Genomic DNA, 72,089 nt, shown 5'->3' on the forward strand with positions numbered 1-72,089 from the left:
AGTGCACATGATATACAGTCCTCCACGCTGCCTTCTCCCCTCCAACCTGCACTGATTTTCTCGTGGACAGTTCCTTATGATCAGCTGACAGAATAAGAGAAGTCTACAGACTAACTCCAGATGGTTCTTCACAATATATGCAGCCACCACCCCCAAAATGAACGGCTGTGGTACTACAGCTTTCTACTGAGACATCCCTGAAGGACAGTGTTGAATGAACATCTTCCCAAGAAACAGAACTTCAAGGGAAATGGCCAGACATGTGATTATATACTGGTTCATGGGCCCCAGCCAGTTCCAAGCCAGATCAGGAACTTGGAAGAAGCATTATCAGTAAATAGGTGGCAAAGTAATTTGAGACAGAGTTATGTAGATGGGCCTCTCTGAGTGGTCAAAAACTGTGAGGAGATTTACATTGCATGTGAGTGCTCAACAACAGTGACCTCAAAAGTGGAAAGATTTCATAAGCAAATGGATAGTATAAACCATCCTGTGGACACCACTCAGTGTCTCTTCCTTGCCACTCCTGTCAGTGCCCAGTTGGTCCATAAAAAAAGTGGTCATGATGGCAGGGATGGAGATTATATGTGGCTTCAGTGAAATGGACTTTTACTCACCAAGACTGACATGGCTATGCCCACTGCTCAGTGCCCAATTTGCCAGCAGCAGAGACCAACACTGATCTGTCACTATGACAACATTTCTCAAGGTGCTTGCACTGTATATGGGTTTCCGTATTCTGCATGCAGTGCTTCTTCAAGACCAAAATCTGTGAACTCACTAAATGCCTCATCCACCATACAAGCCTTCCACACAGCATTCCTTCTGATCAAGTCATTCACCTTATGGATAGAGAAGTGTGGCAGTGAGCATCTGCTTATGGAATACACTGGTCTTACATATTTCCCATCATCCTAAAGCAACTAGATTAATAGAATGATGAAATGGCCTTTTAAAGTTACAATTGCAATACCAACTATGTGATAAGACTTACAAAGTTAATGTATGTTAACTTTAAGACTTGCAAAGTTAATGTATGTTCTGAATCAGTGTCCAACTACAGTGCTTTCTCCCACAGCCTGAATTAAAGGGTATAGAAATTAAGGGGTGGAAGTGGAAATGTCCCACTCACCATCATCTCTAGCGAAAGGTTCGCTTCCTGTTTCCATGACATGATCTTCCGCTGGCTTATAAGTCCTTGATCCAGAGGGATAAATGCTGCCAGCAGGAGATGCAGTGACAATCCCATTAAAACAGAAAAACACCCTTGGCATTTTGGACTACTCCTGCCTTTCAGGTAACAGGTGACAAAGGGAGGAGGAGTGTTGGCTCTGGTGATTGACCTGAATTATCAAGAAAAAATCAGTCTACTACTCCACAACAGAAGTATGGAAGAGTATGCATAGAACACAGGAGGCCCATTAGAGTGCTCAATATTTAATTGAGCATTTAATTGCCCGGAGATTAAGTTCTTTGGAAAACTACAACAGGCTCAAATTTGGCAGGACTGTAAATTAACCAGGTTTCAGTTGTTTCACCAGGAAAGAATGAAAGAAACAAGGAAGGAAGGAAGGAAGGAAGGAAGGAAGGAAGGAAGGAAAGAAAGAGAGAGAGAAAGAAGAAAGAAAGAAAGAAAGAGAGAGAGAGAAAGAAAGAAAGAAAGAAGAAAGAAAGAAAGAAAGAAAGAAAGAAAGAAAGAAAGAAGAAAGAGAAAGAAAGAAAGAAAGAAAAAAGAAGAAAGAAAGAAAGAAAGAAAGAAGAAAGAAAGAAAGAAAGAAAGAAAGAAAGAAAGAAAAAAGGATTAAGGAATCCTTGCTGAGGTGCATGAGCAGGTTCAACAATGAAAGCAAAGGGAACACCTAGAGCCTGATAGAAGAAGGCAGACGTCAACACCAGCTACAGCCTTGTGACCCACTGCAGGAATGAGGACTTTAATTTTCCTAAGTAGTTCCCCCTTTTGCTCAAAAATAGAAAAAGTTTGTGTATGTATACTCATGTAATAATATCTTCATCTTTTCTTTTTCTTTATCATGTGACATAAGATCTATTGATGTCAAATTAAAATTAATGATTTTAGGAAGCTAACAGAATGAAGAAAAGCACAGAAAGCTATGGTGAACAACAATGAAAATATTAATAGACAGTAAACTTACAATAAAATTAAAAAGAAATTTCTGGAACAAATTCAGTGGTTCTCTATCTCTTCCTTTCTATATATCTATATGTGTGTGTGTATATATATGTATTGTGTGTGTATATGTGTATCTTTAGACACTGTATGCCTACATATTTGGAGCTGAATAGTTGAACAACTGACATTAAATGTTACTGCAGATTTGGTGCAGTGGCTCACTCCTGCAATCTTGGCACTTTGGGGGCTAAGTCTGTTAGATCATAAGGTCAAGTGATGAAGACTATCCTGGCCAACTTGGTGAAACCCTGCCTTTACTAAAAACAATAATAAAACAATTAGCAGGGTGTAGTGGCACAAGCCTGTAGTCCCAGCTACTTCAGAGGTTGAGGCAGGGTAATTGATTGAAATCAGGAGGCTGAGGTTGCAGGGAGCCAAGATTGCTTCAGTGAAATCCACCCTGGGGACAGACCAAAACACCGACAAAACAAACAAAACAAAACAATCAAACAAAAATTACTACAGAGATTTAAAATGACAATTGAGCAGATAGAAGAACAAAATATCAGCAAATCTAAGAAAAAGGCCATTTAAATTGTTAAGTCAAGAAGGGAAAAATAAATAAATAATTGTGAAAACAACCTAGAAACCAGCGGGACACCATCAAGCAGATCTACTAAGGGAAACTAAATCAGTAGTGGTAACGAAGGTCACACATTTGAGGAAATAAATAAACACCCAAGAAGCTCAACAAACTCCAAGCAACATAAAATCAAACATACTCAAACTTACTTGATAATTAACCTGTCTAAAACAAAAAGAAAAGAGACTCTTGAAAGCAGCAAGAGAAGTGATTAGTCATGTTAAAAGAACCCTCATGAATAATCAGCGGATTTCTTTTCAGAAAATTCAGAGGCCGGGATGTAGTAGACTAATATATTCCAAATGCTGTGAGAAAAATCATTTTGAACAGAAATCTTATGTTTAAACTAAGTGCCCATCAAAAGTAAGAGAGATATTATTGAATTCCCACATCAAAGCTACAGTCTTGCACCATTAGACTGTCCTTTAACCAGTGCTTTATGGAGTATACTGAGATAAAATGAACAGACACGACACAACAGTGTGAATAAGTAAATTGAAAGGTGAAGATAGCTATATAAACAATAATAAAAGATTTAAAAAGTGCACACCCGCAATTTGTTTTCCACATAATTAAAACAGCATTATAGTTTTTAAAAAACTCACTAACTTGTGTTTTTGGCTTACAATGCCTAAAGATATAATTTTGTGAACTCAATAAGTGCAATAGAGTGGGTGGTGCTATAAAGGAGTAGTGTTTTTGTATGTTAGTGAGAGTAAACTAACATGAATTTAGAAGTGTTTTAACTTGAGAATGTTCAATGTAATCGTTAGAAAAGCCACAAAGGAACAGCACCAAGAAGGCAGAAGCTTTCTGCACTACACCAGGAAGGTAAGAGTTGTGGATTCAGCTGCTCTCTCCTGAGACTACATAGCCTGTGATCTTGGTATGCTAAACAGAAGCCTGAGTCTTCTAATCATGCAGTAATGTGGAGAGCCTAAGGACATAGCATAATTGCTTCTTCACACAACTTCTACTACACCACAGGCCACAAAGTTGAAGAAGCTCATGCACACCCAGTGGCTGCTGAAGCACAGGAGGCAGAAAGCAGTGACTATGTAGATATTCAACTGAAAGAATATGACACAACAACTGCTCCAATCCTGGCTCTTTCTTCATGGCTTCCCAAAAGTTTCAGGTTCAAACTATTGTTGACAAAAGACAAGACAATATTGGGAAGACATAATATTTTGTTCAGTGGAAAGGCTGTGACAAACAGGATGACACTTGGCAACTGGAACTGCACCTGGTAAATTGTAAGAAATATTATGACTTTAACAGACAAGGGACTGAAAAACAGAAACAAAGGAGACAGGACTGGGTGTGGTGTCTGACGCCTACATTTGTAGAACTTTGGGAGGTTGAGGCAGGCAGATTATGTAGTTATGTGTTTGAGATCAGCCTGACCAACATGGTGAAACCACGTATCTATTAAAAATACCAAACTTAGCTGGGTGTGGTGGCATACACCTGTAATCATAGAACTTTTTCAAACAGTGCTAGAAAAGGAGCTTGCAGATCTACCTACACTTACTTTTCTAAGAACGTTTCTAAAATACTAATGACTGGCAAACACCCCAAATCCAGTCACAGCCAGATATACACTTCTGGCCACAATGTAAGGAGAAATGCAGCTTTACCTCTACTTGACCCAAATAATATGAAGCTAGCAAGTTAACCTCTAGAGACACTTGCACATCAGATCCCCTTTAACAGCAAGAACTCCGTTAGTGGCTTTCAGGAACTCGAGAAACTGGATCCTATTTTGCCAGATCACCAGGACACGGCAGTGTGAAAAATGGCAGTAAAGAAACCTGTCAGAGATTTATTAGATCCCAGTACAAAATAGGCTGGAAAAAAGGATAGGCCTCAGATACACCCACTAATGTCTCAGGTGTCTGGCTTGATTATTGCTTCCATGGTTACAGGCTCAGCTAACAAGGAAGGTATATTGGCATTAATGAATCCATTAACAGCCAACGGAATAAAAAAACATGCATACATCTGTTTCAAGAGTGCAAGGTGGAAAAAAAAGATTATAGATGATTGGGGAAAACAGCCTTTTATCAAAAGCCTTTTATCAAAAAGATGTAATTAACCTATGGGTAGTAGAAAATGCCAGCAGATTCAGAGACATTGTGGTGAGGAAAGAGAATTCTGGTGTTACCCAGAAATTACTATCAACTGGATTGACAGAGAATAACTCACTATATACAGAGGTAATGAAAGAAATTGAGAATGCCCTGAATAGGGAAGCTGTGGATGACTGTAAATTTTTGCTCCCTGTTCAGTGCAGCTGGCAATGTCCTTTGCTGTGGTCTTGATTTTGCATGCATTTGAGAAATGACAGCAAGAGAGAAAGCATTGAAATAGTGGAGACCACAAAGACCACAAAGACCTGTGGAAGACCACAAAGACCTGTGGAAAGGTGCATTCAGTTTAAGAAACTTATTGTTGCATCAGGCAATAACCCAACAATTTGACTAGGTGCATCCATACTGCCTCTTTGTGATTTACTTTGGGACTAACAGAAACACTTGGCTGGAAACCTCTTATGTGACTTTTGGACAGAGTCCAGGTGGTTGTTCTATCATTACATTTCCCAAAATGATGGGTGAATAGACGAATATGTGAAATAAGACTGAAGAAAAACAAAACTAAAGGATTTACACATCTGAATATGAATACTTACATGAAGGCTAGTGTAATAGAAGTGTGATTTTGATTATTTAGTAGACAAGTAGGTAAGTGGAAGCGAATAGATAACCCCCAAACAGAGCCAAATCAAGTAATTTTGTCAAAGACGCAAAGACTATTCTTTATTTTTTTATTTGTTATTTTTTTCAATTAAAAGCATTTTTTTATGAAGGAGAATACATATTAGAAGAGCAAATTTAGTGGTAGTAAAAAGAATCAGATGACTAATAAGGGTTAAATATTCCCTCAGGTTTTAAATATCATCTTACAAATAATGCAATAAATTCAACATTGGTTCAACTTCAAAGGTGAATAAATGTGCAATGCAGAATTTCAAGGGGCATAAATATAAAAAAAGATTTTCTTTTTTTTAAAATATTATTCTTATACTTTAAGTTATAGGGTACATGTGCATAACGTGCAGGTTTGTTACATATGTATACTTGTGCCATGTTCGTGGGCTGCACCCACCAACTCTTCAGCACCCAACTCATCCTTTACATCAGGTAAAGCTCCCAATGCAATCCCTCCACTGGGAAGTGATTTGCGTATAGCGTTTATAGTATTCTCTGATGGTTGTTTGTATTTCTGTGGAGTTCTGTGGTGATATGCCCTTTATCATTTTTTATTGCATCTATTTGATTCCTCTCTTTTCTTCTTTATTATTCTTGCTAGCGGTCTGTCAATTTTGTTGATCTTTTCAAAAAACCAACTCCTAGATTCATTGATTTTTTGGAGGTTTTTTTGTGTCTCTATCTCCTTCAGTTCTTCTCTGATCTTAGTTATTTCTTGCCTTCTGCTAGCTTTTGAATGTGTTTGCTCTTGCCTCTCTAGTTCTTTTAATTGTGATGTTAGAGTATCAATTTTAGATCTTTCCTGCTTTCTCTTGTGGGCATTTAGTGCTATAAATTTCCCTCTAGACACTGCTTTAAATGTGTTCCAGAGATTCTGGTATGTTGTAAACCCAGAATTTCATATCCAGCCAAACTAAGTTTCATCAGTGAAGGAGAAATAAAATCCTTTACAGACAAGCAAATGCTTAGAGATTTTGTCACCACCAGGTCTGCCTTACAAGAGACCCTGAAGGAAGCCCTAAACATGGAAAGGAACAGCCAGTACCAGCCATTGCAAAAACATGCCAAAATGTAAAGACCATCGAGGCTAGGAAGAAACTGCATCAACTAACCAACAGAATAACCAGTTAATATCATAATGGCAGGATCAAGTTCACACATAACAATATTAACCTTAAATGTCAATGGACTAAATGCTCCAATTAAAAGACACAGACTGCCAAACTGGATCAACAGTCAAGACCCATCAGTCTGCTGTATTCAGGAGACCCATCTCACATGCAGAGACATACATAGGCTCTAAATCAAGGGATGGAGGAAGATCTACCAAGCAAATGGAGAACAAAAAAATGCAGGGGTTGCAATCCTAGTGTCTGATACAACAGACTTTAAACCATCAAAGATTAAAAGAGACAAAGAAGGCCATTTCATAATGATAAAGGGATCAGTTCAACAGGAAGAGCTAACTATCCTAAATATATATGCACCCAATACAGGAGCACCCAGATTCATAAAGCAAGTCCTTAAGAGAATTACAAAGAGACTTAGACTCCCACACAATAATAATGGGAGACCTCAACACTCCACTGTCAACATTAGACAGATCAATGAGACAGAAAGTTAACAAGGATATCCAGAAATTGAACTCATCTCTGCACCAAGCGGACCTAATAGACATCTATAGAACTCTCCACCTCAAATCAACAGAACATACATTCTTCTCAGCACCACATCACACTTATTCCAAAATTGACCACATAATTGGAAGTAAAGCACTCCTCAGCAAATGTACAAGAACAGAAATTATACCAAACTGTCTCTCAGACCACAGTGCAATCAAACTAGAAGTCAGGACTAAGAAACTCAATCAAAACCGCTCAACTACATGGAAACTGAACAACCTGCTCCTGAATGACTACTGGGTACATAACAAAATGAAGGCAGAAATAAAGATATTCTTTGAAACATAATATAATTTATGTGATGTATTGAGAATTATTATCAACCAATAAACATGGCTATTAACAATATTAGTGGAAAGATCGAGAGCATACACAGAAGCTCCAAAAGTCATAATTTCCTTGTAGCTACAGAGCAAAATACAGTTGTTTTACACATATGCAACTTATCTCTCTAAGCTTTGGTTTGTATCTGAGGTTCTGATATAGCAATAAAAAATACCTGCTTCATGTCTTGACAAGCTTCACTCAGAGAAACATAACTAGGCAGACATGCATGACACAGTGAATGGCTGAGACAACAAAAAGCACAAGCAACAAAGCGCAATTGTGTTCACTTAATTGGAATGTTATATTCTGTCTACCTCATGCACTTCTTGCGAGTATCATTAGCCATTTCCATCTGTTTCAAGTTCCGAACCCTAGGGGAAAAACCAGCTACAGGATCAGAACTTAAATTCTACCATTTTGTTCAGTAGTGACTGCTAACCAAGTAAGAGTGGACATCCCATAAGAAGACTCTACTAAAAGGAATGCTACCCAGGTTGTAATGCCTGGATAGTGTGATTTATCAAATCTAGAAAGGCAGAGGAAAGTATTTTTTGTAATCTCCATAAATGATAAGTGCTGAGATGCTATTTGAAACTCATATTATTTCTGGCCACTGAGGATAGGAAATGTAGAAATTTTAGAACTGTTGACTACAGTTAAAATATTGTAAATTATTTCTTTAGTTTCTATCAATATCTACACAAAAAAGTAAAGGAATGAGAAATAGTTTGGCTATAAACATTGTGAAAATTCAAATTTTCTATATTCACCTCCTTAATCGCTCCATCTTTATGATATGATCTGCCATTAAAGCCTAACTATTTTGTTGCCTTACTATAAATAATATACTTTCTATTTTGAACATGTACTTTTATAATTTTAGCAGCGTCATTGTAATTGTGAAAGAACGTAGATTACAGGTCTATCCAGCATTATCTGAAATACAATTATTTTCTTTAGCAGAAAAACACCTAATTTGAGAAAAAATACACAGAAAATCCTAAAAGCAAACACAACTTATATAATAGACAGGATAAAAGTTAAAAAATTGCATACTTTATAAACAAGATGAGAATATGTTTATCAAAACTAAATATGTTTATTCTTAAAAATCTGATTGCATTTACCATATCATACAAATGTGACTATATCAATAGTGTTTTGAAAACAGACAAAGCATTATAAACATTTTCAAGTAAAATTTCAAATAGTTCGATAGTGAATGCGATAAGTGTGCCAGTTATACTATCTTTGACATTCTAGTCATGTCATCGAAATACAGTCCTAACAAAATCTCATGAAAGTACTGTAAAGTCAGGAAGAAAAACAGTAGCTGGTATCAGAATATTAAAACAAACAAATAATTCAAATTTACCTCACACTTTTGTTTCTCATCATTGAACAATCATTACCTACATCACCACATGTGTTTTCAATTCTTAGAAATACTGTTTCTGATAACTGAGATTATGTAGAGTTGCTCACTCACACAATTTCTGCGACTAGTGTGCCAGCTTCTTTGAGTCCTACAAATCATTTTTGCAGTCAGGGTCCAATCGGGGAAAGGTATTCCTACTAACTGAGTGTTTCTAAACTTGAGAGAAGAAAATATATGCATACCCTACAGAAATGATGATTCTGTCTGTTGTTCTTCTAATCAGGCTGGGAAATTCATTTTATTAGGCTAACACAGCAATTTTGAAATGGTGCTTCATTGTTATAAATCATCAGCAATGTGATCCAATATACAGGCCATTAACTAGAGATATCATATTTCCACATTTTAATGGCATTTCTTCTGTAACAGTTTTCTTGGGAAGCATCATATAAGATGGTACAGTATTAAATTTTCACATGCTAATGCAAACTTAAATTTAATATTTGTGGGTTTACTGATAAAAAAATCTTTTGTACTTAAAATAAGTGTTTTCAACACACGGTCATCAGAAAGTTTTATCAATGAGACATGAGAGTTTTCTCAGTTTAAATTGAGCACTTCATAACAATTATTGTTCTGAAACCTAAAAACTATAATCTTCACATAAGTATCTGATTTTTTCTCATTAAATAGTGATGATTGCTTTATATTCATTGCATTGTGAGATAAAGTCAATTAGGTGGTGTACTTAAAGTCCCTGTGAAAACTGAAGATACTGCTCTCTTTTGTAAAACTCAAGACAACTTACACATCAATCCATCTTAGATGTGGATTGTACAAATTAGAGCACATTGAACTGCCAATTGTATAGCTAAAATACAGAAATAAACAGATCTTCATGTATTGACAGGTGTGTGACTAAGTAAAAACAAACAACTATTTGTATATTTCATATCCTCATTTCTGAGAAGAAGAGGAGGAGGAGGAGGAAGCATAGGAGAAGGAGGAGGAGGAAGAAGAAATAATAGCTCTATGCATTAGGAAGTGCACATACTTCAAAAAATATCTCTGAACAAGAAATACAATTCTGGTGGCAAGTTAAAAAATTTTTATTACATGCCCTCTTATATATTTGCAAATATATATTAACCACAGAAAATATTTCCTAAATGTTTCATAATGATAGTGTTTGTTTAAAAAATTCTTTTCAAAATATATATTTACTATGCCAATACAATAGTTAAATAAATTAACAGAAATATGTGTTTTTGAAAAGGAACTCTTCTCTCTACATAGATCCCACAGGACAAATAAAAATCGGACCTATTAAACACTGAGTTTAGCTAGAAACTCCTGCAATGTGCCAAAAAGTTTGCTCACAGAGATAAAAACAAAAACTAATTTCACACTCTTCAATTAAATATCTGTACAGAATACTGTTGCTAATTACATTCATAAACTTCTGATATCTCTTGAACTAAATTTTATGTTACTGTTTTTAAATTACTTACATTAACTCTCACTATGAGTTTCACTTCTGTGTAAGATTTCAACATTGTTATACGTTTTGTTTAATTGATGCGCACATTTGAAAATAACGTTCACTCAGATGATGTCTTTTCACGTTATGATTTTCAAAACAATACTTCTTTTGGATTTTAACTAAAACAACACTCAGCAACTTCAATGTTTGGGTTAGAAAAATCTGTTTAATGCATACATATTAAATGTAAACTTTTGTACCATTAAATTTGGTTTCTTGTTACTCTAATGTCTTACTATTTCTTCCTATATGATTAAATGAAACCCACCATGGTAAATTACACATAGTAAAAATAGAATTTCAAACAATGCTATTATTATTTTTTAAAAACTCTTTATAATTTTAATATGCACTAGTTATTTGTTTGCTGTGTAATGTATTTCATTCAAACAGTCCAGTATCTATTTGAGATATCTTTACCCAGCCAATAACTGGTGCTAGAGGTAGCTCAAAACCAAGGTTGATGGTGGTGGGTGAGTTATGGTTTACAACAGTCTGCTCTGGTAGCATTTCCTTACTTCTTAAATACTGTAGTTGAACTTTTGATTCCGGGAATATTTGAATATCAATTAATTCCTAGTAAGTTAGAAGAAGTAATCACACACTATCAGTAGAAAACATAGCTTAGCAAAATTTGTCTTTCAAAGAAAGTATCTTTCAGTTTATTTGACATAATTAAACATCTCATTGTATCCTGAAACAACTTTGAATATTCTCATAAAAGCAAATCCAAACAAAAAAATCCACGTGCAATCAATAAATGCAATGAGTTCTCCAAATGAAATATTTAAAGCATTTCTAAGACCTTAGAACTCTTCACCATAGAAAAATATCTTTCTAAGTGAACCTACTCTTTTGTTTATGTATTAATGGAAATGAACTCTTTCCCAATAAAAAGACATTGCACTTAAACTTGTTCTTTAATTATGAGACATATAAACAAACTCACCAAAAATGTGATATAAAAAATAGTGTTTTGCCTGATGAATGTTCTTCTCAATTGGAAATGCAGCCAAACGTCAGCCTGGCATAGTGGCTCACACCTATAATTCCAGTACTTTTAAAAGCCAAGACACGTAGAGTGCTTGGGGCTAGGAATTTGAGACAAAAGTGACCAATATGATGAAAACCCCTCGAGTGTGCTGGTGTGCACCTGTAATCTCAGCTGTTGAAGAAGCTGAGGAACATTAAACATTTGAACTTGGGAGGCAGGGCACTGCAGTGTGATAAGATTCCACCACTGCACTTCATCCAAAGAGACAGTGTGGGATTCCATTCTAAAAGTATAAGAAAAATTCAATTAACTAAGAATTGAGATATACTACTTATTTGCTTCTCAACCCACTATGTTACAACTCTTATTTGTAATTACAAAATGTCTTAAATAAAGTATGGCACACATTTCTGTTACTATATCCTCACCTCTAAGAAAATAAAGTCTTTCTAGTTTTCTTTCATTTATTTAATTTTGTTTTATATTAAGTTCCAGGTAACAGGCAGGGAATGCTGGTTCATTTCATAAATGACAGGATATTAGACAGGATATTAGAAAGTTAGAGAAAATTAAGATCTCATATAATTTTTTTTTTTTTTGGACAGTTTCGCTATCATCATCAGGCTACAGCGCAATGGCATGATCACGGTTTATTCTCACCTCCCGGGTTTAACCAATTCTCCTGCCTCAACCTCCCAAGTAGCTGGTATCACAGGCAACTGTCACCATACCCAGATAATATTATTTATACATTTATTTATTGTAGTTTTAGTATAGACAAGGTTACACGATGTTGGCCAGCCTGGTCCTGAACTCCTGACCTAGGCTGATTTCCCAACGTGGCCTCCCAAAGTGCTGGGATTACACGTGTGAACCACCCTGCATGGCTTCTGCAAAATTGTTAAAAGTGGTTTTTATCTGATTCTTCATAACTCTCAAAGATAGTCTGCATCGACAATTTAGCTTCCACAAGATGCAAAGATATTTGGGTATTTCAACCACAGAAAACGGATGTTTCTATTGCACTTAATGTAAAAGGCCAGAAATGCTGCTCATCCACTTATGATGGTTCAAAAGCACCGCTGCCCAAAAACTTATATGAGTACAAAATATCAACGTCCATGGATTAGAAATTGTGTTCTATTCATAAGCTGCATAGTCTACTGAAAGAATGTTAATCTGAAGTCCAGTGCTTATATTTCAGTAATATATATTTTCTGAATCAATTGTTTCCATGCAAATATATTCTTGGGACTCAGGTGGTTCAATGCAAATACCAACTATTCAAATTGTATCTCCCGATAATGTTGAAATATAATGCTTTCCAAATAAGGTTAACATATTAAAATGTCAGACAATTTATTACCAATCTCTCAAGGTTTAAGAGAACTAAGGCATTTAAACACAACTGTCTATGCTTCTTTTGTTAGAGAATTTTAGGGGAGTCACTTTGCAAGATGAAAACCTTTGTGGCCAGTGGTGCCTTTGTTCGAGTTTTTCTCAGGCTGGCTACGTTTGTTCTCCACACTCTATCTGACATGCTGCACTGAACTTGCATTATGATCCAGGATTTTTTTACCTGCCAAGGGTAAGCATGGTTGAGTGGTGAGTGGTGTATGAACAAGTGTGGGTTCCAACTACTAAACTCAGCCAGGCATGCCAGCTGTGGCAAAACAAGAATTTTTTAGGTGCCAACACAAATGCCATCTCACTGAGAAGCAGCAGCTGGGCCAGGCATTCTGCAGGCAGCATCCACAGCTGATACTGGGAAATGTAGTGGGGTCCAGAAGCTTGGAGATGCTAGGAAATGCAAAGCTCCAAAGAGGGTGTCACCGTCATGGCATTGAGAGGTCCTAGATGTGTGCACTCCGAAGGGCTACAGTTGTTCTCTTATTTTTGTGTTCCGCACTATAATAAGCAAGGGGCAAGTTTTATTCATAGTTATGTTACAGTTCATTCAGCCCTGTCATTCAGGCAATCTTAATTATTGTTCTGAATCTGGAAAGAAAAGGTACATGCTGCCTTCAGCCTTTCGACATCTATCTGTGGATGTAAATTGTGTACTGGGTGAGACCACAGTGATGGCTTCCCCTGAGTCAGTTGCCAGGTATGATGATATTGATTCTGCTCAGAAGCCACCCCCAACACCTCTGTTTGGTTCAAAGCCTATAACTCAGCTAAAGTTCTGGCGGGATTTTTGAGGTGATGTTGAGAGTGCAACCCATGAGAAGGTGTTTTTGTTTTAAAGGACTTTTTTGGAACTTTTGTTTTAAAGGACTTTTATTTATTTATTTATTTTCTGTTCGATATGTGAGTGTCCTGTGAGCATTTTGTCTAGACTAGAGTTTTTTGTACTTCATTCGTTTTTGGCATGTGTGCGTGTGTGTGTGTGTGTGTGTGTGTGTGTGTGTGTGTGTGTGTGTATTTGCTTTGAGATGGTGTCTCACTCTGTCACCCAGGCTGCAGTGAAGTGGCACGACCTTCGCCCACTGCAACCTCTGTCTCCCAGCTTCAAGCAATTCCCCTGCCTCAGCCTTCTGAGGAGCTGGTATTACAGGAGCACACCACAATCTTCAGCTAATTTTTGTATTTTTAGTCAAGACTGGGTTTCACCCTGTTTTTCAGTCTGGTCTTGCACTCCTGACCTCAAGTGATCCAAACGCCTCAGCCTCCCAAAACGCTATGCTTCCAGGAGGGAGCCATCATACCCAGCCTCAATTGTTTGTTTATGTATGTTAAGGCCTCTTCTTTGTTATTCCTGTTCACATATTTTAGAATTACAAAAATCATATATTTTATTTACTTACTCAATACTTTTGTAGCATTACAAAATTAATGTTTCCATTTACTGAATATAGTATTGTGAACTGGTTATCCTTTTATAGTTTTATCATTTTGTCTTTCATAAATTATTCAAGAACTCTGATACTATTTTCTGCCACCTGAGGAGAACACGCAGATAGTTAATAAAAAATTGTCCTGTAATCCCAGCACTTTGGGAGGCCGAGATGGGCGGATCATGAGGTCAGGAGATCGAGACCATCCTGGCTAACATGGTGAAACCCCATCTCTACTAAAAAATACAAAAAGCTAGCCGGGCGTGGTGGCGGGCGCCTGTAGTCCCAGCTACTCAGGAGGCTGAGGCAGGAGAATGGCATGAACCCGGGAGGCAGAGCTTGCAGTGAGCTGAGATCCGGCCACTGCACTCCAGCCTGGGCGACAGAGCAAGACTCCGTCTCAAAGAAAAAAAAAAAAAATTGTCTGAGTGATTAGGTATTTAAATATATTTCACAGTTGTATTTTGCATCATTTTGAACATGTATTTGCTGATACATGAAATTCTGAATTCACCTTCATGTTGTATATACGCTTTGAATCAATTAGAAGAATGAAAAGAATCCAACACCAAGAGTTACTTCAGGAATTAAGTAGAAAGCGATTGTTATGTGGAAAAAGTGTATTTATTGAAGGTATATTCAGAGATATTTGAGAAGGCTGAAGGTATATTCAGAGATATTTGAGAAGGCTAAAGTCAAAATTTTTGTGTTTCTTTCCTTCTTGTGTTTTATGATAGCCTGACAAGACTGTAGTATCACTAGTTAGAGTCCTAGGCTACCAAAGTCTCAGGGCAGCAGTAATTACTATTAGGGAAGTAATCTAGGAACATAGATGGGGGAAGATAATTCCAGGCAGAGATAATAACCATTGAAAGATTTCTGAGACTAGAATTAAGCAAGCAGTCATACTCCCATCATGTGGCAAGATGAATGAAGGAAAATACTTAAGTGAGATCAAAGACCTATCCTTTTGCTTTCACTCTGAGTATAATTCTGGCTACTGGGAGTGCAAACTGTAAGCTGCAAGTGAGTGTCAGAATCAAACAGAGACCAAACAAATGATGATGCTTCAACCAACGGAATGGCGGAGCAGGCGATACACTCACTCCTTTCATGTGACTCTATAAGCTGTGCTTTGCCTAAAGTTACTTAGTTGAGGGCATGAGGAATATTCAGATAATGCTCCTGAGTAGGTAGGCTGTTTTTGTTTAGGGCTTTCCTCTAAATTCCCTCTACTATTTGATTTCACTCTTTTCACCAGAGTTCCCATTATTTATGCTTCAGTGTTACAAGGAATTCGTGAAATATATACCATGTAAAATGTTTTACTGTCCGTCAAGTAACACAGAATTTACATGTCATAGAAAAGTATAACTTATAGTTTTAAGTTAATATCTTACAATATGATGTATGTATAAACATTCAATCTATATGACAGATTTAAAAAGATGAGCATTCCTAACCATATACAGTATATGTAACTGTATTTATATATATGTATTTGCGTAGAGATGCAATTTTTGCTATATATATATATATATTTTTTTTTTTTTTTTTTTTTTTTTTTTTGAGACAGAGTCTCGCTCTGTCGCCCGGGCTGGAGTGCAGTGGCCGGATCTCAGCTCACTGCAAGCTCTGCCTCCCGGGTTTACGCCATTCTCCTGCCTCAGCCTCCGGAGTAGCTGGGACTACAGACGCCCGCCACCTCGCCCGGCTAGCTTTTTGTATTTTTTAGTAGAGACGGGGTTTCATCGTGTTAGCCAGGATGGTCTCGATCTCCTGACCTCATGATCCGCCCGTCTCGGCCTCCCAAAGTGCTGGGATTACAGGCTTGAGCCACAGCACCCGGCCTATTATATATATTTTAATACATGTAGAGTATATATCTATATGTATTTCTTTTTTTACATTCTTTAAGTTCTGCAGTACCTGTGCACAATATGCAGTTGTGTTACCTAGGTATACACGTGCCATGGTGGTTTGCTGCACCCATCAACCGTCACATACATTAAGTATTTCTCCTACTGTTATCCCTCCACTAGCCCTCCAACAACTGATAGGCCCCAGTGTGTGATGATTCCCTTCCTGTATCCATGTGTTTTACTTGTTCACATCCAACTTAAGAGTGAGAACATGCAGTGTTTTCCTTTTTGTTCTTGTGTTATTTTGCTGAGAATGATGCTTTCCAGCATCAACCATGTCCCTGCAAAAGACAGAAATGCATCCTTTGTATGGATGCTTATTATTCCATGGTGTGTATGTGCCTCATTGTCTTTATTCAGGGTATCATTGGTAGGCATCTGAGTTGGTTCCATGTCTTTGCTGTTGTGAACAATGCCTCAATAAACCTAAGTGTGAATGTGTCTTTATAAGAGAATGATTTACATGTTTAGTGTACAATAGAGAACATCAGTTCAATGCAATATATGGTAGAAATGTAATGAGTTAAATTGTTACATGATGATTTATTATATATTATATTTTATTGGATGATGATGATGATGATGATGACGACAATGATGCAATTTCTTTTTATCATCCTGGCTGGAGTACAGTAGTGCAATATCAGTCCATAGAATCTCTACCCCTTGCCAGATACAAGTGATTTTCTTGCCTGGGCCTTTCAAGTAGCTTGGACATTTTATGTAAGTGTTAATAGAACAGGCAAGAAACAATTCGTAACAAGTAATGTGGCCAGTCATTTTGAATAAAGAATGTTATTTTTTTAGATGACACATTCTTTCAAATAACTTGGGACACTAAAACAAATAAATAAATGATGTGAATACAAAGATGAAAAGGGACTATAAATTGTAAAACAGAGATGGGCTACATTATCCTACAGAGTGTGTGGTGAGTTAATTGATTTTAAGGTGTTATTTTTAATCCTGGAAAACTTTTCACAGAATTTGAATAACAGAATTTGTGTTTGATCTCTTAATGCATGTGCTCAGTAATTGTGTGTCCAATTTTTCATTGTGAAATTCATGGTCCTTTCATGAAAAACATAGAGGTAAGAAATATTAAAAAGCTGTCACCCTCTGTAAGGGAATTTCACTTGAGTTTTCAACAGAGTATGTAATAAAATTGTACTTTTTGGCTTATCTATGATTACCTAAATATAGATTTCTCTTTTTCTTTTCTTAATTTCCCATTTACAGCACCTGATGGAAGCAGATCGGCCTGGCAAGCTTAACATTGGTGGCCTCTGTTTAGAAGTCAATGAAAAGGCTGTTAGAGCAGGATTTCGGAAATATGTTCCCATGTTGGCAGGCAACTCTTATACATATATGTGTTTCTGTGTGTGTGTGTGTGTTTACTTATGTTGTGTGTATGTATGTGTGTGTATATATGTGTGTATATATGTATATGTGTGTGCATCTATGCATATACATACACATTTATATATCGGTGCTTTATATTTTTCCAAAATAAATGTATGCTTAATATGTTTACTGAAGACATAAATTGAAATAGTTACTTTCTATTAAACTCTAATTTTCAAGTTTATATTTCATGTTGGGAAAAAATTGTCATGGCAGCAGCTGAAGGGTCTGTGGTAAAGGTCACCTTCTGCTGAGAAAGGAAAATGAGCAAAAGTAAATGTGTTGTGGAAGTGGAGAACAAATTGAAATAAAATAGGCTGACTATTGCCATGACATAGTGTTAAGAATCATAGCAATGATGTGAAATGCAGTTTCATTTTTGGTTTCTTAGTACTAGGTTGAGTCCATCATATAAATTAAATATTTTCACATATTGAAGTTCTTCTGTGAAATGAAGGGGAAATCAGCAAGCTCAAATATTTTGCATGTACTTTGAGAATGCTGCAGATGCGAAAAATGCTGTCAAGGATACGAATGGAGATGTAACAGTCCCTTATTCATAATCTCCTAACTGTTCTTCACTTAACAGCATTACAGGGTGTTTTTGGTGTTACTAAGCTTCTCAAGGTGGCGTAATGTCATGTAATCTAGAATGCTTTAGATATCTTCTTCTTTTTGCCCTAGTGAGTGCAAGTGCAGTTGGAAGGATATTGGAATAAACATTATGTAAATTAACATATGGCAATCCTATTTATACGTTGGTGTTTCAATACAATTGGAAATAGATTTTCAAAGCTTTCACACAGCATTAAAACTTAGGAGGAACTCTCACAAAAAGGAGAGAAAACAGTCAGTATTTTTTAAATGCTATTAATGGATTTAGTTCCAATTTATGGAAATGCACCTGTAGCATAGACAAACTATGGATAGACAGCTAGAAAAACTTACAAGGTGGAAAATTTCTACAGAGAGACACCAAGACAGACTCACAAGAAGAAAAGATTCTTTCACATTTTCTGAAAATACATTCTTGAGAAAGTATATTTCAACCAGATTTTTACATTTAAGGAAGTGTTAAGTACTTGAAAGTAGAAACTAATATGAGAAGATTGAAATTGGGTGACAGAATGACTAACGGGCATTTTTGCCCCATCCTTGCTCTGTTTCTCCTACAAATACTGTTATCCTGTTAACACAGTGATTTCTTGTAACATGAATACCTAAAGACTCCTTTTTCCCAGCGTGTTTGGGGACTTCTTTTGATCCAACCAATGGTCTCTGTCTTATTGATTCTTAAATTCTGGGGAGTGTGTGTTTATTAAGCTTTAAAGTTTTGTGTAATTCTATTACTTGCTAAATTCCTTTATATTACCATCAAAATCATTTCATTCTGGACACTTTCAAGCTGTTCTGTTTTACAACATCATTCCAACCTCTTATTAGTTTCCTTTACTCTTTATGCTATCACCAACGTGCTTTGTTGGACTTCTTGAGAGTGAATCTTCCCAGCGTGTGTCTCACAAATAGCCATTTATGTTTCAAAAACAGCTTAGATGTTATATGTTTTTCTTCATTGTAAATTGTGGGTATTTTGTCCTCACTGTACCATGTATTAAGGCGTTGATCATTGAATTGATTTAAGTACATATTTAAGTTTTCCTTGTTGCTTTTATTCCTGTTACATCGAGCGCACTTCCTGGTACATAGCAGAAAGTCCATTTTTGTTCCCGGTTATACTTGTATATTTAATAAGTTTTAGTAGAAACTGAAAGTTGCTTTCAGCTCATAGTTTTGTAGGTATGGAAAAAATCCTATGTACAGTAATCTGAGAAAAATAATAACTAACTGGTTCCTAACAATTAAAAATGAACTTTTACTTAAGAATTAATATCTGCCTTCAGCTCGTTAGTAGAAAAGGCCTTGTGGAGCCATGGGATTATCCAAAGCCGGAAATAATATTTCAGTTGTCATGAACGTCTAGTAATATAGGGAAAGAAGGACAGAGTCACACAAGAAATAATTGTGACAATTTGTTTCAGACAAGAAAAAAATTGTGTTTCAGAATTTGCGTTCTTTACATGATATGAAATCATTTTAACATTAAATGTCCCATGTCATGTGGATGAGAGAATTATGGAGGTCCTTCACGCAGAGAGCCAGGCTCTATCCTGACACAAAATGCACTCGCATTGGTGTTAGCGACATACATTTTTGCCTCCTCACCTAATAAAAGATCTTGGAGAAAAGCTTAACCCAAATAAAGATGTAAACATCAACAACACCGTCCATATTCCAGGTCATCAAGTGAGAGAGACTCCCGGCATGGATCCTCGGGGAATCTTACATTCCACAAATCCACCACCTTTCCCCTCACTTCTGCATGTTTGTGTTCTGCCTTAGTCACCTACGTCAGGAAAAAAAAAAAAAAAAAAAAAAAAAAAAGGTGTATCCTGAGTGTCTACTCATATGCCTCTGAAACCTTTCCAACAGAGCTTTCATATACCTTATATGCTCATTTCTTCTCACGTTGATGTGTGAGAAGTCCTGAGAGGCTGATTGTCCCAGAGAAAGATTATGCATTCAACTTTAAAGAAAAATCACTTGTTAATTCAACACAAAATTTAACCGTCAGATTTCCATCACCCTGTGCTATCTTAATGTGTCTGATGATACACAAAATGAAGGATTTTGGAGGTACCTTACCATGGGAAACTGGACCCTGGATATCTCACTGTCCATCACCCAATGTCATTGAACTATCTCTGCTTCCGTAGCATGAAGTAAGCTTCCAACTTAACTGTCTTTGGTTTCTTGTACTTCCCCAACACTGTCCTACCTAAAGAATCCCAAAACATTTCACACCCATTCACTCTACAAATTCAGAGGCCCAGCTCCCACACAGACTGGTCATTTCCATCAAAAGAATCCAACATATAGATTGATCAATTCATTATGGTACCTGAATCCAGGGGATGAACATACGCACATACATAGACACACACACACACAGAGCCACACATACTTAATACTGTTTATTTTTCATTCCATACAATCCAATTCCCCACACCCCTTCCTGTCTGCAATTTTTTGTGACTGGATCTGCTTGTCCTTTAGTTCCTGTGCATAAGACTATGCTGAGTACTGCCATCCTGTGAACTGTAGTAAGTGTTCAGGAGTTCTGCTGTGTTAGGTGAACACAGCACCTGTGTCTGATGCTCCATCATATTCAACCCAACATCTGCGCCTTCCCTAGAGAAACACAAACATATGTCAAAATGCACCTCCTCTGAGCCACGATTTAAAGTGTTTTAATTTTAGGGCATGCTGAGAAATGACTACCCCTTCCCCATCTGTGATCTCTTCAACTTCCTCCTCCCATGCATGTGTTACAAACTATTCTTGGCAATACCTGCCCCATTTCCAGTATTCTCTGTGACAGGAGTCAGCTCAAAAGATGCACTCTACACTAAAAGCACACAGAAATCCGATGGGGTAATAGCTCAAGAAAATCCATTGATCTAAACAGTCCTTTGTGGTTTGTGGCAAGGATGACAACCAGGCACATTCAGGGAGCCCAAGCTTTAGGGGTTGGTAAGACGACTCCTCGTTGGGTTGATGGCCACGGAACCAAGGGACACAAATTGAAGTTAATAATTCAGCTTTACTTCTCAGTGAGTCTAGACATGTACTATGCTTCCCTGGGCTTAGGACTCCACACTTATAACCTGCTTTGCAGTGCAGTGTTTCATGTGTCTTTTGCAGCCCAATGCCATGAATGTCCTGGATTCTGTCACTCTGTGTCTTCCTCTCAAGGAATTTCTACATGGATAAAATGACCCCCAGGTTCTACATTTCCGAAATGAGCATCCAGGCTCCCTGAATAGAGAGGTGTGTCAACACCCTCATCCTGGGTATCAGACAGCTCCAGTTCCAACTGTACGGCTCACCTGAAATCTCTGTTCCCTCTTCAGGTGGTTTCATCCTCCTGTAGTATTGCAGGGGATTGCGCCACAGGTCCTTACATAGGATCTGTCAGGGGAATCAATTGGAAAAGGCCTTGTGAGAGCTCAGACTGGGGACCCAGGCAGCTGGGAACGCATGGGGGTCATTCCTCATGTTTCCCAGCAAGGACCCACCTCAGCAATCCTATTGGATCCTGCGACGTCCTGGTCAGAAAACCAGTTGAAGAAGTTAAGACCGCTGTTGTTGTGTCTGCGGCGATAGGCCTCAACTTCATAATCTTAGCACCACTGAATTGGAGTGCAATGAGAAGCCTTGTATTCTACAGACAGAGGATTTTTTTGTAAGGGGGCTGGAACACGTTGGCACTGATCCACCCACGTTCTTCCTTCCACTACCAATCCTGGGAGCCACCTGTCACCTGTGAAGTTCACGATACTCTTTGGTAATCACCTTATTCTGGAAGTAGGGGTTACTCCAAAAGAACAACGTGATCTGGAAGAGATGAATGGGATGCTTCGCTTCTTTCACCTGTCAGGACAAGGTGGAGACAGCTTCAACACCTTTTTGGGTGAGGTACCCACTGTTGCTTGCAGGAATCAATTATCTCCCTTAGCCTCCACCACTCAACCCTCCAGCCTTAGTCTTCCCGGCCTCACCTCCAAGTTGATCATGTAGCTCAGCATGTCTTCATCTTCATCAGTGATCAGGGCTGACATCTGAGGGTGGTTTGCAATCTGATTGAGGTCAAAGACCCTTGAGATGCAATGGAAAGGAAAGCTAGCAGGAACGGGGAAGGCCTAAAGCACCCAGAGGGCCGGTTAGGGGATTTTTTCAGATCTGCATCTATAAATGACCTCCCTTTATCCTCTCCCTCCCCCTGAATTCAGGCCTCTTGGGTTCACGGAGGGTGTACCATTGTGTCGCTGACCGCACTGACACGGGTCTGCCGGTGTCTGAGGACTGGCAGAGTCTGCTGATACCCGAAGACGCCACATCCCAGATCGGACTGGCAAGCGTGAGCAGTCACAGTACCTTAACAAGAGCTTGATTCACGGAAACACGGGTTCTGCTGAGAACTCGCTTCTGCTCTTCAGAAAGACGCCCCAAACGTCTGCTGCTTGGCACCATGAAGGGTTTCTCTCACGCATGCAGGAAGAGAGTAGCCGTGTCTCCTCTGGCTTTCTTCAGCCACATTTGTCGGTGGAAACTCACCCTTGTTCCCCAAAGGGTCACAACGGCGCCAAGGTGCCCGTAAGTTCCTTACACTTCCCAAGAGCACTTCGCAACTAGAAATGCAGAAGAAACACTGCAAAGGATACAACATTGGCGTAGAAGCCAGGCATGCTCTGGATGATGGCACCTCTGCGGTCCAGGTGGGGCTTGCGCCTGCGCTCCATCTTTTCCCTCTGCTGAGAAAAGGCCTTCCTGGCTTGGGCATTAACCGGCTCCAGCTCCACCTGAACGGCCAGCAGCTCCTCCAGTGCAGACTCTGGGCTCATGGGCCCAGGGCCAGGCTGTGCCCGCTGGACTTGCACCTGCTGCTTCTCGTCGGCTTCCCCCTGGGTCACCACCTCCACCTCCACCATTATGTCATCCGCTCCCAGCACCGCCTCCTCCCCTAAAGCTACCTGCTTGCTCTGCACCCCGGCCTCGCCCTCCTGTAGAGACTCCATCCTGAAGACGGTGCCCTCCTTGGGACTCCCACTGACCACCCCCTGTGCTGCCGGACCCTCACCGCGGGAACCCTGCAGCTGCAGTTAACTGGAGCCTGTGGGCTGGCGGGCCCTTAGCGCGCATGCGCCGGGCGTGCAGGCGCCCCCTAAGGGACTGCACTCAAAGAGCGCAGGGAGCCGACGGAAGACACCAGCACCAAAGGGCACCAGGAGCCATTCCAAGACCGCGGTTCTCCCCTGGCGGCCAGTCAGTGCGAGGACAGTGGGCGTCTCCCCGTGCAGCGGCAACCTAGGCTGGCCTGCAGTCCCAACCTTCCGAGTTATGCCTCCTCTGAGAAGCCCTCGGGGCTTGTGCCAGGTAGCGCTGCATCCAGGCACACGCAGACTTCGTGGCCTTTGGAATCTTTGGCATGAAAGCGCTTTGCCCTAAATGACATCCCGAGTGCAGCGAGCCATTGACCCTCACAGCACGTATGAAACATCTCACTTCACTGGGCAGGCCAGGTAGATGGAGTGGAATACCGCAGATCCAGAGGAGAAGTCTCTCTGGTTGCTGGGGCGAGGGCCGCGGAGGCGGCCTGGGGAAAGCGGGTCTGGGCGGGAGCTTGGGAGGAAAGTCTCTGGGTTAGGCTGAGGTGGAATTCTTCTGCTCCAGAGGCCAGAAGGCGGGCACGCCCTCTGGCAGGTATAGACACCTACAGGCTGCGCATAGCAGGCCTCTTCCCGGAGGATGCTGTAGGCCGAGGAGCGTTCCAAAGGGCTTCTGGTTCTATGCCCTGGGCATACCGGAGGCCAGCCTCCAGGGTTGGCCATGGACAGCCTGCGTGCACACCATTGTGCACTGCCTTGCCGACCCAGAGGCTCCCACAGCGCTACACCGGCTTTCTTCCCCCGGCCGGCCAGCGCGGCACTCAAGGGGTGTAGGCCCTGAGCATACCTAACCTCCTTTGCACCCGAGCGATTCCCATAGGGAGCGCCAGGCACGACCCTGCTGCCCCTTCTACCTACAGGGCTTCCCTCAGGTGGATAGGCCCACCCCTCAGGGAGCCCAGGATAAGAGGACAGCACACACCGGGACCTTAGCAGAGCATGTCCAGCACCCAGCATACAAGGGCCTCCTGCGGCTCACGAACCATGAGGAAGCAGCCGCCTCACACCACCCCGACCCCTGCCCCCCGCCGCAACCACTTCTGTCTCCTTTCCCTAGTTAGTGCAGGTGGCTTGGCCTGGCTCTCCCCACCCCCAAAACCACCACAGTTGTGAGGTTGCCTCCTCGCCAGACAGAGACACAGAATCAACAAGTGAGGGTGACAGGCCAGATGCTCCAGATTCTCTGTGCTCTTGAAAATTGCAGGGTGTCAGGAGACTTGCTCAACGAATCATCTGGAGGCTCCTTGAGCAGAAGTAAATTGTTTTGCACACTCAGTTGCTGTCCTGGGTCAGAAACCGTGGTGAAGTCCTGCTTTGCTACATGATGGATGTGCAGGTCAGGCTGGGGAGCCTGGGACTGTGGGACGGATCCAGTGTCCCAGTGAGTCTGAGGTCCCCGTCGGGCCGAGGTGTCTCAGTGGCAGAGCTGGGAATGGGAAACTCATGCTTCACTCCAGCCAGCAGGCCACCTCAGTCCAGCTAGATGAAATGGTCGCTTTGAGTCTATCCTGTTTCTCCTTCTTGGTCAGGCAGGTGGAGGAACTCAGTCATCCCAGTTACTGGAGGCTGAATGAGGATTTCCTTTTGTCACAACTTTAACTTCCACAGCAAAGTCATCATGAAGGAGTATTGCTTTGGCATTCTTGGTAAGGAGTGCCTCCCAGCGTAGTAGGGGAGCTGGTGTGTGGGAGGGTCTGTGTGGCATGAAACTTCCTGGCTCCTCTTGCTCGCAGGGAACAGGGTGTCTCATTGCACTTCAGTCCAGTGGATCTGGGATCATAAAGATAGAGCCTCCAGCTGCAGGCAGAACATTGCCTACCTGAGCTTGTTCAGCTGGTGGGCTGAACATGACTGCCTGGGTTTTAGCAAGATTGCTGAGGAGGGTTCCGTGGCAGGTGCATCATGGGAAAGGACCTCCCTGGTCAATCCTTGGCCTCTGGGGAATGGGCTTTGAAATGTGACCTGACCTATGGTGGACCCCCTTCTGCAGTCCCCCAGATCATCAGCCAGGGCCTATAGCTCAATCCATTGCAGTTCTACCCCAGGGAAAGAGGGACAGCATTAGAGAGGGAAGAGAGTGGAAGCCAGGCAAGTAGCTTAGGGCTGGGAATTGCAAGGCCTTGGAGTCCTGGATCTGTACCCCAACTGTATTTTCTAGTAACCAGCCTTCAAAAATCTAACACTAGAGTTTTAACAACCACATGTGGAATTGATGAGATATGTTTTCTAAAGTTGAAATTGCATTGTCTGCTCCAGTTTTATTTTATTTTATTTATTTTTTTTTTTTGAGATGGAGTCTCGCTCTGTAACCCAGACTGGCGTGCCGTGGTGCGATCTCGGCTCACTGCAATGTCCGCCTCCCTGATTCATGCCATTCTCCTCCCACAGCCTCCTGAGTAGCTCCATTTTAAGATACATAATTATATGGTAATTTTTTTCTCAATTCATCTGGAGTGGGCAGATTAATGCTACTCTGCCATATATGAGAATATGCATTTCCTTACCTGTGACAACACCAAGGCATTAGAATATATCTAACTTTTTTGTAGGTATATGAAAATTTTTATATTATTAAATGGGCCATTCTTAAAGATTATTAAAATTGAGCATAGCCTACACTTAAAATTAATATTTCATAATGGGTTTGTAAGAATTGTATGTCATGATACAAATTTTAAAGACAACATATTTTTATGAAATGTCATTTTTTGATTTGTAACTATTTCAGTTACTTTGAATGGAATTTCCTGGACCCTAATCATAGGTTTCGATAAAGCTTTCCTTATACCAGAATGATAGGAACAGTAATTTATCATTTTTCTCCTAATCTAGTTTTGTCTTTATCTAGATTGTATTTACATATTTAACTGATCAAATTTTGCTCTCTCTTCACTCTGCATTCATCCCACATCTCTCTCTCACACCAATAAAATGATTCTTGTGTTATGTTTCAGGTTTTCTTCTGTCACTAGACTGGAGTGCAGTGGGGTCATGTCAGCTCACTGCAACCTCTGCCTCCGAGGTTCCAGTGATTCTCCTGCCTCAATCTCCTGAGTAGCTGCGACTACAGTCGCATGCCACCAGGCCAGTTAATTTTGGTATTTTTAGTAGAGATGTGGTTTCACCATGTTGCTAAGGATGGTCTTGATCTCTTGACAACATGATCCACCCACCTCAGTCTCCCAAAGTCCTGGGGTTCACGTCGTGAGAAAAGATTCATTTTAATCTTGTATTTGCCAGAGAATTCCTCTTAATTTCTCTTAAAATTCCAAGCAGTATTGTTTCATAGAAAGCTTTTCTGACTTTTGGGCCATATGACTCAGAAGATCTAATGGTGATTGTGGTGTCAGTCGTACACAGTGGTGTTGTTTTGAACCTAATGCCAGGTCTCTAGGATTTTGAAGCAAAGACCTGCCATCTGTGGCAGATAACCACTCTCCTAGTGAGAGACATCTCTTGGCCTGCTATAGGGTTTGGTGGAAACTGAATGCTTGTCTAAAGGTCATCAAGTCATCAAGTGAACTGAAATATCTATCAGGAATTGGGTGCTTGCAGACTCATCTAGCCATAAAGTGGGTTGTCCATAGCAATATGTCATCATGAAGTGGAAGTGGTATATATGTGCCCAGTCTCAAGCCAGTCCTGAAGGCACAAGTAAGTTACACGTGGAAGTGGCTCAAGTGACCATAGTATGCAGTCCTCTGTGCTGCCTTCTACCCTACAACCTGCAGTAATAATCTCATGGAACGTTCCCTATGATCAGTTGACAGAATAAGAGAAGACTATGGCCTTACTCCAGATGGTTCTGCACAATATATACAGCCACTACCCAAAAATGAATGACTGCAGTACTACAGCTGTTTTGCTGAGATACCCTGGAAGGACAGGGGTGAAGGAACATCTTCCCAGTAGACAGAACTTCAAAAGAAATGGCCAGATGTGCCGACTATATACTGGTTCATGGCCCATAGCCAGTGTTTTGGCTGGATGATCAAGAACTTGGAAGAAGCATTATCAGTAAATAGGTGACAAAGTAATTTGAGACAGAGTTATGTAGACGGGCCTCTCTGAGTGGTGAAAAACTGTGAGGATATTTATATTTCATGCGAGTGCTCAACAATGGTGACTTCAGAAATGGAAAGATTTTATAAGCAAATGGATAGTATAAACCCTCCTGTGGACACCACTCAGCCCCTCTCCCAAGCCATTCCCATCATTGACCAGGTGGCCCATAAAAAAAGTGGTCATGATGGCAGGGATAGAGATAATGCATGGGTTCAGTGAAATGGACTTTACTCACCAAGGCTGACCTGGTTATGCCCATGGCTGAGTGCCTAATTTGCCAGCAGCAGAGACCAACACTGGTCTGTCAATACGGCAACATTTCTCAAGGTGCTTTCACTGGATATGGGTTTTCCTAATCTGCATGCAATGTCTCTGCCAAAACCAAAATCTGTGAACTCACTAAATATCTCATCCACCATCCTAGCATACCACACAGCATTCCCTCTGACCAAGTCATTCACCTTATGGATAGAGAAGTGTGGCAGTGGTCATCTGCTTATGGAATTCACTGGTCTTACATGTTTCCCATCATCCTAAAGCAACTGGATTAGTAGAATGGTGAAATGGCCTTTTAAAGTTACAATTGCAATACTAACTATGTGACAAGACTTTGTAAAGCTGGGGCAAAGTTCTCCGGAGGGACACTTGAATCAGTGTCCAACATATAGTGATAACGTCCCGCTCACCATCACCCCTAGCAAAAGGTTTGCTTCCTGTTTCTATCAAATTACCTTCCACGGGCTTAGAAGTCCTTTATCCAGAGGGAGAAATGCTGCCAAAAGGAGATGCTATGACAATTCCATTAAGCGGACAGTGAAGATTGCTTGCTTGGCATTTTGGACTACTACAACATTTCTATCACCAGGTGACAAAGGGAGGTGGAATGTTTGCATTGGTGATTGACCTGAATTATCAAGATAAAATCAGTCTACTACTCCAAACAGAGGTATGGAAAAGTATGCATAGAACACAGGAGGTCCACTAGGGCGCCTGATAGTATTTAAATGCCTGGAGATTAAGGTCAGTGGAACACTGCAACAACCTCATTTTGGTAGGACTGTAAATTATCCACCCTCTTCAGGAATTCAGGTTTCAGTTGCTCCACCAGAAAAGAAAGAAAGAAATAAAAAGAAAGAAAGAAGAAAGAAGAAAGAAAGAAAGAAAGAAAGAAAGAAGAGAGAGAGAGAGAGAGAGAGAGAGAGAGAGAGAGAGAGAGAGAGAGAGAGAGAGAGAGAGAGAGAGAGAGAGAGAGAGAGAGAGAGAGAGAGAGAGAGAGAGAGAGAGAGGAAGGGAGGGAGGGAGGGAAGGAAGGAAGGAAGGAAGGAAGAGAGAAAGGAAGAGAGATAGAAAGAAAGAAAATGGAGCACTGAAACAGCCACATTATGGTAGGAGTGCAAATTATCCACCCTCTTCAGGAATTCAGATTTCAGTTGCTCCACCAGGAAAGAAAGAAAGAAAGAAAGAAAGAAAGATAGAAAGAAAGAAAGAAAGAAAGAGAGAGAGAGAGGGATAGAGAGAGAGAGAGAGGAAGGGAGGGAGGGAGGGAAGGAAGGAAGGAAGGAAGGAAGGAAGGAAGGAAGGAGGAAGGAAGGGAGAGAAAGAGAGACAGAGAGAAAGAAAGAAAGAAAGAAAGAAAGAAAGAAAGAAAGAAAAAGAAAGAAAGAGGAAGGAAGGAAGGAAGGAAAAAAATAGGATTAAGGAATCCCTGCTGAGGTGCTTGTTAAAAGCAAATGGAGCATGTAAAGCTTGATAGAGAAATGTAGACATAAACACGTGACCTACCGCAGAAATGAGCACTTTAATTTTCCTAAGTAGTTCCCCGTTTTGTTAAAAAAAAAAAAAAGCTGTGTATGTATACACATTTAATAGTATCTTCATCTTTTCTTTTTCTTTATCATGTGACATAAGATACATTGATATCAAATCAGCATTTGACGATTGTTAACTTCACGTAATTGTGTTTGCACTCGGGATTGGTGAATTAGTGGTTGTAATAAAGATAGTTGTATTATGTTAGGGGGAATTATGATGTTATTATTGTGTTTACTTGAAGATTAGGTATGACCTTAGGAGAGGTGTACCAGTTGAAGTTGTCAAGGGGTTGATTTGTGATAGTTAACACTGAGTGTTGACTTTATTGTATTGAGGCATACAGGGTACAAATCCTGGGTGTATCTGTTGGATATTTTCCCCAAAACAATTAATCTTTGAATCAGTGAGCTGGGGAAGGCAGATTCACCTTAATCTGGTGAGCAGAATCTAGTCAGCTTTTAGAGAATATAAATCAGGTAGAAGCACACAAATTCATGAAATGGGCTTTGTCTCCCAGCCATGGTTATCTACCATGTTGTTGCTAGCTGCTAAAGTTCACAAACAAATTTTTTAATCAAATATAAAATATTTTACAGTGTATGAATTACCCTCGTTTTTGGATTTATCTTAACATTTCCACAAACATTTTTCTATTTCAGCTACTTACTCATTCACTTGTTTTTATTTTCTCTTATTGGCCAGTGTAAACTTTTGTGAATATATTTGTTTCTGGTTAATTTAGAACATGATAGACTATAAGAAATTGCAATCAAAGAATCCCAGTGTAAAAATTTTCTATCAAATAAAATTTTAAAACAGTAGAAGATACTTGAGTATTAATGCTACTCAACAACTTTAGCAAAAGCAAGATTTCTCTATCTCTGGTTATAATCCTTGAAATCTTTGTTTTCATTTGGTTTGGTTATTATAATGACTTAGCAAATTTTATGTCATAAGACACATTTAATATTTGCCTGAGGAAAAATAGTATGTCGAGTGTGTGTGCAAAATGTAGTGTGTTAATCCACATGTGTGGATGTCTTTTCTGTAGGCCTTCCAGCTATGGTCAAGATTAGCTCTATTACAAAATCCATTCATTGCATTTTCTTCATTGGTACCCCAAAAATACAGACTGCCTAGTGATTTATATCACTATATTAGTGTTTTATATCACTATATTAGTGTTTTATGGAAATATTTTAAAAGTAATGGGAAAGAATAGGGGAGAAAAAGAAATGTATCATTTAGTTTCTAATCATTGATTAACTGAACTGAATTCACTTTACTAATACTTACCCTAACTTGAATCAACTGAACTTTACAAAAGCTTTTTAAAATTCTTCTGATTTACAGAAACCAAAGACTTAGCTAAATAATCTTGAAAAGATAAAACCAATATGTGCTTATTACTTTTTTTTTTTACATTTTTCTGGAAAGATGATTCACCACTGCTTATTTCTCAAAGAGAGGACTGAGACTGTAGACTTTATGATATTTAGTAGCATTTCTAGCCTCTGAGGGCTAGATGCTAGTAACAACCTTACCAATTCCACTTCCAGTCATGAACAAGGCCCAGGGTAAAATTAAGTAAAATCCAGTGACTTATCAAAACCCTAGCTAGTTATATGGACTGTCTGTTACCTCTATGAGTTCGTTATCTACAACTGTTTCCCTTCCACAGTCTGCTTCAGCCACAGTGACCTGGCTGTTTTTCAAACAATTTAAGGAGGTTTCTGGTGGGGGTCATCTCACTTGCTGATCTTGATGCATGCTTACATGATTATTCCTGTGGGGAAATGAAAAAGAGATCAGACTGTTACTGTGTCTATATAGAAAGAAGTAAACATAAGAGATTCCATTTTACTCTGTATTTGAGATGCTGTTAATTTGTAGCCCTACCCCCAACACTGTCCTTGCAAGAGGAATGTGCTGTGTTGACTCGAGGTTTAACAAATTTGGGGCTGTGCAGGGTGTGCTTTGTTAAACAAGTATCTGAAGGCAGTATGCTTGTGAAAAGTCCTCACCATTCTCCTAATCTCAACTACCAAGGTACACGTACACTGCTGAAGGTCGCAGGGACTTCTGCCTAAGAAAGCTAAGTATTGTCCAAGGTTTCTCCCCATGTGATAGTCTGAAATATGGCCTCATGGGAAGGGAAAGACCTAATGATCCCCCAGCCTGACATCCATGAATGGTCTGTGCTGAGGAAGACTAGTGTAAGAGGAAAGAAAGCCTCTTGGCAATTGAGATAGAGAAAAGCATCTGTCTCCTGCCCATCCCTGGGCAATGGAACAGCTGGGTGTGAAACCTGATTGTATGTTCTATTGACTTAGAAGGGAAAGAAAAAAAAAACACCTTAGGGCTGAAGGTGGGACATGCTAGCAGCAATACTGCTCTTTATGCACAGAAAAGGTTTATGGAGTTATTTGCATATGCATATCAAGGCACAGCACTTTTTCTTAAACTTATTCACGTCACAGAGCTCTTTATTCATATGTCTTACTGCTGACCTTCTCCCTGTGATGATCTTATTATCCTGCCACTTCCCTTTTCTAAGATGGTAAACATAATGATCAATAAATCCTGGTGCTGGTGCTCTGTATGCTGAGTGTCGGTCCCCCGGGTCCACTTTTTCTTTCTCTATTCTTTGTCTCTGTGTCTCATTTCTTTTCTCAAGTTTCTCATTCCACCAAATGAGAAACACCCACAGATGTGGAGGGGCAGGGCACCCTTTGATATTCCCTTATTATTTTATTTAGATACTTACTTTAAAGTCACTTTGGAGACAAATTATTGTATGTTTGTTTCACTTGAAACCAAGAAGTACTCACAATAGAGAATTTTGCCTCATGCATTTTATATGAAATTGACAATATCAGTTAATATAAAGGCAACAAAAAACTTTATACTGTAAGCACTAAAACAAAGAAAATAATGTCTAGAAACCCAGATTCAAAGTGTAACATTTAACATCAGTATGTGAAACATTTTCATGTGAAAAAATCGTAGCTCTTCTAAATAAAGCTAAACTCCAAGATGCGTAAACAATTAATGCTTCATAGATAAAACTGAAACCAAAATTGCAGAAAAGGCAGGGTCAAACCATTCAAAGAAACCTCAAACCAAACAAAAACTGTCTAAACCTAGGGAAACAATAGTTAACATCAACCAAGCATACACATAATCAAGAGAGACAACTTTGTAATTGTAAATTTTTTGGATTGCCATCTGACCTCCAAACACAGGTGAAGCCTTGAAAACTGAAATCTATAGTTTCATTTTGAGGCCCTGACTCCTGATTCTAGAAAAAGAAAAACATCCCTTATGTGCTAATTTATTGTGTTTATTCTAGTCTTTCTAGAGGATAAACGATGAGTTGATGAATCAGATGTATTTCTGTTTTGCCAAACTTGGAAGTCACTCTTTGTTGAAAGTACCAGGAATTGGTCACAAACATTTAAGTTCCTGAGAGCAACAATAGAGTTATTTCATATTACTTACAATCTGTTAATATATATTCAGTTTTTTTAATACTAGCTGGTATACTGCTCTTATACAAAATGCTAATGATGTAGCAGGACAAGCAGCAGACAAAACTTCTCAGACACCAAGTTAAAGAATGAAGATATTTATTTGTCCCGGGGGAATCTGCAAGACTTCTTTCTCAAGAGCCAAGCTCCACAAGTGAGCAATTCCTGTCCCTTTTAAGGGCTCACAACTCTAAGGAGGTGCATGTGAGAGGGTTGTGATTGATTGAGTAGGCAGGGGGTATGTGACTGGGGACAGCATGTGCTGGTAATTAGATCAGAAGAAAACAAAATAGGGATTTTCACTGTGCATTTCTATACAATATTTGTAATCTACAGATAACAGAACCAATTAGGGCAAGGGTTGATGTTTAACTACCAGGCCCAGGGTGCAGCACTGGGCTGTCTGCCTGTGGGTTTCATTTCTGCCTTTTAGTTTGTATTCTTCTTTCTTTGGAGACAGAAATTGGGTAGAAGACAATATGAAGGGTGGTCTCCTCCCTTCTTCCTCCCCTTTGAGACTCTCACTCATTTTATTAGTGGGAGTTCTCCCTTTCATTTTCACTACCTATGTCTTTTTGCAAGATAGATAGATAGACAGATAGATATAGAGTGTATTTGTGCTGAGGCTTTTTGGTGAACTAAGGTAGTGATGAACCTTTTTATCATTCAAGGAAGTACAGATATCAAATGAGGGAGCAGTAGGCAGGTCCTTATTATTATTATAACTTCTATTATAAGCGTTTCAAATCCTCCTAGCGCTGGGAACCATTTTCCAAAAATGGCCCCAGGATCAAATCCATGCCACACTTGCACAGGCACATGTGCCAGTTTTGTCATATCTCTGTCTTCAACTACTTGCCCTTGATTGTCTATGTGTAGTCAGTCATTAGTAAGGTTAAATTTCCTGCAGATCTCTCCTTCAGCTGCTAGGTAGTTGTTGAGAGTTAACCTATTTTGATAGATAGCATTTCTCGTTAGAGTTTCCTGCTGGGCCAGAATAGTCAACGCTCTACCAGTTTTCTTAGTGATTATTTCTAAGACAGCTCGTAACCACATTATTTGGTTGATCATGTAAATGGGGGTCTGGTATCCCCATGAGCCATGTTGCCCCCAAGTAGTAGGCCCATAATATTGTATGATTCTCTCAGGGGGTCATTCATCATCTTTCCAGTTTCCTATAGCTATGCTTTTCCTTTCCTGGGAAGCATAGACAGAGAAGTCCAGAAGTTCACCTGGTTTTATGGGCAGTAGGAAGAAAGATGATGTAATAGTGCCAATAACATAACTACCTGCCCACTAGTCAGGTAATTTGGCATAAGCTCAATGCGCAGATATCCAGTACAATCCAGTGGGGGTTGTCCAGTCCTGATGGTTCTCCAGGTGGATCCACACAGTTTGCAACTTTGGGAATTTGCTAAATGGATTCCTCTCTGATTTGAACTCCACCAAGTGACTGTTTCTGTGGTACCATTATACAGTTTCTGTCCCAGACAACTAAGTCATCCTACAGTGTGAGTGAATTCTTTTCCTTCTCTAGCTATGCAATATTGTCCAATAATTGAGGCTTTTAGGTGATTCTTTTGACCTGGGAATTCATCAGGAACTGGTCTATAGACACTAATTCCCGGGCTTCCCATGGCCATTGATCTCCCATTACATTTCCTCCACATATATAATATGAAGTGACATTGAGAGATGAAGCTACATGCACAGCTAATTGCAAAAACAAATGTCTCATTTTTTTCTGGAATTTCTGGTACTGGTACATTTAGTTCACCAAAGAAAATTTGAAACACTGTCTCAGAAGAGCATGTGTAAACTTCTCCTCAAACCATGATATTTACTCGAGGATCCAGTCTGGCCCCATCAATTCCTAAGGTCACACACACCTCTTTTTTTCTGTCAAGGATCAAGGGTATTGGTTATTACTAGCTCTAATGGGTTACATTGTCCCTTAGTACAGGAAGGGCCTTTTTTTTTTTCCTTTCTGAAGGTGGACTGGGTCCTTTTCATCATTTTTTTTCTTTTATCCAAGTGGCCTAAATGACACAAGACCAGTATTTACATTTATTTCCACACAGTCCTAATTTATGACAGATGTACTTATTTTCTGCCATGTAGCCTCTTTTCTAATTAAGAAAACCACACCTAATTCCTAACTTATTATGATTAATGACAGCACAGGTATCAAATTTTAAGGTGCCTTGTTTGGGCATCCTTTTCTTTTCTTCTGTTTTGGCTAATACTTTGCTCATATCGTTTATGAGCCCCCACCAGTCTTCAGTCTTTAATCTTATTTTAAAAACTGTGGTCACAGTAGGCTCAGATGGGTCACAACACACATCAACTTGGTCATTTCCTGGGCTATGTATGTTGTATAGAATAACATTATACAAACAAATTCTTTTTAGAGTTGCAGTACACTTATAATAACTGTAAAATAATAGGACCTTAGCAACCTTTTGTACTACCTCATTGACTCGATGTGTACACTGGAAACAGCCCTCAGTCTGAGGAAGTTCAGTTGAAGTCCTTACATTAAAAGTCCAAATTTTAAGGAAAATGAATCCTGTGATGAGTTTCCTCATGCTTCAGCCATGTGTGGACCAGTCAGCTTCCAGGTGTGACTGGAGAGGGGCTTGTCGCCTTCTTCAGAGTCACTTCACATGGTTTGTTGAAGCTGCTCCTGTCCACATACCACTTAGAGTTTACTAATGTCTAAAGATGGTCTCAGAGTTTGGACCTGCTAGAATAAACTGAGTCCAACATCTCTACAAAATTATGTTCAACTGGGCTCTCTGACACTGGGAACAAGGTGGTGGGGTTTAGGGTTTTGCAAACTTCAATGGTTATGTGGGGATTTTCACATAGCAAGCTTCGGTACTTGGTTAATCTAGCATTTGATAACCAATGATTTCCTTTGGTATTTATTAAAGTTACCACAACATGGTGGGGGGCTTTATATTCAGGTTTTGTATAAGGGTTAGTTTATCTGTTTCTTGTATTAATAGGGCCGTTGCTGCTAGGACCCTTAGACCTGGGAGTCAGCCTTCAGAAACTCTGTTTAGCTGTTTTGAGAGATAGGCCACTGGCTTTGGCCAGGCCTCACAGTCTGGGATAAAACTCCAATTGCCGGTTTTTTCTCTTTCTGACACATAGAGTGTAAAGAGTTTTGTCAGATCAGGGAGCCTCAGGGCTGGGGCCGACATGAGTTTTGCTTTTAACTCATAAAAAGCTGGTTGCTGTTGGTTGTAATAGTTGTAGTTTATCTAATCTACATTTTTTTAAATGGTTGCTTACTAAAATATTGACTCAATCCTGCAACTATTTGATTTCCAGCTTTAAATAGATCTGGTATTCCTCATGGGACTCCAATTGCGTCTAAATAGACATGAGAGTCCAAAGAGCCATGAGGGGCTTCTCTCATTTTATGATGTCTTATTATTTTCTTGTCCTTCAGATTGATGAAATGCCAGGGTGAAAGGGATAGCCAAGTAGACTAAAGTATAAGTTCCACTCCAGTTATGCAGCAGAGTGCCCAGTAAAGATCCACCACAATACCACCACACATCTGTTCAGGGATGAACAAAGGCTGACTGACTGCTAAGCACTTGAAAATTCTTAAGCTCACTGCATCCTCGCAGGTCTCCAAGGAATGTGAAGGCTCCTCCTTGCTGTGAGAGACATGAAGTGAACTTAGTGTTGGGAGACAGAAACCGGATGGCCCTCGGGGGCTGACCCACAGGGACTTTGGGATATAGCAGAGAGAGCTTGGCATGACATATTTCTCCAGGCTGTAGAATCCTGGAAAACTGCTATCATGCAGCCTACGCCTGATAGAGTGGAGGACCACCTTAGTGGAAGGTGGACAATCTGGGCCTCTGGCCTGCTGTGTGCACAAGCATAACAATTGCTTTTGTTTAATGCATAGATGGAATATTTGATACATTTTAACCAGGCATTTGCGTCTTGGTATCCTGTCTTAATTGCTAAAATTTGTTTTAAGTCTTTAACTTCTATGATCCTCTAGTAAAATGAAAGTATGGTTTCAGAGAAATTACAAAAAACAGGTGGGCCAGTCCATCATTGCTCTTTAGTGGTTCACAGAATGTTGGACCAACTATAGCATGAAAGCTGTACATTGGGGGATAACACCCCTGGTTGGCACTGGGGTCTTTCTTGAAATGTTCCCAGATTAAATGATCCTATTTTACTAATGCCTAGTCTGAGGATAGTCAGGAGGGATAGAAGTACTTTTCTGAAGTAGAAAGCTGCCTTTGACTTGGCAAGTCCTCACAGGGTATAACAAAGCAAGCATTAAATGGAATAGTTTAAGGTGAAATTGACTTGGTTATATTACTAGCTAGATGATCAGCAATAGAATGAGGAAAGAAGAAAGACTAATAGAATAGATTAAAAGAGTTAATTTTTCTTAGCTTTAGTTTGGTAGGGTTTTCCCCTGGGACTATGGCCCATGACTCTGGAGGGGGTGACGCTTTCTTGACTCAGGTGTGATGAGTCCATCCTTTTTTTTGCTGTATGAACAGTAGTCTTGGGGGTTAGCAGTACAAGGTAGGGTATTTCCCAGGCTGGCTCAAAGTTTTCTTCTTTCCACCTATCAATGAGAACGTGATCTGCAGGCTGGTGCTGGTTTACCGGAAATTATAGGGGTGGTGTATGTGCTGAAAGATTTTTAGTTTTTTTTTTTTTTTTTTTGAGAAAGGAAAGTGGAAGATAAACCAAGTACATAATTTTTAAGAAATTGACCTTTTGTTTTAAATGTGGGGACGTTGGCAGTGGATTTAGGTCCTTAGTGCCTTTTCACTGAGAAATTTCCTTTAGCACCTATTTTTATTAGTTTTTAAACCAAAGAAAGTCAAATATCATTTTACAGTTAATAATGCTTCTCATATTAATTTACACCAGATAAGTTAAATTTTATCTTTATATTAGTGTGTTATTAATATTAAACCTAATTTTAATAAAACCTTGTAGACATATTTATTTAATTTTTAATGTTTTACCATAAGGTAAGATTTTATAGACTCTTTTTAACCTTTTATAATTTTTGCTAAAGAGCAGGTTGGTGCTTTCAGAAAAACCTGTAATGCTTTTATTTTAATGTCTAGTTCACAGAAAAATTGGATGATAGTTCTTTAACTTTAACTAATATGTTTACACACAGAATGTTCTTTACAATTAACATTTATGCTTTGCTCAAACCTTCAAAACAGTAATTTTTAACTTTTTAATGTAGGTAAAAATGTACATTCTTATGTCTCCTTGTCTCCTTATAATCCTTTTACCAAAGGTATATTTTTCTTATACACCTTGCATACAAACTTTTTTTTAATAGTTTTACATTCAGGAGGCCTAGTTACTTTTAAGTTATACAACATATTTTGCATAAAATCCCCTTTTAACACTTTTTATAACCTTTTCTTCTATTTCATGACTTTTGCAGACAACCTTTTGACATGTCTTAGCTTTCTGTCTTATTACAAATAGTTGTTTCTTTAAACAACCAGTCAACATATCTCAGGACATAATTTACTAAATAACACTCCTTTTATATAAATTCTGGCCCCCCCTTTTTTTTTACTTTTTTATGAAAATGATAACCATTCTTTTCCAAAGTGAATCTTTTTTATGTCTGTGTACTAGACTAAGGCCACAATAATAGAATTACTATAATACATGTTACACTGTCAGCTTTTAGCAAACTTTACTTTTGTTGAAAACCTTGTAAGTTTGGGATTTTCAGTATCCTTTGCTATTAAAAAGACCTTGTTTTGTCCAAATTAGAATTGGTATGATGGCTTTGAAAGGAACAGGGTACACTTTTTTTTCCTCTCAACTACTTGTATATTTCTTCTTTTCTCTCTTTGACTTTTCTGTTGCCTGTGTCTCTTCCTCTCTCTCTCTGCCTCTTTCTTTCTCTCTCTCTCTCCTTGACTCCCTCTTTGTCTGTCTCTTCTTCTCCATCTCTTCCTCTCTCTCTTTGCTTGTTTTCCTCTCTGTCTCTTTCCATTCTCTCTCTCTATTGATCTTTCCTTGCTTCTTCCAGATGCTTATGCTGCTGTTCTCTCAGTCACCATGGGTTGGGGGCAGGGAAACTAAAACAAGCTGGTCTGGGTTCCCTTGCTTACAGGTTACCTTGTGCCATACCTTTGAAACAAGGGACCTGTCAAGACTTCCTTCTAATGACCAACCTACCTCTAATGCTGACCAGTCTATCTTACACAAAGTTTTAAGTTTTCCTGGTGTCATAGTACTCCATAGTCTCCCTGAAATCCTTTTTATTTTTTATTTTTTGAAAATTTTCAACATAGTTACCAGTGGGGTGGGCTTACTTTGTGCCTCACCCATGTTTCCTATACGCAAAACACCACGCTCATGACACATGCACACCACAAAACAAAGAATGGGTAAAAAGGGTACACATACACTTTTATAGTTTACACCAAGCCAAAATCAGAGTATCCAGAAATCTAAGTCAGATCAAAACCAAAACCAAAGAATCAAGCAATCCAAGTCAAGTCAAAAACAGAAACCAAAGTGCTGTTACAGGCACACCATGGCTGATCAGACCACGCTTCCACTCAAAAGGAGTGGACAATTTCCCAAGACCGATCCCCTCAAGCAATTTAAACCAAATCAAAACCAAAGTGCCAATGAAAGCATGCCGTGGGTGATCAAGCCACGCTTCCACTCAAACGGAGTGGGCAAGTTCAAAGACTAGTGTTAACAAACTTTAAATGTGCAGACTCCAAGTGCCCCTTCCTTCCCAGTGTTCAGCCATTGTGCTGATTCTCCATGGGGGCCTGCCACACACTGCTCTGGTGAGGCATCCACCGGGGCAAATAGAAGCTTTATGGAGTGAAATTACAGCTCTCAGGGTACAGGAAGTGGGTGACTCCATTTCACAAACAGGACATACCTGCAACAGCAATACTCAGTTAAGAGAAGAGCTAGTGTGATCAAGTGCTGTTGGTTAGCTGGTTGTTACATCATCTCTGAAGCCCTCAGTGGAGAGGAGATTCAGAGTGGGTAGCTCCTATATGCAAAAAGGTTGTTCAGATGTGTCCTCCCCTTAAAATTGAGGGAAGATAAATCTATTTGCAGACATGTAATCCCAATAAGTGTACAACTCTCAGTGAAGAGAGGCTACTCTGGTGGCTAATTCAGGAGAATCACTTGTACCCGGTTGGAGGAGGTTGAAGTGAGCTGAGATCACATCACTACACTTCAGACTGGTGATAGAGTGAGACTCCATCTCAAAAATAATAGTTATTATTAATATTATAATTAGCTTAGAGAAGAGCATAAATGTTCTGATGGGGCTAAAAAACACCGGGCAAGGACTTTGTGCAGCATACCCAAGGATCAATAGATGAATTGATCAAGACAAAGGAAGAATATGACTGATTGAAGATCAACTTAATGAAATAAAATATGAGGACAAGATTAGAGAAAGAAGAATGAAAAAGGAGCAAACAAAACTTTCCAGAAATATGGGACTATGTGAGATGACCACACCTGTGATTGATTTGTTGACCGAAAAGTGATGAGGAGAATTGATCCGAGTTGAAAAGCACACTTCAGAATATTACACAGGAAAACTTCCCCAACACACTAAGAGAGGTCAACATACAAATTCAGGAAATACAGAGAACACCACTCAGATACTTCATAAGAAGAATAACCCCAAGACACATAATTGTGAGAGCATACAAAACAGAAAATAAAAAAGAAAAAAATGTTAAGGGCAGCCTGAGAGAAAGATCAGGATACTTACAAAGGGAAGCCCATCCAACTAACAGCAGATATCTCTGCAGAAACACTACATGCCACAAGAAAGAGGGGGCAAATATTCACCGATCTTAAAGTGAAGAATTTTCAAACCAGAATTTTATATCCATCCAAATGAAGCTTTATAACCAAAGGGAAAATAAAATAATTTACAGAGAAACTAATGTAGAAAAGTGTTGTCAGCACCATGTGTGCCTTACAAAAACTCCTAAAAGAAACATTAAATATGTAAAGGGACATCTGGTAACAACTACTGCAACCTTCAAAAAATCACTGAATCCAGGAGGAGATTATTTTCAAAAGAGTGACAATAGAGATGGACTGCTAGACAGAATAATAAAGAATAAAAGACAGAAGAATCAAATAGACTTCGCAAAAAAAAATTATGGGGTTGTCACCAATGATCACACAGAAATACAAACTACCATCAGATAATGCTGTAAACACCTATATGCAAATATAACAGAAAACCCTAAAGACTTGAGTAAACTATGAGACAAGAATAATCCAAGAAAAGTTGAATCCCTGAATAGATCAACAAGAAATTCTGAAACTGAGTCAGTAATTAATGGACTACCAACCAAAAAAAAAAAAAAAAAAAAATCTTAGGATCAGACAGTTGATTCTACAGTTTAGATTCACAGTTGAATTCTACCAGATATATAAAGAGTAGCTGGTATAATTCTTTCTGAAAACACTCCAAAAACTAGAAAATGAGAGAGTCCTCCCTAATTCATTTTGAGGCCAGCATCCGCATGATACCAAAACCTGTCAGAGACACAAAAAAGAGAAAATTTCAGGCCAATACCCCTGATCAACATCGATGTGAACATCCACAATAACATACTGACAAATTGAATCCAGCCGCACATCAAAATCTTATCCAACATGAACAAGTCAGCTCCAATCTTGAGATGCCAGAATGGCTTAACATATGTAAATCAGTAAATGTAGTCCATCACATGAACAGAACCCATGGCAAAGAAGCAAATGATGATCACTATAGATACAGAAAACCCCTTTGATAAAATTCAACATCTATTTATGGTAAAATCACTAAATAAACTACATATTAATGGCACATATCACAAAATAATACAACCAATTTATGGAAATTCATAGGCAATATCATACTGAATGTTTAAAAGCTGGAAGCATTCCTTTGAAATCTGGCACAAGACAAGTATGACCTCTCTCACCACTACTTTTCAACATAGTATTGGTATTTATGTACAGGGAAATCAGGAAAGGAAAGAAATAAAGGATATCCAAGTAACAAGAAATGAAATCAAATGACCTCAGTTTACAGATGACATGATTATGATCATGTAGAATCGTGCAGAAAATTTCTATACATAGTTTGAACACCCCATCATCAAGGAGTCAAAAACTCCTTAAGCTGATAATCAACTCCAGTCGCCTCAGACTACAAAACAAATGTGCAAACAACACAAGCCTTCCTATACACCAATAAGAGAGAGCCAAATCATGAGTGAATTCAATTCACAATTTCTACCAAGAAAATAAGATAACATGGAACACAACTTCCAAGGGATTTAAAAGACTTATTGAAGGAGAACTACAAACCACTGCTCAAGGAAATAAGAGAGAACATAAATAAATGGGAAAACTTCTGTGCTCACATATAAGATTGATTAATATTGTGAAAATTATCATACAGCCAAAGCTAATTTGTAAAGTCAATGGTATTCTCAGTAAGCTACAATTGACCTTCTTCTCAGGACTAAAAGAAATAAAAGCTACCTTAAATTTTATATGGAATGAATAAAGAGCTTATATAGCCAAGACGATCCTAAGGAAAAAGAAAAAAGTTAAAGGCATTGGGTACAGTAACCAAAACCACATGATAATGGTACCAAAGCAGATGTATAGATCAATGGAACAGAATAGACATCTCAGAAATAATGCTGCACACCTACAGCCATCTGATCTTTGACAGACATGAAAAAAAAAGCAATCTGGTAAGGATTACCTATTTAATAAATGGTACAGGGAAAACTGGCTAATCATATACAGAAACCTGAAACTGGACCTCTTTCTCACACCTTATGAAAAATTAAGATAAATTAAAGAATTAAACATAATACCAAAAACCATAAGAAACAGAGAAGAAATCCAAGACAATACCTTTCAGAACATGGGCATGGAGAATAACCTCATGACTAAAACACCAAAATTAAATGCAACAAAAGACAAAATTAACAAATAGGGTCTAAAGAGTTTCTGCAGAGCAAAATGAACTGTCATCATAGTTAACAGGCAACCTACAGAATGGGAGAAAATTTTGTCAATCTATTCATCTGGCAGAGGTCTAATGTCCAAAATCTACAATGCAATTAAAAAGGTTTACAAGACAATGATGAACAAACCCCATCAAAAAGAGTGCAAAGGAAAAAAAACAGACATTTCTCAAAATAACATACTCCTACAACCAACAAATACATGAAAAAAATGCAGCATCACTTGTCATTAGAGTAATGCACGTCAAAACCACAATGAGATATCATCTCACACTAGTCAGAATGGTGATCACTACAAAGTCAGGAAACGACAGATGCTGGTGAGGATGTGGAGAAACAAGAATGCTAATATACCGTTAATGCGAGTGCAACTTAGGTCAGTTTTTGTGGAAGACAGTGTAGCACTTCTTCAGGGATCTAGAAGCAGAAATACTATTTGACCTAGCAATCTTATTACTGGGTGCACACCCATAGAATTATAAATCACTCTACTATAAAGACACATGCACGTGTGTGTTTATTGCAACACTTTTCACACAGCATGGAGTTGGAACAAACCCAGATGTCCATCAATGATAGAATGGACAAAGAAAATGTGGTCTTTATGGAGCATGGAATGTTATGCAGCCATTAAAAAATGACTTCATATCCTTTACAGGTACATAGAGGAAGCTGGAAAACATCATTTTCAGCAAAGTAACAAAGGAACAGAAAATCAAATATCACCTGTTCTCACTAGTAAGTGGGAATTGAACTATGAGAACACATCGACACAGGGAGGGGAACATCACACACTGGAGACTGTCAGAGAGTGAAGGGCAAGGGCTGAGAGAGAATTAGGAAAATACCTCATGCAGGCAGCATTGAAAACTTAGGTGGTGGGTTGATGAGTGTAGCAAGCCACCATGACATCCGTATACCTATGCAACAAATCTGCACGTTTTACAAACATATCCTAGAACTTAAAATATAATTTAAAAGAAAAAGCCAGGTAAAATAACAAACTAAATAGTATCCATAAATTTATTATGACTCTCTCTTGGTTTTTACTTGATACTTTGACTGTGTTTTGTGTCTCCAGGAAAGTGAAATAGCAATGCAATGTACCAAATATTTTAAAATAACTTACTAAAAAGTAATTGGAGCCAATTCTATGATCTCTTTCTGAGGATAAGTTTACGTTGAAAACCAATTCTCCTAATATTTGTCAGTGACCCAAGCTGCTTAAAATAAAAAGAAAGCTTCCAACCTAAAGACACACAGAAGTATCTAGAACATTAAGAAAAGCTGAGAAATGCCACTCTGGCAGCCACTGCTGCTCTCCATGGGCCAGCTTTGTGTCTCAGCCTTCAGCAAAAGAAGCAAGGTTTCAGCAAGCAGTGTTTGGTGCCCTTGTTTTTCATCTGTATCTGTTCCTTGGTGGGGTATCTATTCAGGTTTTATCTTCCAATTGGGTTGTTTATCTCTTTCAGTTTTAAAGTTTCTGTGTATACTGTGCTTACAAGTCATATTTCAGATGAGTTTCCTATTTTTTTTTCTATCTGTGACTTGTTTGTTTATTGTCTTAACAGGACATGGGATTACAGGCTTTCACCACCACACCCAGTTAATTTCATTTTATTTTATTTTACTTTACTTTATTATTATCAGTAAAGACAGCGTTTCACTATGTTGAACACGTTGATCTGGAAATCCGGACCTCAAGTGATACAGCCGTTTTGGCCACCAAAATTGCTGATATTACAGGCTTGAACCACCGTGCCCCACCTTAACATGACGTTTTAAAGAGTGGAGATTTAAACTTTCAATAAAGTTCACATTATCATTTTATTTTCCTTCATGGACTTGATAATAACTCATTACCAAACTCAAAGCCATGAAAATGTTCTCCTCTTACAATTTGCATTAGAAACTTTAAGATATGGATATTTTTGACATTATTTGTTTGTATAACTATGAAGTATTTTATATATATATATATATATACACACACACACACACACACACAAAGAGAGAGTTTTCAGCTGTTCTGGTGCCACAAGTGGAACAGACTTATCATTTTAACAAGAAATGGGGGAAAGGGTTCCCTATTTAATAAATGATGCTGGGAAAATTGACTAGCCATAAGTAGAAAATGGAAACTGGATCCTTCCCTTACTCCTTACATGAAAATTAATTCAAGATGGATTAGAGACTTAAATGTTAGACCTGCTGCTATAAAGACATATGTACACATATGTTCTTTGCGGCACTATTCACAATAGCAAAGACTTGCAGTCAACCCAAATGTCCATCAGTCACAGACCGGATTAAGAAAATGTGGCACATACAACCCATGGAATGCTATGCAGCCATAAGAAAGGATGAGCTTGTATCCTTTGTAGGGACATAGATGCAGCTGGAAACCATCATTCTCAGCAAACTATCACAAGAACAGAAAACCAAACACCGCATGTTCTCACTCATAGGTGGGAACTGAACGATGAGATCACCTGGACTCGGGAAGGGGAACATCACACACCGGGGCCTATTATGGGGAGCGGGGAGGGTGGAGGGATTGCATTGGGAGTTATACCTGATGTAAAGGATGAGTTGGGTGCTGAAGAGTTGATGGGTGCAGCCCACGAACATGGCACAAGTATACATATGTAACAAACCTGCACGTTATGCACATGTACCCTATAACTTAAAGTATAAGAATAATATTTAAAAAAAAAGAAAATCTTTTTTTATATTTATGCCCCTTGAAATTCTGCATTGCACATTTATTCACCTTTGGAGTTGAACCAATGTTGAATTTATTGCATTATTTGTAAGATGATATTTAAAACCTGAGGGAATATTTAACCCTTATTAGTCATCTGATTCTTTTTTACTACCACTAAATTTGCTCTTCTAATATGTATTCTCCTTCATAAAAAAATGCTTTTAATTGAAAAAAATAACAAATAAAAAAATAAAGAATAGTCTTTGCGTCTTTGACAAAATTACTTGATTTGGCTCTGATTGGGGGTTATCTATTCGCTTCCACTTACCTACTTGTCTACTAAATAATCAAAATCACACTTCTATTACACTAGCCTTCATGTAAGTATTCATATTCAGATGTGTAAATCCTTTAGTTTTGTTTTTCTTCAGTCTTATTTCACATATTCGTCTATTCACCCATCATTTTGGGAAATGTAATGATAGAACAACCACCTGGACTCTGTCCAAAAGTCACATAAGAGGTTTCCAGCCAAGTGTTTCTGTTAGTCCCAAAGTAAATCACAAAGAGGCAGTATGGATGCACCTAGTCAAATTGTTGGGTTATTGCCTGATGCAACAATAAGTTTCTTAAACTGAATGCACCTTTCCACAGGTCTTTGTGGTCTTCCACAGGTCTTTGTGGTCTTTGTGGTCTCCACTATTTCAATGCTTTCTCTCTTGCTGTCATTTCTCAAATGCATGCAAAATCAAGACCACAGCAAAGGACATTGCCAGCTGCACTGAACAGGGAGCAAAAATTTACAGTCATCCACAGCTTCCCTATTCAGGGCATTCTCAATTTCTTTCATTACCTCTGTATATAGTGAGTTATTCTCTGTCAATCCAGTTGATAGTAATTTCTGGGTAACACCAGAATTCTCTTTCCTCACCACAATGTCTCTGAATCTGCTGGCATTTTCTACTACCCATAGGTTAATTACATCTTTTTGATAAAAGGCTTTTGATAAAAGGCTGTTTTCCCCAATCATCTATAATCTTTTTTTTCCACCTTGCACTCTTGAAACAGATGTATGCATGTTTTTTTATTCCGTTGGCTGTTAATGGATTCATTAATGCCAATATACCTTCCTTGTTAGCTGAGCCTGTAACCATGGAAGCAATAATCAAGCCAGACACCTGAGACATTAGTGGGTGTATCTGAGGCCTATCCTTTTTTCCAGCCTATTTTGTACTGGGATCTAATAAATCTCTGACAGGTTTCTTTACTGCCATTTTTCACACTGCCGTGTCCTGGTGATCTGGCAAAATAGGATCCAGTTTCTCGAGTTCCTGAAAGCCACTAACGGAGTTCTTGCTGTTAAAGGGGATCTGATGTGCAAGTGTCTCTAGAGGTTAACTTGCTAGCTTCATATTATTTGGGTCAAGTAGAGGTAAAGCTGCATTTCTCCTTACATTGTGGCCAGAAGTGTATATCTGGCTGTGACTGGATTTGGGGTGTTTGCCAGTCATTAGTATTTTAGAAACGTTCTTAGAAAAGTAAGTGTAGGTAGATCTGCAAGCTCCTTTTCTAGCACTGTTTGAAAAAGTTCTATGATTACAGGTGTATGCCACCACACCCAGCTAAGTTTGGTATTTTTAATAGATACGTGGTTTCACCATGTTGGTCAGGCTGATCTCAAACACATAACTACATAATCTGCCTGCCTCAACCTCCCAAAGTTCTACAAATGTAGGCGTCAGACACCACACCCAGTCCTGTCTCCTTTGTTTCTGTTTTTCAGTCCCTTGTCTGTTAAAGTCATAATATTTCTTACAATTTACCAGGTGCAGTTCCAGTTGCCAAGTGTCATCCTGTTTGTCACAGCCTTTCCACTGAACAAAATATTATGTCTTCCCAATATTGTCTTGTCTTTTGTCAACAATAGTTTGAACCTGAAACTTTTGGGAAGCCATGAAGAAAGAGCCAGGATTGGAGCAGTTGTTGTGTCATATTCTTTCAGTTGAATATCTACATAGTCACTGCTTTCTGCCTCCTGTGCTTCAGCAGCCACTGGGTGTGCATGAGCTTCTTCAACTTTGTGGCCTGTGGTGTAGTAGAAGTTGTGTGAAGAAGCAATTATGCTATGTCCTTAGGCTCTCCACATTACTGCATGATTAGAAGACTCAGGCTTCTGTTTAGCATACCAAGATCACAGGCTATGTAGTCTCAGGAGAGAGCAGCTGAATCCACAACTCTTACCTTCCTGGTGTAGTGCAGAAAGCTTCTGCCTTCTTGGTGCTGTTCCTTTGTGGCTTTTCTAACGATTACATTGAACATTCTCAAGTTAAAACACTTCTAAATTCATGTTAGTTTACTCTCACTAACATACAAAAACACTACTCCTTTATAGCACCACCCACTCTATTGCACTTATTGAGTTCACAAAATTATATCTTTAGGCATTGTAAGCCAAAAACACAAGTTAGTGAGTTTTTTAAAAACTATAATGCTGTTTTAATTATGTGGAAAACAAATTGCGGGTGTGCACTTTTTAAATCTTTTATTATTGTTTATATAGCTATCTTCACCTTTCAATTTACTTATTCACACTGTTGTGTCGTGTCTGTTCATTTTATCTCAGTATACTCCATAAAGCACTGGTTAAAGGACAGTCTAATGGTGCAAGACTGTAGCTTTGATGTGGGAATTCAATAATATCTCTCTTACTTTTGATGGGCACTTAGTTTAAACATAAGATTTCTGTTCAAAATGTTTTTCTCACAGCATTTGGAATATATTAGTCTACTACATCCCGGCCTCTGAATTTTCTGAAAAGAAATCCGCTGATTATTCATGAGGGTTCTTTTAACATGACTAATCACTTCTCTTGCTGCTTTCAAGAGTCTCTTTTCTTTTTGTTTTAGACAGGTTAATTATCAAGTAAGTTTGAGTATGTTTGATTTTATGTTGCTTGGAGTTTGTTGAGCTTCTTGGGTGTTTATTTATTTCCTCAAATGTGTGACCTTCGTTACCACTACTGATTTAGTTTCCCTTAGTAGATCTGCTTGATGGTGTCCCGCTGGTTTCTAGGTTGTTTTCACAATTATTTATTTATTTTTCCCTTCTTGACTTAACAATTTAAATGGCCTTTTTCTTAGATTTGCTGATATTTTGTTCTTCTATCTGCTCAATTGTCATTTTAAATCTCTGTAGTAATTTTTGTTTGATTGTTTTGTTTTGTTTGTTTTGTCGGTGTTTTGGTCTGTCCCCAGGGTGGATTTCACTGAAGCAATCTTGGCTCCCTGCAACCTCAGCCTCCTGATTTCAATCAATTACCCTGCCTCAACCTCTGAAGTAGCTGGGACTACAGGCTTGTGCCACTACACCCTGCTAATTGTTTTATTATTGTTTTTAGTAAAGGCAGGGTTTCACCAAGTTGGCCAGGATAGTCTTCATCACTTGACCTTATGATCTAACAGACTTAGCCCCCAAAGTGCCAAGATTGCAGGAGTGAGCCACTGCACCAAATCTGCAGTAACATTTAATGTCAGTTGTTCAACTATTCAGCTCCAAATATGTAGGCATACAGTGTCTAAAGATACACATATACACACACAATACATATATACACACACACATATAGATATATAGAAAGGAAGAGATAGAGAACCACTGAATTTGTTCCAGAAATTTCTTTTTAATTTTATTGTAAGTTTACTGTCTATTAATATTTTCATTGTTGTTCACCATAGCTTTCTGTGCTTTTCTTCATTCTGTTAGCTTCCTAAAATCATTAATTTTAATTTGACATCAATAGATCTTATGTCACATGATAAAGAAAAAGAAAAGATGAAGATATTATTACATGAGTATACATACACAAACTTTTTCTATTTTTGAGCAAAAGGGGGAACTACTTAGGAAAATTAAAGTCCTCATTCCTGCAGTGGGTCACAAGGCTGTAGCTGGTGTTGACGTCTGCCTTCTTCTATCAGGCTCTAGGTGTTCCCTTTGCTTTCATTGTTGAACCTGCTCATGCACCTCAGCAAGGATTCCTTAATCCTTTTCTTTCTTTCTTTCTTTCTTTCTTTCTTTCTTTCTTTCTTTCTTTCTTTCTTTCTTTCTTTCTTTCTCTCTCTCTCTTTCTTTCTTTCTTTCTTTCTTTCTTTCTTTCTTCTTTCTTTCTTTCTCTCTCTCTTTCTGTGTCTCCCTTTCTCTCTCTCTATCTCTTTCTTTCCTTCCTTCCTTCCTTCCTTCCTTCCTTCCTTCCTTCCTTCCTTCCTTCCTTGTTTCTTTCATTCTTTCCTGGTGAAACAACTGAAACCTGGTTAATTTACAGTCCTGCCAAATTTGAGCCTGTTGTAGTTTTCCAAAGAACTTAATCTCCGGGCAATTAAATGCTCAATTAAATATTGAGCACTCTAATGGGCCTCCTGTGTTCTATGCATACTCTTCCATACTTCTGTTGTGGAGTAGTAGACTGATTTTTTCTTGATAATTCAGGTCAATCACCAGAGCCAACACTCCTCCTCCCTTTGTCACCTGTTACCTGAAAGGCAGGAGTAGTCCAAAATGCCAAGGGTGTTTTTCTGTTTTAATGGGATTGTCACTGCATCTCCTGCTGGCAGCATTTATCCCTCTGGATCAAGGACTTATAAGCCAGCGGAAGATCATGTCATGGAAACAGGAAGCGAACCTTTCGCTAGAGATGATGGTGAGTGGGACATTTCCACTTCCACCCCTTAATTTCTATACCCTTTAATTCAGGCTGTGGGAGAAAGCACTGTAGTTGGACACTGATTCAGAACATACATTAACTTTGCAAGTCTTAAAGTTAACATACATTAACTTTGTAAGTCTTATCACATAGTTGGTATTGCAATTGTAACTTTAAAAGGCCATTTCATCATTCTATTAATCTAGTTGCTTTAGGATGATGGGAAATATGTAAGACCAGTGTATTCCATAAGCAGATGCTCACTGCCACACTTCTCTATCCATAAGGTGAATGACTTGATCAGAAGGAATGCTGTGTGGAAGGCTTGTATGGTGGATGAGGCATTTAGTGAGTTCACAGATTTTGGTCTTGAAGAAGCACTGCATGCAGAATACGGAAACCCATATACAGTGCAAGCACCTTGAGAAATGTTGTCATAGTGACAGATCAGTGTTGGTCTCTGCTGCTGGCAAATTGGGCACTGAGCAGTGGGCATAGCCATGTCAGTCTTGGTGAGTAAAAGTCCATTTCACTGAAGCCACATATAATCTCCATCCCTGCCATCATGACCACTTTTTTATGGACCAACTGGGCACTGACAGGAGTGGCAAGGAAGAGACACTGAGTGGTGTCCACAGGATGGTTTATACTATCCATTTGCTTATGAAATCTTTCCACTTTTGAGGTCACTGTTGTTGAGCACTCACATGCAATGTAAATCTCCTCACAGTTTTTGACCACTCAGAGAGGCCCATCTACATAACTCTGTCTCAAATTACTTTGCCACCTATTTACTGATAATGCTTCTTCCAAGTTCCTGATCTGGCTTGGAACTGGCTGGGGCCCATGAACCAGTATATAATCACATGTCTGGCCATTTCCCTTGAAGTTCTGTTTCTTGGGAAGATGTTCATTCAACACTGTCCTTCAGGGATGTCTCAGTAGAAAGCTGTAGTACCACAGCCGTTCATTTTGGGGTGGTGGCTGCATATATTGTGAAGAACCATCTGGAGTTAGTCTGTAGACTTCTCTTATTCTGTCAGCTGATCATAAGGAACTGTCCACGAGAAAATCAGTGCAGGTTGGAGGGGAGAAGGCAGCGTGGAGGACTGTATATCATGTGCACTTGAGCCAGTTACACTTGTAACTTACTTCTGTCTTCAGGACTGGCTTGAGACTGGGCACATATATACCACTTCCATTTGATGATGAAATATTGCTATGGACAACCCGCTTTATGGCCAGACGGGTCAGAAAGCACCCAGTTCCTGAATGGTATTTCAGTTCACTTGGTGACTCAATGATCTTCAGACACTCATTCAGTTTCTACCAAATCCTGTAACAGGTCAAGAGGTGTCTTTCAGTAGGAGAGTATTTTCTGCTCTCCTACTGAGAGCAAGATGCAGGTCCTTGCTTCAAAATCCTAGAGACCTATGCTTTGATTCACCTGTGGGATCCTGGCATTAGGCTCAAAACAACAACACTGTGTACCACTGGCACCTCAATCACCCTTAAATCTTCTGAGTCATATATCCCAAGTGTCAGAAAAGCTGGTCTGGACCTGCTGCAGAGTTTTCTCTGGTTGTGGACACTACTCAATACAGGCAGCCTTTTAAGTCCCTCAATAAATGGGGGAAAGTAACAACTCCACATAAGGACTGTTTTTTCTCCAATACCCGAGATACCCACTAAACACTCTCCCCCATTTTGCTGTTTGTATCACGGGCCAAACCTAGCAAATTGTTCCTTATTTTGGAAGGAATATGTCAACAGGTCCTACACCATTGGAACCTAAGAAATTTTGCTGAAGAAGAAGGTCCCTGAATTTTAGTCAGGTTTCTCTCCTATAATCGGATATAAATATGCCTCACCAATAAGTCCAGCACGTTTGCTACTTCTTGCTCATTGGATGAAATCAGTACAATGTCATCAAGGTAATGGACAAGTGTGGTATTTTGCAGCAGCCAAAAGCGATCATGGTCTTTCTGAATAATATTAACACACAAAGATAGCGGGTTGGTATACCAGGAGGTAGGAGAGTATAGGTATGCAACTGCTATTGTCTGGTGAAGGCAAATTGCCTCTGGTGGGTCTTATGGACAGAAATGGTGGAAAAGGCCTTTGCCAAGTCAATGGCTGCATACCAGATATCAGGAGATATATTTATTTGTTCAAGCAATAAAACCACATTTGGTACAGCAGCTGCAATTCAAGTTACCCCGTGGTCAAGCTTAGAAAAATTTCTCAGCATTCTCCAAGATCCACTTGTCTTCTCACAGATTAAGTTGGAGAGTTGCATTCGGATGTGTTCCTATTGATGAACTCTGTGCCTTTCAAGTCCTTATCTGTGGTACTAATCTTTGCAATCTCTCCAGGATTGTGATATTGTTTTTGATTTACCATATATCCAGGTAGAAGCAGCTCAAATGGCTTCCAATTGACTTTTCCCATTGCAGTAGCCCTCACCCTACAGGTCAGGAAGCAAATGTTGGGTTCTGTGAATAGCTCTGTGTGTCTATGGCAATAATGCATTCTGGCACTGGCAAAGGACCTTAGGTTGAGTCTAGGTACACAGTGGATTCCCTGTGAGTCTGACTGAAGCTAAAAGATTATTCATTTCCTGACCTTCATAAAGTTCTCCTTTCACCGTAAAACCACAATGATGATTTGGGTCTCCAGGAATCAATATCAGTGCAGATCCGGTGTCCTGTAGCCCCAAAAAATCTGATCATTTCCCTTTCTTCAATGCACTGTTACTCTGACTAAAGGCCAGAGGATTGCCTAAGGAATGATGGGAGAAGATTCACTGCATAAATTGTTGGTAATGGAGTGGGGTCTTTTCACAAGGGGACCCAGTCTCCCCTTCAGTCAAGTGCTTCTGTGTCTTTAAGTGGCTCTAGTCTGCAAATAGATTGAAAAGCTGTGATTCTCTTTTTTATAATTTAAAGTAGTTCTACATTCATTTGACACCAAAGTTTTCTGTTTCTGTAGCTTAAGCAGGAATGCAGTATGTTTTCTAACAATTACACTTCATGGAACACCTTGGTTAGTAAGCCAGTGCCAGAGCTCAACAGAATCAGACTCTTCCGATTGCTGCTTTGCATCTGCTGTGCAATATGGTACCTTCATCCACCTTGCCTTTGATGGTTGTGTGCTGCCACTTGGTTCCTGTCACCTTGGGATTCAATGATCCCTAGTGTATTCAAATTTTGTTGTACAGTGACTGCAGTTTCCATCGTTAGATCTGACACAAAGTGAAGAGTAATTACAGACCTGTTTGAAGATTCAGATGCTCCTCTCACAAGTCTGGACCCCACTACATTTCCCAGTATCAGCTGCGGATGCTGCCTGCAGTATGCCTGGCCTAGCTGTTGCTACTCAGTGAGATGGCACTTCTGTAGGCACCTAACAATTCTTGTTTTGCTGCAGCTGGCATGCCTGGCTGAGTTTAGTGGTTGAAGCCCAAACTTGCTCATACGCCACTCATCACTCAGCCATACTCGCCCTGGGCAGGCAAAGAAATCCTGTGTCATAACACAAGGTGAGTGCAGCATGTCAGGCAGAGTGGGTAGAAGAAACGTACCATGCCCGAGAAAAACTCGAGTAAAGGTACCACTGGCCACAGAGGTTTTCATCTGGCAAAGTAACTCCCCTCGAATTCTCTAACAAAAGAAGCATAGCTAGTTGTCTTTAAATGCCTTACTTCTCGTAAATCTTGAGATACTTGTAATTCATTATCCGACATTTTAATATTTTAACCTTATTTGGAAAGCATTATATTTCAACGTTATTTGGATATAAAATTTGAATAATAGGTATTTGCATTGAACCACCTGAATCCCAAGAATATATTTTCACGGAAACAACTCATTCTCAAAATATATATTACTGAAATATGGGCATTAGGCTTCAGATTAACATTCTTTTAGTAGACTATGAAGCTTATCAATAGAACACAATTTCTAATCCATGGACATTGACATTTTGTACTCATATAAGTTTCTGGGCAGAGGTGCTTTTGCTGTACATTGTAAGCAATCACCCTAGGTCAGGAGTTCAGAACCAGCTGGCCAACATAACATGGTGTATCCCTGTCTATACTAAAACCACAATAAATAAATAGATAAATAATATTAGCTGGGCATGGTGACAGTTGTCTGTAATACCACCTACTTGGGAGGTGGAGGCAGAAGAATTGATTGAACCCGAGAGAAGAGAATAAGCCGAGATCATGCCATTGCACTCCAGCCTGATGACAATAGCGAAACTCTGTCAAAACAAACAAAGAAAGAAAAAAATGCAAATTTTATATGAGATCTTATTTTTCTCTAACTTTCTAATATCCTGTTCTAGTATCCTGTCATTTGCGAAATGGACCAGCATGTCCTGCATGTTCCCTGGAACTTAATATAAAACAAAATTAAAGAAATGAAATAAAACTAAAAAGGCTTTCTTTTCTTGGAGATGAGGATACAGTAACTGAAATGTGTGCCATACTTTATTTAAGACATTTTGTAATCAGAAATTCGAGTTGTAACCTACTAGGTTGAAAAGCAAATAAGTTAATTCTTAGTTAATTTAATTTACTTTCTTTTACTTTTAGAATGGAATCCCATGCTGTCTCTTTGTATGAAGTGCAGTGGTGGAATCTAATCATATTGCAGATCCTGTCTCCCAAGTTCAAGAGTTTAGTTTTCCTCAGTTTCTTGAATAGCTGAGATTACAGGTGCACACCACCACACTTGATGGGTTTTCATCACATTGGCCACTCTTGTCTCAAATTCCTGGCCCCAAGTACACTATCTGTTTTGGCTTTTAAAAGTGCTGGAGTTACAGGAGTGAGCCACTATGCCTGGTCTATTTTTGGCTAATTTTCCAATTGAGAAGAACATTCATCAGGCAAAACAATATTTCATGTATCATATTTTTGATGAGTTTGTTTATACGTCTCATAATTCAAGAACAAGTTTAAGTGCAGTGTCTTTTGTTGGAAATGAATTTGTTTCCATTAATACATAATTAAAAGAGTAGGTTCATTTAGAAATATCAATTTCTGTGGTGACGAGTTCTTGGGTCTTAGAAATGCTTTAAATATCTCATTTGGAGAACTCATTGTCTTTCTTGATTGCACGAGATTTTTCTTTGGATTTTCTTTTTTTATTATTATTTTTATTTATTTATTTATTTTTTATTATACTCCAAGTTCTAGGGTACATGTGCATAACGTGCAGGTTTGTTACATACGTATATTTGTGCCATGTTGGTGTGCTGCACCCATCAACTCGTCAGCACCCATCAATTCATCATTTATATCTTGTATCACTCCCCAGTGCAATCCCTCCCCCCTCTCCCCTCCCCATGATCGGCCCCACTGTGTGATGTTCCCCTTCCCGAGTCCAAGTGATCTCATTGTTCAGTTCCCACCTATGAGTGAGAACATGCCGTGTTTGGTTTTCTGTTCTTGTGATAGTTTGCTAAGAATGATGGTTTCCAGCTGCATCCATGTCCCTACAAAGGACGCAAACTCATCCATTTTTAAGGCTGCATAGTATTCCATGGTGTATTTTCTTTTGTAACAATTTTCAAAATTGTTTGAGGATACAATGAGATATTTAATTATGTCATATAAACTTAAAGATAATTTTTTGAAAGACAACTTCTTCTTAAGCTATGTTTTCTACTAATAGTGTGATTACTTTTTCTAACCTACTAGGAATTAATTGATGTTTAAATATTCCCAGCATCAAAAGTTCACCTGCAGTATCTGAGAAGTAAAGAACTGCCAGCAGAGTAGACTGTTCTAACCCATAGTTCACCCATGACGATCAACCCTGGTTTTGAGCTACCTGCATCACCAGCCATTGGCTGGGTAAAAATATCTCAAAAAGATACCAAACTGTTTGACTCAAATATATTACATAGACAAACAAATAACTAGTGAGCATTAAATTTATAAAGCGGTTCTTTAAAATTAATAATGCCTTTAAAATTCTATTTTTACATTTAGAAAACATTACTCATGGTTTCTGTTTTTGATCAACAAGCTGAATCTTTTGTAACCATCAGGTATATAATTAAAACCATTTATGTCAGAGAATATTCATTTTTTAAATCAGGCGTATTTTTTTTTATTTTCTTTCTTTTCTTTTTTATTATACTTTAAGTTCTAGGGTACATGTGCATAACGTTTATATCATGTATAACTCCCCAGTGCAATCCCTCCCTCCTCCCCCCTCCCCATGATAGGCCCCAGTGTGTGATGTTCCCCTTCCCGAGTCCAAGTGATCTCATTGTTCAGTTCCCACCTATGAGTGAGAACATGCGGTGTTTGGTTTTCTCTTCTTGTGATAGTTTGCTAAGAGTGATGGTTTCCAGCTGCATCCATGTCCCTACAAAGGACGCAAACTCATCCTTTTTTATGTATGCATAGTATTCCATGATGTATATGTGCCACCTTTTCTTAATCCAGTCTGTCACAGATGGACATTTGGGTTGATTCCAAGTCTTTGCTATTGTGAATAGTGCCGCAATAAACATACGTGTGCATGTGTCTTTGTAGTAGAGTAATTTATAATCCTTTGGGTATATACCCAGTAGTGGGATGGCTGGGTCATATGGTACATCTAGTTCTAGATCCTTGAGGAATCGCCATACTGTTTTCCGTAATGGTTGAACTACTTTACAATCCCACCAACAGTGTAAAAGTGTTCCTATTTCTCCACATCCTCTCCAACACCTGTTGTTTCCTGACTTCTTAATGATTGCCATTCTAACTGGTGTGAGATGGTGTCGCATTGTGGTTTTGATTTGCATTTCTCTGATGGCGAGTGATGATGAGCATTTTTTCATGTGTCTGTTGGCTGTATGGATGTCTTCTTTTGAGAAATGTCTGTTCATATCCTTTGCCCACTTTTTGATGGGGTTGTTGTTTTTTTCTTGTATATTTGTTTGAGTTCTTTGTAGATTCTGGATATTAGCCCTTTGTCAGATGAGTACGTTGCAAAAATGTTCTCCCATTCTGTAGGTTGCCTGTTCACTCTGATGGTAGTTTCTTTGGCTGTGCAAAAGCTCTTTAGTTTAATTAGATCCCATTTGTCAATTTTGGCTTTTGCTGCCATTGCTTTTGGTGCTTTAGACATGAAGTCCTTGCCCATGCCTATGTCCTGAATGGTACTACCTAGATTTTCTTCTAGGGTTTTTATGGTATTAGGTCTAACATTTAAGTCTCTAATCCATCTTGAATTAATCTTCGTATAAGGGGTAAGGAAAGGATCCAGTTTCAGCTTTCTACTTATGGCTAGCCAATTTTCCCAGCACCATTTATTAAATAGGGAATCGTTTCCCCATTTCTTGTTTCTCTCAGGTTTGTCAAAGATCAGATGGCTGTAGATGTGTGGTATTATTTCTGAGGACTCTGTTCTGTTCCATTGGTCTATATCTCTGTTGTGGTACCAGTACCATGCTGTTTTGGTTACTGTAGCCTTGTAGTAGAGTTTGAAGTCAGGTAGCGTGACGCCTCCAGCTTTGTCCTTTTGACTTAGGATTGTCTTGGCAATGTGGGCTCTTTTTTGGTTCCATATGAACTTTAAAGCCGTTTTTTCCAATTCTGTGAAGAAAGTCATTGGTAGCTTGATGGGGATGGCATTGAATCTATAAATCACCTTGGGCAGTATGGCCATTTTCACGATATTGATTCTTCCTATCCATGAGCATGGTATGTTCTTCCATTTGTTTGTGTCCTCTTTGATTTCACTGAGCAGTGGTTTGTAGTTCTCCTTGAAGAGGTCCTTTACATCCCTTGTAAGCTGGATTCCTAGGTATTTTATTCTCTTTGAAGCAATTGTGAATGGAAGTCCATTCCTGATTTGGCTCTCTGCTTGTCTGTTACTGGTGTATAAGAATGCTTGTGATTTTTGCACATGAATTTTGTATCCTGAGACTTTGTTGAAGTTGCTTATCAGCTTAAGGAGATTTTGAGCTGAGACGATGGGGTTTTCTAAATATACCATCATGTCATCTGCAAACAGGGACAATTTGACTTCTTCTTTTCCTAACTGGATACTCTTGATTTCTTTCTCTTGCTTGATTGCCCTAGCCAGAACTTCCAACACTATGTTGAATAGGAGTGGTGAGAGAGGGCATCCCTGTCTTGTGCCAGTTTTCAAAGGGAATTTTTCCAGTTTTTGCCCATTCAGTATGATATTGGCTGTGGGTTTGTCATAAATAGCTCTTATTATTTTGAGGTACGTTCCATCAATACCGAATTTATTGAGCGTTTTTAGCATAAAGGGCTGTTGAATTTTGTCAAAAGCCTTTTCTGCATCTATTGAGATAATCATGTGGTTCTTGTTTTTGGTTCTGTTTATATGCTGGATTACGTTTATTGATTTGCGAATGTTGAACCAGCCTTGCATCCCAGGGAGGAAGCCCACTTGATCACGATGGATAAGCTTTTTGATGTGCTGCTGAATCCGGTTTGCCAGTATTTTCTTGAGAATTTTTGCATCGATGTTCATCAGGGATATTGGTCTAAAATTCTCTTTTTTTGTTGTGTCTCTGCCAGGGTTTGGTATCAGGATGATGTTGGCCTCATAAAATGAGTTAGGGAGGATGCCCTTTTTCTAATGATTGGAATAGTTTCAGAAGGAATGGTAGCAGCTCCTCCTTGTACCTCTGGTAGAACTCAGCTGTGAATCCATCTGGTCCTGGACTTTTTTTCGTGGGTAGGCTATTAATTGTTGCCTCAATTTCAGAGTCTGCTATTGGTCTATTCAGGGATTCAACTTCTTCCTGATTTAGTCTTGGAAGAGTGTAAGTGTCCAGGAAATTATCCATTTCTTCTAGATTTTCTAGTTGATTTGCGTAGAGGCATTTATAGTATTCTCTGATGGTTGTTTGTATTTCTGTGGGGTCGGTGGTGATATCCCCTTTATCATTTTTTATTGCATCTATTTGATTCCTCTCTTTTTTCTTCTTTATTAGTCTAGCTAGCGGTCTGCCAATTTTGTTGATGTTTTCAAAAAACCAACTCCTGGATTCATTGATTTTTTGAAGGATTTTTTGTGTCTCTATCTCCTTCAGTTCTGCTCTGATCTTAGTTATTTCTTGCCTTCCGCTAGCTTTTGTATGTGTTTGCTCTTGCCCCTCTACTTCTTTTAATTGTGATGTTAGAGTATCAATTTTAGATCTTTCCTGCTTTCTCTTGTGGGCATTTAGTGCCATAAATTTCCCTCTACACACTGCTTTAAATGTGTCCCAGAGATTCTGGTATGTTGTATCTTTGTTCTCATTGGGTTCAAAGAACATCTTTATTTCTGCTTTCATTTCGTTATGTACCCAGTAGTCATTCAGGAGCAGGTTGTTCAGTTTCCATGTAGTTGAGCGGTTTTGATTGAGTTTCTTAGTCCTGACTTCTAGCTTGATTGCACTGTGGTCTGAGAGACAGTTTGTTATAATTTCTGTTCCTGTACATATGCTGAGGAGTGCTTTACTTCCAATTATGTGGTCAATTTTGGAATAAGTGCGATGTGGTGCTGAGAAGAATGTATATTATGTTGATTTGGGGTGGAGAGTTCTTTAGATGTCTATTAGGTCCGCTTGGTGCAGAGATGAGTTCAATTCCTGGATATCCTTGTTAACTTTCTGTCCCGTTGATGTGTCTAATGTTGACAGTGGAGTGTTGAAGTCTCCCATTATTATTGTATGGGAGTCTAAGTCTCTTTGTAGGTCTCTAAGGACTTGCTTTATGAATCTGGGTTTTCCGGTATGGGGTGCATATATATTTAGGAGAGTTAGCTCTTCCTGTTGAATTGATCCCTTTACCATTATGTAATGTCCTTCTTTGTCTCTTTTAATCTTTGATGGTTTAAAGTCTGTTGTATCAGAGACTAGGATTGTAACCCCTGCTTTTTTTTTGTTCTCCATTTGCTTGGTAGATCTTCCTCCATCCCTTGATTTTGAGCCTGTGTATGTCTCTGCATGTGAGGTGGGTCTCCTGAATACAGCAGACTGATGGGTCTTCACTCGTTATCCAGTTTGCCAGTCCATGTCTTTTAATTGGAGCATTTAGTCCATTCACATTTAAGGTTAATATTGTTATGTGTGAACTTGATACTGTCATTATGATATTAACTGGTTACTTTGCTCGTTAGTTGATGCAGTTTCTTCCTAGCCTCGATGGTCTTTACATTTTGGCATGTTTTTGCAATGGCTGGTACCGGTTGTTCCTTTCCATGTTTAGGGCTTCCTCCAGGGTCCCTTGTAAGGCAGACCTGGTGGTGACAAAATCTCTAAGCATTTGCTTATCTGTAAAGGATTTTATTTCTCCTGCACTGATGAAACTTAGTTTGGCTGGATATGCAATTCTGGGTTTAGAATTCTTTTCTTTAAGAACGTTGAATATTGGCCCCCACTCTCTTCTGGCTTGTAGAGTTTCTGCCGAGAGGCCTGCTGTTAGTCTGATGGGCTTCCCTTTGTGGGTAACCTGACCATTCTCTCTGGCTGCCCTTCAGATTTTTTCCTTCATTTCAACTTTGGTGAATCTGGCAATTATGTGTCTTGGAGTTGCTCTTCTGGAGGAGTATCTTTGTGGCGTTCTCTGTATTTCCTGAATTTGAATGTTGGCCTGCCCTACTAGGTTGGCAAAGTTCTCCTGGATGATATCCTGCAGAGTGTTTTCCAACTTGGTTCCATTTTCCCCCTCACTTTCAGGCACCCCAATCAGACGTAGATTTGGTCTTTTTACATAACCCCATACTTCTTGCAGGCTTTGTTCATTTCTTTTTCTTCTTTTTTCTTTTGGTTTCTCTTCTCACTTCATTTCATTCATTTGATCCTCAATCGCTGATACTCTTTCTTCCAGTTGATCGAGTCGGTTACTGAAGCTTGTGCATTTGTCACGTATTTCTCGTGTCATGGTTTTCATCTCTGTCATTTCGTTTATGATCTTCTCTGCATTAATTAGTCTAGCTGTCAATTCTTCCACTCTTTTTTCAAGATTTTTAGTTTCTTTGCGCTGGGTATGTAATTCCTCCTTTAGCTCTGAGAGGTTTGATGGACTGAAGCCTTCTTCTCTCATCCCGTCAAAGTCATTCTCTGACCAGCTTTGATCTGTTGCTGGCGATGGGCTGCGGTCCTTTGCAGGGGGAGATGCGCTCTTAGTTTTTGAATTTCCAGCTTTTCTGCCCTGCTTCTTCCCCATCTTTGTGGTTTTATCTGTCTCTGGTCTTTGATGATGGTGACGTACTGAGGGGGTTTTGGTATATGTGTCCTTCCTGTTTGATAGTTTTCCGTCTGACAGTCAGAAGGACCGTCTGTTGGTCTGTTGGAGATTGCTTGAGGTCCACTCCAGACCCTGTTTGCCTGGGTATCAGCAGCAGAGGTTGCCGAAGATAGAATATTGCTGAACAGCAAGTGTACGTGTCTGATTCTTCCTTTGGAAGTTTCCTCTCAGGGGTGACTCCACCCTGTGAGGTGTGGGGTGTCAGACTGCCCCTAGTGGGGGATGTCTCCCAGCCAGGCTACTCAGGGGTCAGGGACCCACCTGAGCAGGCAGTCTGTCCGTTCTCAGATCTCAACCTCTGCGTTAGGAGATCCACGGCTCTCCCCAAAGCTGTCAGACAGAGTCGTTCGTGTCTGCACCGGCCCCCACTGCCTCCCCTATTGGACTGCAGCTGTGCCCTGTCCACAGAGGTAGAGTCTACAGAGACAGGCAGGCTTCCTTGAGCTGCTGTGAGCTCCACCCAGTTCGAGCTTCCCCGCGGCTTTGTTTACCTAGTTAAGCCTCAGCAATGGCGGGCGCCCCTCCCCCAGCCTCGCTGCTGCCTTGCGGATAGATCACCGCAGACTGCTGTGTTAGCAGTGAGGGAGGCTCCGTGGGCGTGGGACCCTCCCTTCCAGGTGTGGGATATATTCTCCTGGTGTGCCTGTTTCCTTAAAGCGCAGTATTGGGGTGGGAGTTACCCGATTGTCCAGGTGTTGTGTGTCTCAGTTCCCCTGGCTAGGAAATCGGATTTCCTTCCCCCTTGCGCTTCCAGGTGAGGCGATGCCTCACCCTGCTTCATCTCACGCTGGTCAGGCTGCAGCAGCTGACCAGCACCGATTGTCCGGCACTCCCTAGTGAGATGACCCCAGTACCTCAGTTGAAAATGCAGAAATCACCGGTCTTCTGTGTCGCTCGCGCTGGGAGTTGGAGACTGGAGCTGTTCCTATTCGGCCATCTTGCTCCGCCCCCCAAATAAGATGTATTTCTTAAATGTTTCTTTATAGCTGTTTTTGCTATAATGGTACAAAAGTTTATATTTAAAATGTATGTATTAGAAAGATTTCTCTAACCAAAACATTGAAGTTGCTTAATGTTGTTTTAGTTTAATTCCAAGAGAAGTATTGTTTTAAAAATCATAATGTGAAAAGACATCATCTGAGTGCATGTTATTACTTTTAAATATCTGCATCAATTAAATAAAATGGGTAGCAACGTTCAAATCTTACACAGAACTGAAACTCATAGTGAGAGGTAATGTAAGTAAATTTAAAAGAATAACATAAAATTTAGTTCAAGAGAAATCAGAAAGTTATGAATGTAATTAGCAACAGTATTCCGTACAGCTATTTAATTGAAAAGTGTGAAACTAAATTAAGTTTTGTCTTTCTCTCTGTGAGCATACTTTTTGGCACATGACAAGAATTTCCAGTTAAACTCAGTGTTTCAAATTTCAGATCTTTACTTGTCCTGTGGGATCTATGTAGACAGAAGAGTTCTTTTTTAAAATTACATATTTTTGTTAATGTATTTAACTAATCTATTGGCATAAATATCTATTTTGAAAAGAAAATTTTTAAGCAAATTCTACCATTACGAAACATTTAAGCAAACAATTCTGTGGTTAATATATATTTCCAGATATATAAGAGGGCATCTAACAAAAAGTTTTAACTTTCCACTTCTTCATACATAGAGCTATTATTTATTCTTCCTCCTCCTCCTCCTCCTCCTTCCTCCTCCTCCTCCTCCTCCCCTTCTTCTTCTTCTTCTTCTCTTCTTCTTCTTCTTCTTCTTCTTCTTCTTCTTCTTCTTCTTCTTCTTCTCTTCTTTCTTCTTCTTCTTCTTCTCCTTCTCCTTCTTCTTCCTTTTCTTCTTCACCACTGCCTCCTCTCCTGCTCCTGCTCCTTCTTCTTCTCCTTCTCCTCTTCTTCCTCCTCCTTCCTATTCTTCTTCTTTTTCTTGTTCTTGTTCTTGTTGTTGTTGTTGTTCTTCTTTTTCTTCTTCCTCTTCTTTCTTCTTCTTCTTCCTCTTCTTTTTCTTCTCCTTTCTACTATTCTTTTCACCACCACCTTTCTCCTCCTCCTCCTCCCCCCTTCCTTCTCCTCCTCCCCCTCCTCCTCCTCCTTCTTTTTCTTCTTCTTCTTCTTCTTCTTCTTCTTCTTCTTCTTCTTCTTCTTCTTCTTCTTCTTCTTCTTCCTCTTCTTCTTCTTTCTTCTTCTTCTCTTCTTCTTCTTCTTCTCTTCTTTTTCTTCTTCTTCTTCTCCTTCTCCTCTTCTTCCTCCTCCTCCTCCCCCCTTCCTTCTCCTCCTCCCCCTCCTCCTCCTCCTCCTCCTCCTCTCCTCCTCCTCCTCCTCCTCCTCTTCCTTCTTCTTCTTCTTCTTCTTCTTCTTCTTCTTCTTCTTCTTCTTCTTCTTCTCTTCTTCTTCTTCTTCTTCTTCTTCTTGTTCTTCTTCTCCTCCTCCTCTTCCTCCTGCTTCTTCCCAGAAATGAGAATATGAAATACGCAAATGGCTATTTTCTTTTACTTAGTCAGACATCTGTCAATACATGAAGATTTGCTTATTTCTGTTTTTTAGCTATATAACTGGCAGTTCAGTGTGCTCTAATTTATGCAATCCACATCTAAGATGGATTTATCCATAAGTTGTACTGAGTTTTACAAGATAGAGAAGTATTTCCAGTGTTAACAGGGATTTTAAATACACCCCCTAATTGACTTTATCTCGCAATAAAATGAATATAAAGCAATCATTACTCTTTAATGAGGAAAAAATCAGATATTTGTGTGAAGATTATAGTTTTTAGGTTTCAGAACATTAATTGCCATGAAGTGCTCAATTTAAAATGAGAAAACTCTAATGTCCTATTGATATAAATTTCTGATGATTGTGTGTTGAATACTTTTATTTTAAGTACAAAGGTTTTTCAATCAGTAAACACAATGATTGAAGTTAAGCGTGTGCTATCACATGAAAATTTAATACTAAACCATCGTATATGGCATTTTCAAAGAAAAATGTTACAGAAGCAATGCCATTAAAAATGCAGCAATAAGATATCTCTAGTTAATGGCGTGGATATTAGATCACATTGCTGATGATGTGAAAGCTTAAAGTACCATAATCTCAGTCACCAGAAACAGTATTTCTAACAATTGAAAGCACATGTGGTGATGTAGGTAATGATTGTTCAACTATGAGAAACAAAAGTGTGAGGTAAATTTTAATTATTCATGTGTAATATTTGGATACCAGGTACTCCTTTTCTTCCTGACATTACAGTACTTTCATGAGATTCTTCAAGACTGAATTTCTATGACATGACTAGAATGTCTGAGATACTATGACTGTCACATTTATCATGCTTACTGTCAAATAACTTGAAATTTTCCTTGACAATGTTTACAGTATTTTGTCTGTTTCCAAACACAATTGATATAATCACACTTGTGTGACATGGTAAATGCAATTCAGAATTTTAAGAGTAAAATATTTATTTTTAATAAGCATACTCTCGTCTTGTTTTTAACGGACACTATTCATTTTTTACATTTCTATCCTATCTGTTATATAAGTTGTGTTTACTTCTAGGATTTTCTGTGTATCTTTCCCAAATTAGTTATTTTTCTGCTAAAGAAAAATAATTGTTTTTTTCAGATAATGCTACATGGACCTGTTATCAACATTATTTCACAACTTTAAGGCTGCTAAAGTTATGAAAGCACCTGATCAATAATAAAAAGTATTTTGTTGATAACAAGGCAGAAAAAATGTTAGGCTTTAATTACAGATCACAAATTAAAGATGTAGCGACTAAGTAAGTGAATATAGAAAACTTGGATTTGGCAATGTTTATAGCCATAGTGTTTATCATTCCTTTATGTTTTTGCATAGATATTGATAGAAACTAAAGAAAGATTTTCCAATATTTTAACTGTAGTCAACAGTGCTAAAATGTCTACATTTCTTTTCCTCAGTGATCAAAAATCATTTGGCTTTCACCTAACATCTCAGCACTTATCATTTATGGATATTACAAAACATACACTTGCCATTGCCTTTCTAGACCTGTCAGATCACAATATGCAGGCATTACAACCTGAGTAGCATTGCTTTTATTAGAATATCCTTATGGGATGTCCACTTTTACTTGGTTAACAGCCACTACTGAAAAAAATGGTAGAATTTAAATTCTGATTCTGTAGCTGTTTTTTCCCCTAGGGTTTTGGAACTTGAAACAAAGAGAGATGGCTAATGATACTGGCAAGAAGTGCATGAGATAGACAGAATATTACATTCCAATTAAGTGAACACAATTGTGTTTTGTTGCTTGTGCTTTTTGTTGTCTCAGCCATTCACTGTGGCATGCATGTCTGTCTAATTATTTTTCTATGGGTGAACTTCGTCAAGACATGAAGTAGGTATTTTTTATTTCTTTTTTTTTTATACTTTAAGTTCTAGGGTACGTGTGCATAACGTGCAGGTTTGTTACATATGTATACTTAGGCCGTGTTGGTGTGCTGCACACATCAACTCGTCAGCACCCATCAATTCAACATTTATATCATGTATAACTCCTCAGTGCAATCCCTCCCTCCTCCCCCCTTCCCATGATAGGCCCCAGTGTGTGATGTTCCCCTTCCCGAGTCCAAGTGATCTCATTGTTCAGTTCCACCTATGAGTGAGAACATGCGGTGTTTGGTTTTCTCTTCTTGTGATAGTTTGCTAAGAATGATGGTTTCCAGCTGCATCCATGTCCCTACAAAGGACGCAAACTCATCCTTTTTTATGGATGCATAGTATTCCATGGTGTATATATGCCACATTTTCTTAATCCAGTCTGTCACAGATGGACATTTGGGTTGATTCCAAGTCTTTGCTATTGTGAATAGTGCCGTAATAAACAGACGTGTGCATGTGTCTTTGTAGTAGAATAATTTATAATTCTTTGGGTATATACCCAGTAGTGGGATGGCTGGGTCATATGGAACATTTAGTTGTAGATCCTTGAGGAATTGCCACACTGTTTTCCATAATGGTTGAACTAGTTTACAATCCCATCAACAATGTAAAAGTGTTCCTATTTCTCCACATCCTCTCCAACACCTGTTGTTTCCTGACTTCTTAATGATTGCCATTCTAACTGGTGTGAGATGGTATCTCATTGTGGTTTTGATTTGCATTTCTCTGATGGCGAGTGATGATGAGCATTTTTTCATGTGTCTGTTGGCTGTATGGATGTCTTCTTTTGAGAAATGTCTATTCATATCCTTTGCCCACTTTTTGATGGGGTTGTTTGTTTTTTTCTTGTATATTTGTTTGAGTTCTTTGTAGATTCTGGATATTAGCCCTTTGTCAGATGAGTAGGTTGCAAAAATGTTCTCCCATCCTGTAGGTTGCCTGTTCACTCTGATGGTAGTTTCTTTTGTTGTGCAGAGACTCTTTAGTCTAATCAGATCCCATTTGTCAATTTTGGCTTTTGCTGTCGTGGCTTTTGGTGTTTTAAATATGAAGTCCTTGCCCATGCCTATGTCCTGAATGGTACTACCTAGATTTTCTTCTAGGGTTTTTATGCTATTAGGTCTAACATTTAAGTCTCTAATCCATTTTGAAATAATCTTCATATAAGGGGTAAGGAAAGGATCCAGTTTCAGCTTTCTACTTATGGCTAGCCAATTTTCCCAGCGCCATTTATTAAATAGGGAATCCTTTCCCCATTTCTTGTTTCTCTCAGGTTTGTCAAAGATAAGATGGCTGTAGATGTGTGGTATTATTTCTGAGGACTCTGTTCTGTTCCATTGGTCTATATCTCTGTTTTGGTACCGTTACCATGCTGTTTTGGTTACTGTAGCCTTGTAGTATAGTTTGAAGTCAGGTAGCATGATGCCTCCAGCTTTGCCCTTTTGACTTAGGATTGTCTTGGCAATGCGGGCTCTTTTTTGGCTCCATATGAACTTTAAAGCAGTTTTTTCCAATTCTGTGAAGAAACTCATTGGTAGACTAATTAATGCAGAGAAGATCATAAACGAAATGACAGAGATGAAAACCATGACACGAGAAATACGTGACAAATGCACAAGCTTCAGTAACCGACTCGATCAACTGGAAGAAAGAGTATCAGCGGTTGAGGATCAAATGAATGAAATGAAGTGAGAAGAGAAACCAAAAGAAAACAGAAGAAAAAGAAATGAACAAAGCCTGCAAGAAGTATGGGATTATGTAAAAAGACCAATCTACGTCTGATTGGGGCGCCTGAAAGTGAGGGGGAAATGGAACCAAGTTGGAAAACACTCTGCAGGATATCATCCAGGAGAACTTTGCCAACCTAGTAGGGCAGGCCAACATTCAAATTCAGAAAATACAGAGAACGCCACAAAGATACTCCTCCAGAAGAGCAACTCCAAGACACATAATTGCCAGATTCACCAAAGTTGAAATGAAGGAAAAAATCTGAAGGGCAGCCAGAGAGAAAGGTCGGGTTTCTCACAAAGGGAAGCCCATCAGACTAACAGCAGACCTCTCGGCAGAAACTCTACAAGTCAGAAGAGAGTGGGGGCCAATATTCAACGTTCTTAAAGAAAAGAATTCTAAACCCAGAATTGCATATCCAGCCAAACTAAGTTTCATCAGTGAGGGAGAAATAAAATCCCTCACAGATAAGCAAATGCTTAGAGATTTTGTCACCACCAGGCCTGCCTTACAAGAGACACTGAAGGAAGCCCTAAACATGGAAAGGAACAACCGGTACCAGCCATTGCAAAAGCATGCCAAAATGTAAAGATCATCGAGACTAGGAAGAAACTGCATCAACTAACGAGCAAAGTAACCAGTTAATATCATAATGACAGTATCAAGTTCACACATAACAATATTAACCTTAAATGTAAATGGACTAAATGCTCCAATTAAAAGACACGGACTGGCAAACTGGATAACGAGTGAAGACCCATCAGTCTGCTGTATTCAGGAGACCCACCTCACATGCAGAGACATACATAGGCTCAAAATAAAGGGATGGAGGAAGATCTACCAAGCGAATGGAGAACAAAAAAAAAAAGCAGGGGTTGCAATCCTAGTCTCTGATACAACAGACTTTAAACCATCAAAGATTAAAAGAGACAAAGAAGGACATTACATAATGGTAAAGGGATCAATTCAACAGGAAGAGCTAACTCTCCTAAATATATATGCACCCCATACAGGAGCACCCAGATTCATAAAGCAAGTCCTTAGAGACCTACAAAGAGACTTAGACTCCCATACAATAATAATGGGAGACTGCAACATTCCACTGCCAACATTAGACACATCAACGAGACAGAAAGTTAACCAGGATATCCAGGAATTGAACTCATCTCTGCACCAACTGGACCTAATAGACATCTATAGAACTCTCCATCCCAAATCAACAGAATATACATTCTTCTCAGCACCACATCACTCTTATTCCAAAATTGACCACATAATTGGAAGTAAAGCAGTCCTCAGCAAATGTAAACGAACAGAAATTATAACAAACTGTCTCTCAGACCACAGTGCAATCAAACTAGAACTCAGGACTAAGAAACTCAATCAAAACTGCTCAACTACATGGAAACTGAACAACCTGCTCCTGAATGACTACTGGATACATAACGAAATGAAAGCAGAAATAAAGATGTTCTTTGAACCCAATGAGAACAAAGATACAACATACCAGAATCTCTGGGACACATTTAAAGCAGTGTGTAGAGGGAAATTTATGGCACTAAATGCCCACAAGAGAAAGCAGGAAAGATCTAAAATCGACACTCTAACATCACAATTAAAAAAACTACAGAGGCAAGAGCAAACACATTCAAAAGCTCACAGAAGACTAAGATCAGAGAAGAACTGAAGGAGATAGAGACACAAAAAACCCTCCAAAAAATCAATGAATCTAGGAGTTGGTTTTTTGAAACGATCAACAAAATTGACAGACTGCTAGCAAGACTAATAAAGAAGAAAAGAGAGAGGAATCAAATACGTTTCAAAAAACGTATTGTTTTTAATGTTTGACGTTAGTGTTTATTTCACAGATGGACCATCGTAAAGAGTACACAGAAATAAGAAATGATAAAGGGGTTATCACCACCGACCCCACAGAAATACAAACAACCATCAGAGAATACTATAAACGCCTCTATGCAAATCAACTAGTAAATCTAGAAGAAATGGATAATTTCCTGGACACTTACACTCTCCCAAGACTAAATCAGGAAGAAGTTGAATCCCTGAATAGGCCAATAGCAGGCTCTGAAATTGAGGCAACAATTAATAGCCTACCCACCAAAAAAAGTCCAGGACCAGATGGATTCACAGCTGAATTCTACCAGAGGTACAAGGAGGAGCTGCTACCATTCCTTCTGAAACTATTCCAATCAATAGAAAAAGAGGGAATCCTCCCTAACTCGTTTTATGAGACCAACATCATCCTGATACCAAAGCCTGACAGAGACACACAAAAAAAGAGAATTTTAGACCAATATCCCTGATGAACATCGATGCAAAAATTCTCAAGAAAATACTGGCAAACCGGATTCAGCAGCACATCAAAAAGCTTATCCACCATGATCAAGTGGGCTTCCTCCCTGGGATGCAAGGCTGGTTCAACATTCGCAAATCAATAAACGTAATCCAGCATATAAACAGAACCAAAGACAAGAAACACATGATTATCTCAATAGATGCAGAAAAGGCTTTTGACAAAATTCAACAGCCCTTTATGCTAAAAACGCTCAATAAATTCGGTATTGATGGAACGTACCTCAAAATAATAAGAGCTATTTATGACAAACCCACAACCGATATCATACTGAATGGGCAAAAACTGGAAAAATTCCCTTTGAAAACTGGCACAAGACAGGGATGCCCTCTCTCACCACTCCTATTCAACATAGTGTTGGAAGTTCTGGCTAGGGCAATCAGGAAGATAAAGAAATCAAGGGTATCCAGTTAGGAAAAGAAGAAGACAAATTGTCCCTGTTTGCAGATGACATGATGGTATATTTAGAAAACCCCATGGTCTCAGCCCAAAATCTCCTTAAGCTGATAAGCAACTTCAGCAAAGTCTCAGGATACAAAATTAATGTGCAAAAATCATAAGCATTCTTATACACCAGTAACAGACAAGCAGAGAGCCAAATCAGGAATGAACTTCCATTCACAATTGCCTCAAAGAGAATTAAATACCTAGGAATCCAGCTTACAAGGGATGTAAAGGACCTCTTCAAGGAGAACTACAAGCCACTGCTCAGTGAAATAAAGGAGGACACAAACAAATGGAAGAACATACCATGCTCATGGATAGGAAGAATCGATATCGTGAAAATGGCCATACTGCCCAAGGTGATTTATAGATTCAATGCCATCCCCATCAAGGTATATTTTATTTCTACATCAAAAACCTCAGATACAAGCCAAAGCTTAGAGAGACATGTTGCATATGCGTAAAACACCTATATTTGCTCTGTAGCTACAAGGAAATTATGACCTTTGGAGCTTCTGTGTATGCTCTTGATCCTTCCACAAGTACTTTTAATAGCCATGTTTATTGATTGTTAATAATTCTCAATACATCACATAAAGTATATCATATAAACTGCAAAAACACTTTATACTCACAAGAAGACATTGAATTCTAGGAGAACAAAGTAACTTAGTTCTCATAAGTTATTTATGGCAGAGCACTGATTTCTTTCTAATCTTGTCTACTTGAAAAGATTGTAGTCTATTTTATTACCTGCAATTTATATTACTATTTTATTTTTTCCAATGATAGCTTTTCTGTGTACTCTTTACGATGTGTACTCTTTACTATTTTATTACCTGCAATTTATTTTACTATTTTATTTTTTCCAATGATAACTTTTCTGTGTACTCTTTACGATGGTCCACCTGTGAAATAAACACATCAAACATTAAAAACAATACGTTTTTTGAAAACACTATGAAAAATTGCATATCATTTTATTAACTCAGTTTTGGTATATATTTCATTCAACTATGCTCATAATACTTTTAAAGTTAGATGAATGTATCACTATCTTTTGGCCTCTAGAGTAAGGCTTATCTTCACGATGATGTATTTTTGTATTATCTTAAACATGAAGACAAACTAGCGTTAAATCAGACAGAAGATAGAAAAGAGTGCAATAATGGTGTACTGAGACACCTTCGGGTCATCTTTTGATTTAGTTACTTTCTGACTACAAATCTATGTGCCCAAAAGTTTTTGGAAACCGTTCAGGTAATTTATGGGTGAGTTATCATTTAATCTTGATAAAATAATCTCTACACAAAGTAAAATTTTTAAATATGCATTAAACTCCATCATATATTTGATGTTAAATATTTAAACAATAGTAACATTGTAATTGTCTTTCCTGGTCATTCCTACTGTTATTATCCCAATAGAAAGAGGTCAAAATTGTCACAGCAAAGACAGGCCATAAATTCTTTCATCTCTTAAGATGTAATTAACTTCTTCTTATAAGAAGATTTAT

The 72,089-nt window shown here is 39.0% G+C and overlaps 1 pseudogene; it reads right to left on the reverse strand.

The window, feature by feature from the left end:
* Positions 1–21,609: 21,609 nt before the first annotated feature.
* Positions 21,610–23,283, reverse strand: LOC117085428 (annotated as a pseudogene).
* Between the last annotated feature and the right edge of the window lie 48,806 nt (positions 23,284–72,089).

This window comes from Trachypithecus francoisi, unplaced genomic scaffold (assembly GCF_009764315.1).
Source record: "Trachypithecus francoisi isolate TF-2019V2 unplaced genomic scaffold, Tfra_2.0 Contig00554, whole genome shotgun sequence".
Taxonomy (NCBI): Eukaryota; Metazoa; Chordata; class Mammalia; order Primates; family Cercopithecidae; genus Trachypithecus; species Trachypithecus francoisi.